The 60,603-nt window shown below is 34.3% G+C and overlaps 6 protein-coding genes and 1 long non-coding RNA gene across 9 annotated transcripts; 5 read left to right on the forward strand and 2 right to left on the reverse strand.

Moving 5' to 3' along the window:
• Positions 1–199: 199 nt before the first annotated feature.
• On the forward strand, positions 200–3,274 carry LOC110789524 (transcription factor MYB1R1). Its single transcript, XM_021994207.2, has 3 exons — positions 200–670; positions 1,293–1,501; positions 2,498–3,274. The coding sequence occupies exons 1-3, from the start codon at positions 280–282 to the stop codon at positions 2,873–2,875; spliced, it is 978 nt and encodes a 325-aa protein (XP_021849899.1). The 5' UTR covers positions 200–279; the 3' UTR covers positions 2,876–3,274.
• A 15,005-nt stretch (positions 3,275–18,279) lies between these two features.
• On the forward strand, positions 18,280–20,427 carry LOC110789523 (probable inactive receptor kinase At1g27190). Its single transcript, XM_021994206.2, has one exon. The coding sequence runs from the start codon at positions 18,457–18,459 to the stop codon at positions 20,284–20,286; it is 1,830 nt and encodes a 609-aa protein (XP_021849898.2). The 5' UTR covers positions 18,280–18,456; the 3' UTR covers positions 20,287–20,427.
• Positions 20,428–23,144: 2,717 nt separating this feature from the next.
• On the forward strand, positions 23,145–27,644 carry LOC110789522 (uncharacterized). 3 transcript variants are annotated; one of them, XR_008918598.1, is made up of 5 exons: positions 23,145–23,389; positions 23,491–23,623; positions 24,595–24,873; positions 26,425–26,592; positions 27,319–27,644. XR_008918598.1 is itself a non-coding variant. In XM_056826561.1 (5 exons), exons 1-4 carry the CDS (start codon positions 23,277–23,279, stop codon positions 26,467–26,469), a joined length of 570 nt encoding a protein of 189 aa, XP_056682539.1. In that variant the 5' UTR covers positions 23,145–23,276; the 3' UTR covers positions 26,470–26,511; positions 27,319–27,644. The 3 variants fall into 3 exon arrangements, 2 of the variants coding, with proteins under 2 accessions (XP_056682539.1, XP_021849897.1); XM_056826561.1 differs by having other exon boundaries at positions 26,425–26,511; XM_021994205.2 differs by lacking the exon at positions 26,425–26,592 and having other exon boundaries at positions 23,149–23,389.
• Positions 27,645–28,236: 592 nt separating this feature from the next.
• Positions 28,237–34,795, reverse strand: LOC110789521 (serine/threonine-protein phosphatase PP2A-2 catalytic subunit). Its single transcript, XM_021994202.2, has 6 exons — positions 34,184–34,795; positions 30,845–30,959; positions 29,751–29,859; positions 29,583–29,660; positions 29,124–29,315; positions 28,237–29,019 (listed from the first exon to the last, which is right to left on the reverse strand). The coding sequence occupies exons 1-6, from the start codon at positions 34,434–34,436 to the stop codon at positions 28,846–28,848; spliced, it is 921 nt and encodes a 306-aa protein (XP_021849894.1). The 5' UTR covers positions 34,437–34,795; the 3' UTR covers positions 28,237–28,845.
• A 2,281-nt stretch (positions 34,796–37,076) lies between these two features.
• LOC110789520 (mediator-associated protein 2) lies at positions 37,077–42,644 on the forward strand. The gene is made up of 6 exons (XM_021994200.2): positions 37,077–37,085; positions 37,340–37,517; positions 37,976–38,118; positions 41,409–41,487; positions 41,641–41,724; positions 42,039–42,644. The coding sequence occupies exons 1-6, from the start codon at positions 37,077–37,079 to the stop codon at positions 42,428–42,430; spliced, it is 885 nt and encodes a 294-aa protein (XP_021849892.2). The 3' UTR covers positions 42,431–42,644.
• A 1,087-nt stretch (positions 42,645–43,731) lies between these two features.
• On the reverse strand, positions 43,732–48,331 carry LOC110789519 (CLAVATA3/ESR (CLE)-related protein 26). The gene is made up of 2 exons (XM_021994199.2): positions 47,623–48,331; positions 43,732–44,042 (listed from the first exon to the last, which is right to left on the reverse strand). The coding sequence occupies exons 1-2, from the start codon at positions 47,901–47,903 to the stop codon at positions 44,003–44,005; spliced, it is 321 nt and encodes a 106-aa protein (XP_021849891.1). The 5' UTR covers positions 47,904–48,331; the 3' UTR covers positions 43,732–44,002.
• Positions 48,301–59,586, forward strand: LOC130459302 (uncharacterized). The gene is made up of 2 exons (XR_008918605.1): positions 48,301–48,399; positions 59,206–59,586. It is a non-coding gene; the product is annotated as an uncharacterized lncRNA (long non-coding RNA).
• Positions 59,587–60,603: the final 1,017 nt, after the last annotated feature.

The raw sequence follows: 60,603 nt of genomic DNA on the forward strand, positions 1-60,603 counted from the left end.
GTTTATTACTTTATCTTTAATTTGATTTAATAATTTCATTTTTTTTATTTATTATCCTCCAAATCACAATCGTACGAAACTTCCTTCTCTTTTCTTTACTTTTTATTTTCGTTTTTTATACTAACTTTCCTTTTTCAATTTTGTGTCGTTCCCTTTTTACCCCTCAATCCTCCTTTGTGTATTTATATATACCAAACCAAACCTCAAACCCAAAAAAAATCCTATCATTTAGAAAAACAACCCATCCAAAAAAAACAACAACCACCGCCACCTAAAAGAATGACAGCGCCGCCATCTAAAACACAAAGAACATGCTCACAGTGCGGCCACAACGGCCACAACGCTAGAACTTGTACTGAACTTTCCGGTGCTCTTCCACCTCCTACACCTGGATTCATGCTATTCGGTGTCAGATTAACCGCCGCAGAAGGCTCTGTTTCGCCTTCTTCACCGCCGATTTCTCCGTCGTCTTCATCGTTGTCGTCGTCTTCGTTCTTTCGTAAGAGTATGAGTATGAATAATCTTTCTCAATATGAACAACGACAACAAGATCAACACAATTTTCCCCTCGATTCTTCTAATATTAATAACGTTGTTCCTTCTGGCTATGCTTCCGACGACGCTCTTCACGCTTCTGGTTGTCAAACCCGGGACCGCGAACGCAAAAGAGGTATAATGTTTTCTCTATTTATTTAATTTTAATAAAATACGTGTTAATTTTTTTCATTGGTTAGGATACGTGGGAGTTAAGAATCGTAAATTGCAGATATTTTGTTAATTTCTAATTGGTTATGGTGATTTTTAATTAATTAAATTAATTAATTAATTGATCAAGTCATTGGTATAAATGAATCCATTTATGTACGATTTTGCATAAAGTTAGCGTTAGAATCCATCTTCTTTTTTAACAAATCAATTTTATTGCAGGGTTTGTACTTTGATTGATTGAAGGTTCATATTGGATTATACCAAATGACAATAGTAAAATGTAATTTAACAATGTTTGACACAATGTTTGACAGTTTAGATTTTAGAGTTTAGAGTTTAGAGTTTAGAGTTTAGAACACATTCATGACTTGTTAAATTAAGTCAAATGTAATTTAACAATGTTTGACAGATTAGTGTTTAGAGTTTACTTTAGAACTGTACTACATGTACCTTACCTATTTGGACTGTAGAATCGAGTTGAGTTTTGATACACCTAAACCTTTCTTATCTTATCTTTATGTTGAAATCAATGCAACTTTTACCAACACTTCAAAATTTCATAGAAATGTTTTGCAACTATGTAGGAACTCCCTGGACAGAAGAAGAGCACAAACTATTTTTGATGGGGTTGGATAAGGTAGGAAAAGGAGATTGGAGAGGGATATCTAGGAACTATGTCAAGACAAGAACACCAACCCAAGTTGCTAGTCATGCTCAAAAGTATTATCTCCGGCGAACCAACCAAAACCGCCGTCGCCGTCGCTCCAGTCTCTTTGACATCACTACTGATACGGTGAGCTAACTTATTTTTGTTCTCAGTTTTGCTTGGTTGACAAATTACCATGAGAATTTTATTTTTTCTTATGCAATCACATTTTGTCCTCTTGTGTAAGGAGGTAGGAAGTAGCTTTCCATGAAAAGTTTTTAAGCCTTTTTCTTTTATTTTCTTTGTTTGATTGTTTTTTTTGTTGGATACTAAAACAAGTCAAGTTTTGCACATCTACTACTCTATTTAATATTCTAGCTTCCTTGATAGTATTGCTAAATAATAATAGAACTTGATTTGAGGCCGGCTAATATAAATCATTATATTTTTTCTTCTTACATTTAAGTAGTCAGAATAAGTTTAGTTATGTCAACCACTTTTGTATAAAATTGTTATGTGTCATTTTTGAGAATAGAACAAAAATGTTGTTTTCCATAATCATAGAGTAGCTACTAATTTAATGTCGAGAATGCTTTCTTTTTATAGTCGTGGATTCAAGGTCATTTATATAAATCTATAGATTATTATACACTCAACTCCGTACTTTATATTGCTTGTATCATTTTAATCAACTCATGTTATTCTATATTATCTTTCTTTATGGTGAGATATTTTTTTTATTGTTCATTATATAAAATAAAATGCACTATCACGTTTCGATTAAGGCTAATCAGATGTGAGCTCCTCCTTAATTAGACGGAGTTCTTGATAGAAATTTGAGGACGCACCCGGAAGTTTTAACGTACCCGTATAATAAAATTGTATTTTGATTGTCTCACCCTCTCAACTTATGCATACAACTTATTTATAGTTGGTGTATCCTACTTTCTAGATTTTTCTACCCTTATTACATAATTCCACATCACATATCCTAGATGCTTCTAGATATGATTTTTCATTACTCTGTTTGTTGATCAATGTTTTGAACTATTGTAGAAGTTTGTGATCCTAGATGTTTATATTTTTATTTGTTCCAAGTTTGTTAAATTAAACCATGTTATTCTTGGAAATAATTTTTTGCAGTTGAGCCGTTCATCAAGTGAGAGTCAATTAGCAAGCCTAGACACAACTTGTCATCAACTAAAGGCAAGTGCACTTCATCAAGCAACACAATTTCCTTCCCCTTACCCTCCTTCATTTTCAACCAAACACAGCCGTTCAATTCCGGTCCCACCTTCCTCAAAGATGGCCAGTCTTAATCTAAACCAATCACCAACAACGTCGTCACCATCATCATCAACATCAACCTACAATACTAACAACAAAGAAATAGAATATGAACCATTCCTTTCCCTCAAGCTCTCACAACAAGCACCGTCAGATGAGGAATCGTCGAGGCGATCCCCCACCTTTCGAGGATTCAACGACAGTGGTGGAGATAGCATTATTAGTGTTGCTTGAAAGAGAATAATAAAAAGAATATGATTATGAAGATAATGATTAGATTACATATTTGTTTGGGTTGTAAAGGGTGGTGGTGATGAAGATAAGTTTCTTTAGATCATATCATATTACTATATTAGTATCATCATATATAATTAATCATATTATAGTCATGTGATTAGTCAAAATGCTATGATTTCAGATATGATTTTTGCAAGTATTTTTTAGGTGATTCCTTTTGGTTGTACAGGGCAAGAGGTCCAAAGTGATGCAATATGTGGACACAAGTTGAGTGAACATCGTTTTCTTTATGTTGTTTTTGCCTTTGTATTCACTCTTAATTTTGTTTTGTTTTGTATTTTGGTAGGATTTTTTTAATTTTTTATATAATATCGTGTCACGTTAATTTTTGGATTCTATCATTTCTTTTCTTCCTTCTATCTTTAGACGATGATACCTACAAAGTTGGCTAGAAGTACCTACGAGAATTACCATTTCAATAAGGTTATTAATCTTACCTTATAAAATAAATATAAGCTAATAAAATAAAAACAAATCCCAAAAACCTCTTATTATTCTCCTTTCATAAAATCTACATGAAATCTACAACCGTTGTTTCTGTTAGGAGATTGGAAGGTGTCTCAACTCATCTAATCATGGCCATTTATAGTTGAATTTGTCCATATATAGTACTAGTTTTCTTTGTTTTTTTATAATTAAAGTTTGATAATAATATGCGGAGATGCTTGTGGGTTTGATTGGGTCACGTTCCAATTACTAGTAACCAATGAATATGGTGCTATGTGTTACTTGTTGCATTAGTTGCAAGTTGGCAATTGGCATAAATAGTTGACACTAATTTATGTAGGCCAATGACCTCACCAAGAAAAGGACTTGTACTATCACTATGGCTTGCTAATTTGTTCGTCATGTTTTTGTCTATTGGTTGGGGAGAAGGATCCATGATAACAACCACACCCAACAGCGAAGGACTCTTTAATTCTTGTACTCTAAACAGCAACCACGGGGAGGGGTCATTCACCATACAGGTTGAGCGAACTTGATTAGGATAATAAAAGTGTCTCTATTATGTTCATCTTATTTTCAATTACTTTTTTAAAAATAAATCTCAAGTTGATTTCGTGTGCAACGATTTAAAATTTTCTATGTACTTATATTATTCAATGACGCTAGGAAGTACACTAGTGTGTAGTACTATGTAGCTTTTAATTTCACTAATTAAGGTAAGTATAACATTGATCATGATCTTCAAGAGATAAAACTACACAAAGTAAACAAAAATAACTTACACTTATTAGGTAACTGATTTTGGCACATAACTTTGTTGATTTTTGGCATCTCTATGTGAGTAGAGCACAAGAAGTTGTGCCCTCATACTCTCAGAGCGGTCTATGCATTAATTTTAGAAAAATTTAAGTTCATTAACCAATCAAGTGACAACTTGTCTATGAGTACATACGGGTCAATCACTGAAACGCGGTTGTTCTCCAAGATCTGTTTAACACCAAACAAAAATAGCTTAGCAAGTTAGCAACATTGGTCCAATCAATTAATTCCATAGACATCCTAAATGGAGAAACATGAATGAAAAGACAACCTCAGTGAACTATGTTCACTAAGCAGGCCCATTCAAAACAGTTAAATAAGCCTACACCAACATAAAGGTCCACAATGAGTTGCCCAAAGATTTGAAGATCATCCACAAAACCTCAAAATAGGACAGCCCGTAAGGATATGTGGGCTCCTTAACCATATAATTCTTTTTTCTTTTATTGACAGTAACGTTTAATGGATCCACACATTACATAATACGTTACATAATCTATACCTAGTCTATACCTAGTATTTAAAAAGAATAACCATACATAATTAAATGACACATGTCATCTCCTTCTTTCATCCATATTTTTTTTTCCATTAGATGACACATGTCACCTCTTTCTTTCATCCATAGATATTTTCTTTTTATTAATTTTTTTCAATTTTTCATATTGTTTGTTATACGAAGCATTTAACAACTTCAATGCATTTTCCACTCCATCTTCCTCATCCAATCAATTCACCATTGAATTCATATTCAACCGCTACTATTTCATCTCCATCTTTGACACTTAACAATAATTCAACATATAATTTATATAATTTTTTTAAAAAAATTGATCACCTCTATATAAACCATATACTCTAAGTAAAACCACGAGCCCTCAATAAAATTAACACTTTAAAAAAAGGGCTTAACAAACACTATATAATTGCCCGTTCTTTGAACGGGCTCCAAAGCTAGTTAAATAAATACTCCATAAAAAAGTTGATAGTACAACGTTTCGACACATTTGTCCATGCACAACTTTAACATTATTAAGTTTTATGCACTAGTAAAAGTTATATAGTCCCTTCGTTCTTGAATGTTAGTCTCATATCCGTATTGAGTTGTTCTTTTTTATTAGTCCCTTTTAAAAAAATTCCTTATTTGTCCAACATTTATCCTCATTATACCTTTAATAATAGCTATTTTTTTTATGTTGGTAAAGAACTACTCCGTTCATCTAGGTTGAGTCTCTCCCGTTCCAAGGAAAGACTCCATGTACCTTTTCAAGAAGGTATAAGGTCACTGTCTCATTTGTTTGTGAGCATTTCACCCTGCTTACAAAGTTGGTTCAATCAATGAGTGGATTGTCTATCCTTCCGTGTCTCTCTTTGTCGTTCAAGTGTCACAGGGGTTCAAGGGCTTCCTTTCGACGTCTACAAGCTTGCTTCGAGCCAAGTGAAAATGGGAATGAAGAAATGTTATGGGGCTTCATCAGTCAAGGGCTGACGATCAAAGTATTCAATGACTTCGCGGTTTTTTAACGTTTACTGTTTATTTTGGTTTGTAAGAGCTAGTAAAGCTCTAGTAGTAGTTTGTTGTAATATGTGAACCTTTTCAATTAAGTATGTTTAAGCCTAAGTCAAAAAAAAAAAAAAAAAAAAAGAACTACTCCGTATAGTGAAAGTAAGCGTAAAAGTAAAAAGTTACAACTAAAGAGAACCGGCGAAATAAAGTATAATTTTAATAATATACTCCGTATTTGTCAATTTGGTGCTTGTTTCGGGGAAATATTTAGTGACTGTTTATTGAATAACATGTCAACTATTTCGAATTTTCCTGAATTAAGAATATTGGCTCGAAATCTTAAGCTGAACTAGACTCGAACTTTCCATTCTTAAATCGAATCAAATTTGATGTGTGAATGAACCCTACTCAAATTCGTTCCTTACTCAAGTAAAAGTATCATGAAAGACACGAATCAAATTGACTCTATATGAAACTGATCCAAACGACCCGCTTACCGATGTTACTTTTGTTTAGAGCCGATTTTATGCGGATTATTCTTGTGTGGACCTGGTCCACTATAATATTAGCGTGGACCCGAAATCAATAGTTTTCTCTAGCACCCTTTTTACACTCATATGGATCTTTATTGTTCATATAGTAACTATAATAAATTAAACACCAAAATTCTTAGATATAGTAACCATTTTTTGAAGCATAGTAAACCTATGTTTTTAAAAGCAAATTGTGACTTAAAAAGTTAAAATCACATTATTCAAGCACCACATGTATCAACGATGCTAATTTGATAATTTTTTTCATAGTAATCCTATTAAAATGCCAAAATAAATTAGGAACTAATTATTGACTTTTTTTTAATACAGAGTTCACAATAAATTTAGCGTGGACAAAATCATTTAAGGGTTGGCGTTTTTATACAGGGTGTAGGATATGATTATGATCACGAGGCATATGATTTGACCCCGGTCCCTAATACTCGTGGCTCCAACTCAAGCATCAAACTAACCAATGAAATAGGCTTATTTTGGCCCCTCTCAATAGTAAAAGAAAAAGGTCTATGTTCTACATTGTTCGTTTTTTTTGGTATGTTCAATGACAATGCTTTTGATGTCATAACATAAAATGAAGTTTGCCCCCACATCATGTTATTTGTAATTTTGTGACCTACAGAGTATTAATTCCGCGGTAATATTCTTTTAGTAGTCTTATACTCCCTCCGTTCTATAATGTTTATCACTTTTCCATTATGCGCGGTCTCCAATTGACTATTTTAACTGCTAATAATTTTAATTTCGTATGAGTAAAAATTATAAAAAAATTGATATGTAGAAATTTTATATTGAAACGAATCCAATGATATCCCACAAGTTAACAATTATACTCTTAATCATACTATTAATTACGATCGAAGTTTTTAAACTTTGACCATATGAAGTAAACATGAGGAACATTATGAAACAGAGGGAGTAGTTTAATGTAAGAGTTCATGGGTTTTCTATAAAACCGTCATACATATAAGATTACTGAAGTTAGTAATTAAAAAAAACAATTGACTGGATATTATAATTATTTGATTGAATAGTATAATAAATAATACGGAGTAGTAAAATATAATTAATTGATCATAATGAGTAATTATTTGATCCAAAGGTTTAACTATTTCGTAAGATTGTTCTTGTACATAAAACCGTTGGATATAAATTTTTGTATTGATATGTTTAATGACTTTCACTCTAATAACTCGAAAAACTACGGAGTGACTTACATCAGTACTTCATTAGTTCATTCTCATTTTCAATCTGAACATACACGAAGTAAGTTACACGGTGTGTAAGGTTAATATATAGGTAACTCTCTTAAACTTAAAATCTATACCTAGTATTTAAAAAGAGAATCATAGAGGTTAGATGACCCATGTCATCCTCTCCTTTCATTCATCAATTGTTCTTTTTTTAAAGTATCTATTTTGTTATTAGCTACTATGCATATTTCTAACGTCTCTTCTAATTCATCTTCCTCTTTCAACATCAAATCGCCATTTAACATTATTGAACCAATGTCTATCACGTGTTAGCCAGTCCAGGTACACATGTTTATGCTTGAGTCACTCCTAATCATTTCACAACTGATGGAGCTCGACTCTGTGGCCTCCAAGTTACAAGGTTAGTTTCCCACCAACTTTACCAACTTGTATTTTGTGTACTTTATTACGGAGTAGTATATATACTCCCTCCGTCCCAAAATTATACTCCCTCCGTCCCAGATTAGTTGTTACACTTACCTTTGCACATAATTTTAGGTGATAAGTGGTTGTTTGGTTATCAATTGTTATTTCATTGAAAAAGCAGATGCGATAGGAGTTAGTGGAGTTTTTTTTAATTGAATGAGAGAGGGTGTGAGTACAAAAAAAAAAATTAGTGGGAAGAAAGACAATATAATAACTGGGGGGTCATTCCTAAATTAGAACTGTAACAACTAATATGGGACGGACGAAAAAGGAAAGTGTAACAACTAATCTGGGACAGAGGGAGTAGTCCTGTTTTCAAATCGGACGTCCCAAAATTATAGTCTTATTTTCCAAATCGGACGTCCCAAAATTATAGTCATGTTTCTAATTTTGGCTATCAAGGTCCCCACTTTCCCATGTACTATATTAATTAAAAATATGTTGAAAACTCCACCTATGTACTCTATTTCACTTTTCTATGTACTATATTCTATTTCCCATGTACTTCATTTCCCTTTTCCATGCAATTTAATTATCATTTGTACTTTATTCCACTTTTCCATGTACTATAATCCGTTTTTCTTAAAATCCGTGTTTTGTATCAAACGAGATTATAAATAAGGAACGGAGGGAGTATAACCATTTGTTCTCTTTTGTGATAAAAAAAAGTACTTGAAACTTCTTTGTGTACAACAGCTTCAAAATAAAGCCAAGCATTATTCATGCCTTATCTATCAAGTTACACTCAAATCCCATCCAAAATAAAAATAAAAAAGGAAGTTGTTAATTAAATTAAATTACATACATACCCTTCTCTTATTGTAAGCAGTCACTGAGCTAGCTCCAAAATAACACAGCTCGATCATATCACTGCCTCACACACTAAACGTACATTAGTACATTGTGTACGTACTACATATATATCGTTACATACTTAGCTAGCTAGCTAGCTAGCTAGTACTTGAAAACTTGGGGAGGTGGTGGAGGCAAAACGTAACGCGACCGTCGCATGGACTCGTTGTTTAAATCTTTCATATTCTTCTCATGGAATCTCTTTATGTAATTCGCGGCTCTACCCTCCACTATCGCGTTCTGCAGATCATTCTGCGTCTTCTCGTGGAACCGTTGTATGTAAGCGGCGAACTTCCCGTCGACAGTGGCGGTTTCGTCATGTTCAGGCAATATGACGTAAGATATCTTCGACTCCGGTGGTTGTTCCGGCTTCTGTAACCTTTTAGACATTTTAGGCACCGGGACCACTATTGATGGGGTTTTATGACGACGGACCGTCTTCTGATTATTACTATTATTATTAGTAATAGTCTTTTTCCTTTGAACAACCGATGAGACTTGATGAAGATCGTGATCGTGATCGTTGTTGTTGTCGTTGTCGTTGTCGTAGTCGTCGTCTGATGAGGTTGTTCTTCTTGTAAGGGAAAGTGAAGAGAGTTTTAGGATGTTTACAAAAACTAGCATGGATTCTTCACAAAGGGATTTTCTTTCTTTGAATTTCATGCTACTCATTTTTTCTTGAATTTTAGAAAATATTCTAGCTAGTAGGTTAATTATTTAAAGGTTTATTGTTTGGGAAATTGGATGGTAGTTAGATATGATGATAAGATAACATGATATATATATAGCAAGATATGTATAAATGGTTAGGGAATGGCATTGTTATGTAGCCAATGTAGGTGGGATAAATTCTCCAAGAAAGTAGTGACCAACTGGCTTTCTTACATATGCTTCTCCCTAAGCTCTATGTGTTTTCTTTAAAATAATAATTGTGTGTTGTTTAGATACACAAGCAAAGCATAATAGAGTATCATTCTTTCTCACAATCCCTAGCTTCTTCTTTTATTATTCTAAAAGACGAGCGATCAATGTCGACCAATAAAAAGCCGTAAATTTGTTACAATCTTATAATTATCAACTAATAGAAAAGAGTGACACAGTAAAGCTCTACAAATGTGTTTCACCCGTAAAAAATAAAGTTATAGGATTCTCGATTGAGAGTCCAATATTGGTTATACACACACATTAATTTTCTTTTCCCTTTACATAAATACAAAGACATTCTATCTTCACCTAGCTAGTTAATATTTCAAATTAGTGACAAAGACAAACCAATCGAGAATCTCACACACTGTTCATATTGTTGCTACTTTAATCTGTTTTTATTTTACTTAACAAAAATGTAATCATATGAATATTATTCAATAATCTTTTTTTTTTTTTTTTTGCACCGTACCATAATCATATTGGTTAAATGTTGAAGGGGATCTCATTTCAACATATTAAGGGTTTTTTTTAATCTTTTCGACGGAGTAATAAATAAGTTAAGGTTGGTTAGAGTCTTGTACACCCAATCCATGAAGTACTGGTCTAATGGTTAAAGCCTGTGCATAATAGGTATCAGATTCTCAGATTCAAATCGCCGCACCCTCATTTATAATTTATTTGCTCCTGTAGCTCATTCACACACAGAAAAGGTCTATAATTACACCCGTCATAAACAATGGTTCTTCAGAAATTGATCCAATAATGTTCGCACACATGCATTTCTTATAATTAATTAACTTCAGCTTTCTGTAAATAATATTCAATGCCAACGATGTTATCTCTTTATCTTGTTAATCTTTTTAATTAGTGACAGTGACAATTGAGATTAACAACCAAGCTAAGTAAGAATAACACGAACATTGTTGTTATTTTAATTAGCAAAAATAATACAATCACACAACTACATCCAATAATGACAAAACACAACATTAATTTTGTTTTTACTTTTCCGTAAACAATACTGTACAACAACATTTTCTCTTCACCTAGTTGATATTCAAATTAGTGACAATGACATTATGACATTCACGTTGTTTATACCCTAATATATTGTTTTACTTAGCAAAAACGCAATCATTGATAAATGGAACTATTTAATAATATTTTTTTGCAACACCCTATTGGTTAAAATATGGAAGTGGATCTCATTTTCAACTTTTATTTTTTCTGAAAAACTTCAACAACCAAGTACCAACCAACTTAAAGAGTAGGGAACTGATTCTAACTTGTTAAGCTCATGCAACTTTATATATATGGTGCAACTTCATGATATCTTAATATATAATATATATGGCCCCACTATATAACTTCGGAATTGAGTTTAATTTTAACAAATAGTTTTAATCACTACGTACTTTGAAATTTGAATGGATAAAACTGATATATGTGGGACAATTCTATGATTCGTCACTCCTTTTATTTTATGGTGCATCTGCTTTTTCCATTCACTTCGCTACTTATTCCATTAATTGGTTCTCCTCCGATCCACTTGTTGGTTGTTTAGTACTCCATCCATCCGTCCCTTAATACTCGCATCGGTTTGACCGGTGTGGAGTTTAAGATATTTGAATTGATTTATTAATTATTAGGGTTTTTGTTGATAGTGTGGTATTTTTTTAACATAGTTAGTGGAAAATGTGTAAGGGGTGAGAGTGGTGAGTGAGGGGTGTTGATTTTTAAATGATTTTTTGTAGATAATATATAGGGATGTAAGTGGAGTAATAGGTAAGTGTGAGAAATAATATAATATTGGTAAAGATTTCAATTTATAGAAGCGGTGCAAATATTAAGGGACGACCCAAAAAGAAAAGCGGTGCAAATATTAAGGGACAGAGGGAGTATTTTAGAGTTATCGGATCCAGGTTGAATTATCATCCCCACTAAGAAAACTAGATGTTAGAGGTGAGAGAAATTTCATAATTTTCCTATCATAAATAGTCCATTATGATGCAGATCTGTCCGGGACTCTTGATTAGTTACTGGTCGAGGCAACTTTCAAATCGCCATTCAATTTCCCTTTTATCTTCGCCGTCATAGTATTTTTTTTATTAGAATAATGCTTTGAATCGGTCAACTGCAACGCCCTAACACGAATAGGGTTATCTGTTATGGGCTTATTTTTTGGGCTTTTTCGCTTCTGTCTAGAGAGTACTATATACACTTTTTAGGTCATAACCTAGTCGTATTCTGTAATATGTACTCCTCAAGATCAATAAAACTTTCCTCCCATCTTCCTGTGGACGTAGTTAACACATTGTTAGTGAGCCACGTTAAGTCTCTGCGCTCTTTATTACGTTATTTAATCTTTCTTTGCATCCGTTATAACATTTTTAGACCACACCTTTTCTTCGGATTGTTTTCCATGGCCGAAAAATAATGTAAAAGTCGTCTACTTTTTTTTTTTTTTTTTCTCAAGGCGGCAATTTTAGCTTTAGTCATTTGTTTGTACTCTGTTTTGTACTCCCTACTAGAGTATTACGAAGTAGGAACGAAGGAAGTACAGCGTATTTATCAAGGATGCAATGTAGTATACTACTATATACTACGTACGTATGTGAATAATGTGGCCACTTGTAAGTTGTAGATAATTCTTCTTCTGGATGTGATGGAAAACTCCCATGCTCGTCACGTTATATATGCTACATACTTTTTGCATCATTATCCAAATTTCGTATCTCAAAAAATAAGGAGAGCAATTCGGATGCAATCTCCATTGATGATATCCATATATTGATGCTTTTTGAATGCATCTTGCGTCAATTAATGAAAAATATGTTACACTTTATTCCCATTCCATTTTAGAATAAGGCCATGTTTATTTCACCTTATATCTCCTTATCTGATCTGATCTGAATGTATTTTTTCTGATCTGATCTGATCTGAACTTATTTTTTCTGATCTGATCTGGTTTGATCTGATCTGATCTGGTCTGATCTGATCTGATCTGATTCTTTATAAGTCAGTTTAAACAAAAATCTACATTTATTAATATTAAGCGACTTACCTGTAAAATAAATGTTGCACAAATTTATAATATTGTTATTATTTATTTGACTTTGCTCATGATTTAACTGTTCCTTATATTAGATAGACCTAGACATGATCTAGATAGTTCGGTTATTATCTAGACATATAAGTTCTGATCTAGAAATGATCTGTATAGATCGGTTCTGATCTGGACATGATTTGTACAGAAGTTCTGATCTGGACATGATTTGTACAGAAATTCTGATCTGGACATGATTTGTACAGAAGTTCTGATCTGGACATGATTTGTACAAATCAGTTCTGATCTGGACATGATCAGTTCTAATCTGGACATGATCTAGACATGATTTGGACAACTCAGTTCTGATCTGGACATGATCTGTACAGTTCAATTCTGATCTAGACATGATGTGTATAGTTTAGTTCGGATCTGGACATGATCTGTACAGTTCAATTCTGATCTAGACATGATCTATATAGTTCAGTTTTGATCTAGACATGATCTGTACAGTTTAGTTATGATCTGGACATGATCTGTATAGTTCAGTTTTGATCTGGACATGATCTGTACATATCAGTTTTTCTCTGGACATGATCTGTACAGATCAGTTCTGATCTGGACATGATTTGTATAGATCAGTTCTGCTCTGGATATGATCTGTACAGACCAGTTCTGATCTGGTCATGACTTGTACAAATCAATTCTGATATGGACATGATCTTTGCAGATCAATTCTGATATGAACATAATCTGTACAGAGTCGATATCTAGACCAGTTATAATATACACATATCGATTCTAATCTGGACATGATCTGTACAAATCGGTTTTGATCTGAACATATTGGTTCTGTAAGGATCGGTTCTGATATAGACAAAATCTTTGCAGATTTGAACATGATCTAGACATGATCTGTACAGATCAGTTATGATCTGGATATTATCTGATCCTCTAAGTTCTGGTCTAGATATATAATGGTTCTGATCTATAAAAATCAGTTATGATATGGACATGACCTAATCATATTGTTTCTGATCTGGACTTAATGATTTTAATTTGGACATGATGAATTTGAATGTTTTGTTAATGTTTTTTTTATGCCTTAAGTAATAGATTTTAATTGCGCCTACAACAACATTCTTTTTTATTAAAGCAATAATAGTAGTAAATAATAATAATAATAATAATAATAATAATAATAATAATAATAATAATAATAATAATAATAATAACACGAGTTCATGTCTAGGGTCTCACGGGTTGCTCAGAGTAACACGGCTGTTGCTAACATTCCTTCTTTTCTTTTTCATCGTTTGTGTTTTGCTTTGAATAAGGGTGTCGGAGCCCAATTAGTGGCTAGGCTCCCATCCAACTTTGTGTAATCGCTTCTTTGATATAATAATAATAATAATAATAATAATAATAATAATAATAATAATAATAATAATAATAAAATAAAATAAAATAATAATAATAATAATATTAATAATAATAATAATAATAATAATAATAATAATTTGGTCTGATCTGATCTGATCTGATCTGAACTTTTTTTTTGATCTGATCTGATCTGAACTTATTTTTTCTGATCTGATCTGATTAGATCTGAAATAAGTAATAAGGTCCTGAAATAAGGTGAACTAAACAGGGCCTAAGTAGACTCTACTTCCACCCTTGTGGCCTTGTTTAAGAGGAAAAGAAAGGGTTTGAGTTTTGTGGTTAACTTGTGAATGGACCTTTTTTATAACTAAATGTCGGCATGTTCTCCAAAATTGTTTGATCACAATACCTCAATTTGTACCTTATTCCTAAAACGTTTTAATGCATGTTTCGTGTCAATTTAGGAAAGAAAATGGAATAGAAACATGTATGGAGCAGAAACGGTAGTGTTAACAGTTACGGTTGCATTCTTTTGAACTCGTAAACATCTTATTTAAATACGGAGTAAGTTTTGTTGGAAATAATCCGGCCGGTTCGGTTCGTGCGCGGTGTGGTGGGGCTTCCTTTTTGGACCATGTCGTAACTGACGGTCCAGTTATTATGAGACCGTTTAGTTACGTAGCCCATTCCGTAACGGTCGCATTTATTCCGTTCCTTGATTTCCGCTTCCGTTTTAATTCCCAAATCAATTCTGATTTTCAGTTTAATTGGCAGTTAATTGCATGATCAATTCTGATTGGCAGTTACAAGTGTTTAATTGCCCAATTTAATTCTAATTTCGGTTACAAATCCTTGCGTGCTTTATAATCAGTTTTGGGGGATCAGTTTTGCATACACCTAAAAAATCCATCTCTCTTCTCCTATTCTTCTGAGCATATTATGAGTTCCTAGTTCGTTTTATTCGAGTGCACGTTAAAAATTCCAACTCTCTTCTCCTATTCTTCTGAGCATATTATGAGTTCCTAGTTCGTTTTATTCGAGTGCACGTTAAAACGAATTGCTGTGTAAAATCTTGGGGGGCAACGCCTATTACGATTGCACCATAGTCGGGGCGAATTTTGTTTCTAAGACAGTGTTTGCATAACACGTCACAGCTTTATATACATCAAATATTCGGCCCACATTTCATTCACATTTTCGGATTTTACAGTATTCTTTCCTACAAGTTTTAAATCAAATAAATTCAAATAAATTCAGATAAGTTCTTATAATTTAATTAAGATCTTGTAAATTTGATAAGGCCTTATGAAATCTAATAAGGTTACATAATTCCAATAATTAGACTCTGTTTACGTAAACAGGAAAATAAATCATTGGAGCAACTTTTTTTTTTTTTTTTTTGGCTTGTCCGTTTTCTGATGAAGTGGTTGAAGTATGATAGAATAAGCTTTGTATGGACTCGATCAGGAGCTGGAGATTGCTTTGAGTCAGGCAAGGATAAACTTTGTTCTTCACCAGTTATACAATAATTCTCCGTTACTATATATCACATTTTGAAGGAAAGAAATACGAGCAAGTTCCAGAATTGTGTTTCTGATACACCTAGTTTAATTAGAAGATTACAATATGTAATTTTTATGAGGTACGTGTTTTATGTGTTGGGGTTGATTTTGTAATACTTTTATAGGTTTTGCTTGGTTGGGGTGCCTTACTGCCTTCCTATAAGGGTTGTTCTTACAAGGGTTTCATCCTTGTTTTTCCTTGTAAATTGTACGGATACTTGTTCTCATTTGATTAATAAAGCTTTATTTACCAAAAAATATAAAAAAGTAATGGTTTCGCAATTAACTATGATAGATACTCTAATGGCTAAAAGTTTAGATCTATAATAAATCCCATAAGTTCAAATAAGTCAAGTTTGTAAATTTCAGATAAGTTCATGTCCTATAAAATGAATAGTAGAACGCACCTAATTAATGTTACCATTATTTGTTGTTTGGTATAAGTAAGGAAAAAATCCCTTAAATTAAATTTGGGATTGAGAAGAGTACCACAAGGTTAGAAAATGGTAACAAATGGAGGATAATGACTACTTTTGAAATTAGAATGTGCCATCTTTCATATAGATAATTAATAAACTAACTAACTTGATGTTCTTAATATACTCCATAATAGGAAATTTATCATTAAAAAGGGGAAAGCTAAACGCGGTCTTACTTCACTAGCTCTAGGGATGTCAACGAGCCGAGTCGGACCGAGTATTTGGCCGTTCGAACTAAGCTTGATAAGAAATTTCTGAGCTCGAGCTCGAGCCGAGCTTAACCGAGCTTTTATTTTTCCTGCCTGAGCTTGGCTCATTTAAGTTTTTCGTTGTTCGAGCTTAGCTCACGAGTAGCTTGTTTAAGTTCAAGCTCGTTCCGAGTTGAGCTATTAACAAACGAGCCTCAATAAACGAAATTTTAACAAACGAGCCTTAATAAACAAGCAAGATCAAATAAACGAAATATTATTTTAAAAAATTATAAAACATAAAAACATAAACTTAAGGGTTTTGACCTTTAAGAATTCTAGTAGATCCTTGATCGAAGAAATCAGAATAGTAAACATACATGGTTTTGGTAGTATACTAGTATATATATAGTTGATTTCTTACCCTTAATTTTAGCATAATTATATGATTAATTTGATTAATATATTATTTGTTAATATTTTATCATATTTACTATAAATATATATTTTTTAGAAATTTAATATAAACGAGCTTGAACGATCGAGAACGAATTGTTCGCGAGCTTATAAACGAACACGAACAAGCTTGGAAACGAACATGAACGAGTCGTTCGCAAGCCTAAACGAGTTGAACACTAGGTTGTTCGGGCTAGTATCATTTATTAAACGAGCTTTTTTTTTTGTTCAAGCTCGTTTATTACTAATGACCGAGCTTTGACCGAGTTGTTCACGAGCGTATCAGCTCATTGACATCTCTAACTAGCACAATCCTTTCCCGCATTAATTTTCTATTCACAAAAGAAAAACCTACACCATTCTTTCTCAACATCGCACATGTTGAATGTTGTAGTTACCCTGATGTCGTGTAATGAAACGTAAACTACTACTCTTACTTCATATAAATCGAACAAATAGATACTACTATTTCGTACTTCGTATAAATATTTGTATAAATTGAACAAAATATAGTGAGACAAATCCTACCAAAAGTAATATAATCTAGCATTACACAAGCTTTCATGGCAAAAGCTTTTGCTCTTCGCAAAGGACTTCAAGAAGCAAAACGCCTCAACAAAAAACACATAAGAATTGAAGGAGACAATTTGATGGTTACCAACGCCGTAAAAGGAACTTGGAAAATCCCGTGGAAGATCCATTTCATCATTCAAGATATCAAGGACATTCTCACCTTTTTCGACAATTGAGACATTAAGCACGTATATCGAGAAGCTAACTGAGCAACCGTTTGAATCGTAAATGTTGGTCACTTAATTAGCAACACCATGTGTATATGTCGAATCTTGTAATAGTCCCCAATTACTTTTCATTTTAGACAGTGATTATTTAGGAGTAACCCTCGTACGGAGGGACTCCTAATTTACTATTTTTCTTACCTTTTTCAAAAAAAATATGACTATATTTTATTTTACGTGTAAATCACAAACGACGGTGAAAGAAAAAGTTTGTAAATGTTGTTAAACTTTATGTACCAAAATATTATGATAATTTTTTGTACAAAGTAGTTAACAAGAAGTAATGAACTTCTGAGTTCCTATTTGATCCCATTGCAGTGATGTTATGGAACCCAACTAGTATCGAACTTTTTTGAAGGGGGTGTTGTGGAATGGATATCAAAAATGATGCTAGAACTTTTAAAAACCACATGATTAGTAGGGCAGCCTTTTAAGCTCTAACAACCCAAAAGCCCAAAAACATTGAAAAGAGTAACCCAGTTTCCAAGACCCAACCACATCCCTTCAAAACTTCTCCTAAAAATTGGCAAAGAAATTAAAAAAATATATATATATTATACAGTTTGTAGTTTGATTGTTTGAACCCCCTTTGACCATCTCTCTCCCAATCATTAGACCCCAAAAATAAAACAATTTAAAAGTTTCAATCCCTTTTCAGAACGACACCGTTTGGACCCATAATTTTCACTTTTTAGCTCTCCTCCCTTTCTTCACTTAAAAATACCAGTCAAAAAGCTGCTCCCTTTACTCTCCACTCTCTACTTCCATGGCTTCCCTGAACTCCTAATTTATTTTCCTACAAAAAAAATTAAAAGAAAAATTAAAAAAATGGCTTCCCATTACCCCCTCATTTTCTCTCTCCTTTTCTCTCTACTACTGACACTTTCTCTCTCATTCGATGACGACGTAAAATGCTTACAGGGTGTAAAATCGTCACTTTCCGACCCCGAAAACCGCCTTTCTAACTGGCACTTCGACAACACTTCTGTAGATTCAATCTGTCGACTTACTGGAGTTTCTTGCTGGAACGAGAAGGAGGACCGTCTCCTCTCCCTCCAGCTCCAGTCGATGCAACTTTCCGGGAAACTACCTCCGTCGCTTCAATTCTGCCGGAGTTTACAGACACTTGTACTCTCCGGAAACCAAATCTCAGGCGAAATCCCACCTCAAATCTGTGACTGGTTGCCATATTTAGTAACCCTAGATCTCTCCGGGAATGAGCTCACGGGTTCAATTCCAGTCCAGATCGAGAACTGCAAGTTTTTGAATAGTTTAATATTGAGTGATAATAAGCTTTCTGGGTCGATTCCCTTTGAATTGGGGAGATTAGATAGGCTCAAGAAGCTTTCCCTTGATGGGAATCGGCTTTCGGGTACGATACCGGATGAGTTAGGCAAGTTTGGGAAAGATGGGTTTAGTGGGAATGATGGGCTTTGTGGGAATGTTTTGGGGATGAGATGCGGAAGGAATGGCAACCTTAAGGTGGTGATTATTGGCGGTGTTATCGGCGGTGGCGGTTCGCTTCTGTTAGGGTTTATGATTTGGTGGTGGTGTTGTTGGGATCACAGGAAGAAAGAAGATGAGGTGGTGTTTGACGGAGAGAAAGGCGGTGTTGGTGGTGGGAATTTTGTGGGTTGGGTTGGGAAATTGGGTGCAAATAAGAACATTCAAGTAGTGTTCTTTCAGAAACCAATTGTGAAGATTCGGGTGGCGGATTTGTTAATCGCCACAAGTGGTTTCAGTGATGGGAAGATCGTTAATACCACGAAAACCGGTGATTCATATGGGGCGGTGTTGAGAGATGGATCGGCATTGGCGATTAAGAGACTGAGAGGGTGTAATAAGGCAAGTGATAAGCAGTTTAGGTCGGAGATTAACCGTTTAGGGCAGTTAAGGCATCCAAATTTGGTACCTTTGTTAGGGTTTTGTGTTGTTGAAGATGAGAAATTGGTGGTGTATAAAGATATGAGTAATGGTAGCCTAAACTCATGGTTACACTCTGGTGGGATTCCCAATCAAGGTAGTGTGTTGGATTGGCGAGCAAGGGTTAAGATTAGTGTTGGTGCAGCTAGAGGGTTAGCTTGGCTCCATCATGGTTGCCAACCCCCGATCAAACACCAGAACATATGCTCGAATGTGGTATTACTCGATGATGATTTCGAAGTTAGGATCACTGAATTTGGGTTGGTTAGGCTCATGGGTATGGGGAATTCAAATGGTAGCTCTGTTGCTAATGGGGACTTTGGGGAGTTCGGGTATGTACCGCCTGAGTACGCGAGCACGTTGGTGGCATCGTTGAAGGGTGATGTTTACGGGTTTGGAGTCGTGTTATTGGAATTGGTAACTGGTCAGAAACCACTTGAAGTGAACAATGCAGGGGAAGGGTTTAAAGGGAGTTTGGTTCATTGGGTGACTTTTATGTCTAGCTCTGGTAAGATTAAGGATACAATTGATAAGTCCTTATGTGGGAAGGGTAATGACGATGAGATTATGCAGTTACTTCGAGTTGCTTGTACTTGTGTGGCCTCCAGACCTAAGGATAGACCTTCTATGTTCCGAGTTTACGATTCCTTGAAGAATATGGCTGAGAATCACGGTTGTTTAGAGCAGTATGACGAGTTCCCTATGTTCTTGAATGAACAAGATGTTGTTGATTAAATTTAAGACTCTTAATTTGTTGTATTTTTTGCTGTCTTGTTGGAGATTCTCAAATACGTAAATTGGGTTTTCCAATTCCTGCAGCTTGTATCTTTCTAATGTTGGAATTTTTCTGTATAATACAAAAAGTTTTGTATGCTATGTTACCTTTCTTTATTATCATGATTCATTTCCCATTACTCTGTTACCCACTCTTGTCTTCCTTGTTTGTTTAGTAGTGTTTTTCAGCACAAAAAACATGTTCACATATGCCCCCATCCGATCCAAAATCTACGCTACCATTGTCTGAAAGTTTATCACTCCGACATATATCAGGAGATCGAGAATTTTCGGAATGCTTGGGGTTCTTATTGTTCTATGATTAATACTAATATAGTCATTGATCGATACGATCAGTGGGCATGTTCATGTATGAATGTATGATTGGATTCAGATTATTGCTTTTACTTATGAATCATGCAGTTGCTGAATCAGGTGCAGTAAAGGAGTATAGCTAGCACCAAAAACAGGATTCTTGTGATCCTATTAAATGACTTTCTTTGTACTACCAGCTTTCATTATCTTTCACCAGATCCTTTCACTGGCGCCATTCAGGGCCCGACACCTAATAATTCTCTTAAACTATTAGTCCCAACGTCTCTAAAAGATTGCTCTATTGCAATTTATTGGGTCAAAATTTGAAAACTTTAACCATAACTTCTCATCAGCCAGTACGATATAATATCGTCATGTGGATCTTGTTAGATTCGTTTCATTGTACGAATTATATTTTTGGAATATCAATTTCTATACTTTTTTCACGTGTAGAATTAGAGATATTTACGTTTTAAGTCGTGTGTTAGAGATCGTGAAAAATCAAATAGGACAATCTTTCAGGGACGGAGCAAGTAGTTATACTTTGTATACACCAAAATATGTATATAAAATGTTGCAACAAATTAATTGAATGAGCTACGAGAGCGCTGAAAATTCCTCTAAACCCAGGTGAAGGATGTGTTGGATTTTTTGAACAACAAGGGATGTATGGTCCTCATAAGGTAGACGTACATCGACACTTACACATTGGTGACTTACTTTCCCTGTTTACATCCATTATGTTATTGTGTCTTTTGAAACAATTCAGCCTATAACGGTAAGGTGACTTATGTTATTAGAACGAGAATATGATTCTATATGACAATAAGGTGGCTTATGTTATTAGAAACAAGAATATGATTATATAATAATAGTAAGGTGGCTTACGTTATAATTCAACAAGAGGTAAAAGTTTCAAACTTTTTAATCCTTTATCTTTTTTTCTCGGACAAGATCCGCCACTGTGTTTCATGTTGAATTATAGTTAGCCCTTTTCCCCCTTTTCTTTTCTCATCTAATCCATCTATCTGTCTAAGGTTACAGCTGAGGGGCCTGAAAATGTTGGATTTGGGGGACCATACAAACTCTGCATGTGAGGAAGGGTTGTGTGCTTTTGATATCTTACATTGCATTGTTGGTAGATGATGAGTATGACTTTTGGCTTTCTGCCTATAAATTGATTGGTAATATGATTTGTATGGATGCTGTTGCATTCTCTAATGAACCAGCACATGTTCTCGTCCCTACCCTCCATGACTATACTCTAAAAGGGATTTGTTTATTACATATACTCTTTTTGCTCCATATATTCGTGATTTCAACTTCTCGAGAAAACTGCTCCCTCCATCCGAAATTAATAGTCGTGTTGCTCGTGTAATAGTATGGATTAGAAATGTGACAACTATATCCGGATGAAGGAAGTACATACAGAACTATCAATCAAAGTTAGTTGTAAAGCCTATAATGTTCATGTAGGCAATGAAAGTACCATGCTGATTGATTGTCAAGCCAAATGAAAGTATGAGAGAAATATAGCTTTCAGATTATGTTTGGTCAAATTTGAGCTAATTTTATACTTGAAAAGCTAGTTAAAAAGGATTACCAAAAAAAAAATAGCTGGAAAAGCTTTCATATTATCTTTCTATTTTAGTACTCTGCATCATGATTATTTTAGGAAAGATAGTCTTCCTTAATCACAAACTTGACCAAGATTTCCCAAGTCCAACTGTGAAGAAACTTTTTAGGCAAGTATTCCGTCCATTAAAAGTAAATATATTTAAGGAAAATAATACACTTTATTAATCCAAATAACATTTTATTTGAAGTTGGTGGGAAACTCATCTTGTGACTTGGTGGTTATAATTTCAATCTCATCAACTTTGTTATGATTTTGAACGGTTCCTTTACCATCCCTTATTCTCAAGCGCTGATTTGCGTTGTTAGACTGGCCAACATGAAATAGGTATTGATTCAATATGGTCATTCTTCTTACTCATTATAATAATAAAAAAAATCACCTAAAACATTGTAGTGTCACGTGTTTATTGTTTCCAAGTCCCTTGCCAATTGCCACTGCTTATCAACATGATAATATGTTCCAATCATGTTCAATTAATATACAGAGTAATGCTATAATAGATTTCGATAAATTCAGCTCAATTTTGTAAAAATGCCAAGGAGTCGGGTCAGCTTGAGGTGCGACATGGAAAAAGCACGACTCGACACGTACCCGGAAAGAGTACGGCTCAGCACGAGCTCGAAATCGTGGGCCAAGTGATGGGCCTGGAGTCCTGGACCATATACGATAAAATTTTACTGAACCAAATACGATAAAATACGTTAAATTGAGTGAAATTAGACTCAGACACGACAACACAGCTCGGCCATGAAACTTTAGATCTCATCCGTTGAAAAGGAAGTTGTCGCTCCGTAGTCCCTATCAGCCTAGCTAAACGAGAAATGATAGTTTACGTGACGAGATGATGACTCTTTAATCTTTTATTTGTTGACTGAGAAAGTAAAAAAATAAAGGAAAAAAGTGAAGGGGTAAAACTGTAAATGTAGTCGAGAGGGAATACATCTGCCATGGTAGCGGAGAAAATATTTACACGCATCCACCATCTTCATCGACATCCATGGCTTCCTTGATCAACTCTCCATCTCATGCGAACATTCTCTCTCCTCGATCTTTTCTCATAACTCTATTTCTCGTCTCGTCGCTTCTTCAACTCTCCCTCTGCCACCAACTGTAAGTTCCGATATCAACCACCACCACCTCCGCCGCCGCCGCCGCCGTCTCTGTCTTTATGTGAACTAATTCGTTTTTTTTATATTTTTTGTTTTATGTAGTAAAGAAAACGAAGAAGAAGAAAGAATAAGGCGTCGGAAACTATTAGGGTTCAAGGAAAAAGCAGCTGGTTCGAATACTACTTTTGAGTGCTCTCCTTCTGGTCCTTGCGTTCCCTGTCAGTACTCTGAGAAGGTTTTTACTCTCTCCAAAATCATCAATTTCATGTTTTAATTTTGTTTACATTTCTGTTAATTCAGTTTGATTCAATTGAATTTGATTAAATTGAATCCGTGGGAAAATTAATTTGTTCGGAATTAGGCTTTGATCTTGCTTTTGAATTTGAGTACTATTTAAATGGATATCCCTTTTATTGTTTTCCTTTCATTTTACCTGTAATTATGTTAAACTAGAGTAATTGTTTTGGGAAATTTGAGTGATGAACATTGTCTTGTTGGAATGGAGGAGTTGTAACATTTCTTTGGTAACTTAATCAAATAGTTTGCCTATTTGCTCCGTAATAAGGAGTCTTGGCTGTTGGTGGAAACCTCAAAATGTTTATACATTGTGCTGAAAGAGGTTAATTTTGGTCAGCATGATAAATATTGGTCGAGTTCTAACTCACTTACTTAATGCTGTTTCATTTGGAATTTCAAGTTCTGGACATCGTGTTGTTGGAATGGAAAAGTTATGATATTGTTTTCATGCTTTGTAGAACTGTAGAAATACTTGCCTCTTAGCTGCTTTGTAATGGGTTGTTGTTCGGAATTCTTATACAATGTGCCTGAGTCGAGGCAAGAAGAGAAGATTAATTTTGATTAGTATGCTTTAAGCCCGTAGAGTTCTTTATGGCTCTTTAAGTGTTATAATTAAGGTGTTGGCTTCGGGTAAGTAGTTAAATTGTAATTGGCATTTAGTAAGATGGATGACTTCTGAATTAGAATGAGACAAGTAATACGAATAAGGAATAACGTCAGTGCATGTATACGTATAAGCGTCATTTAGTATGATTCTACCAGTGCTGATGATTTTTGTTTAGAGTAAAATAGGTGAAGTAAGATATGCTAATCTGAGATACTTGAGTTGCTAGAATTTGCAATTCAGATGTAAACGTGCATTCTATCAGGCTTGCAGCTAATCGAGTGAGAATTTTTTTTTTCTCACAGAAAGATGACAAATATCGCTGTAGTGAAACTGGATATCGTATTCCTTTCAAGTGTATCAGAAGTGGAGATGTAACAAAGGGAGCAAGTGGTAATGTTCCCGAAAACAGCCATCCTACTGAAGAAGGATCTGTTAATGCAGACAATGCTGCAGCTAAGCACAGGTTGTTAGCAGATAAGTCCTCTAAGAAAAAGGGTAAACGTGAACCCAAGGAGTACGTGACTTATAGAAGTTGTATACAGGGTGTAAATGAAGAGAAGCTCTCGGTTCTTGGTTTTGAGGTATGTAATACTGACTGTTATTCAATTTATTTATTTAAAAAAAACGAAGAGTAGCTCTCGATTCTTTGCTTCCAAGGCATTATATTATTTGGTCTTTTGCAAGTGTTGCTGCTTACACAAGTCTATGGACACTTGATTTAAATTTTTTTCAGATGCCAGTCTTTTCTTTAGTTCCGTATAATTGTTGGTAGTATGATTGTTATTCCAATTGTCATGATCCAAGAACATATTTTCCATCCCATCATTCAAACTTCTCCTTTGTTAATTGTCCTCTAAAGTTAGAGAAGTACTGTAAAATATTTGATAGCCTAACGTTCACCAAGGATCTCACTTCTGTAAAGGCATGAGTACACGGTGGGATTTGTTTCGTCAAAATTAAAAATGGACTCTTAGGAGTGGAGTTGGTATAATTTTCTGTACTGATGATTAGTCTTCCTTGGGTTTTCTTTCAAATCATGCCATGGGACTCCTATGTCTTCAAGAGCTCTCTGTTAAAGTAAAGTGGTTCATCTCAAACAAGTCCTGGGATTCCTCCAGCCTTGACCTTATACTACCACCTTATATCCTCCGGAACCAAAATCTCTGATTTTCCCTAAAATGACTCTCTTCGTTGGCTCTCTAAGTCTTAGAAACTTCTGTAACTCTATGGAACCCTATTCCTTGCTGCATCCATGTCCCTTCCTCTCAGTTCTATGAAAAGCTAGGAAATGGGCTTTGGCATGCTAACCTGCCTCAGGAATTAAGTTCTTACTTTGGTTAGCAACCAGGGAAGGAATACCTGCCAACCTCCCTTTCCAGAGAGGATAGCTATTTTCCAGCCCTTTTGTCCCAATGAGCAGCAATGTACTCTCCATTTTCTGAGGATTGCATTAATTAGAGCAGACGAAATCTGGAAAGCCATCCCCCTTCCTCCTTTAAACTTCTTTAACCTAAGTTTTCAAGATTAGCTGAAATCAAATCTCACATCTAACCACAAAAACTGTTCATTAGTCCTTTTCCATATAATTGTCATTGTTAACTAAGTAGGCCTCTATTTATAAATTATAATGGAATGTGATCTTATGCAACAGTGCTCAACCATTACAATTATAGATTCTTGAAGTGCAAAATCTAGGTGTTATTGTGTTTCATTGACACTATGACCGTCATTTTAACATGGAACCAAACTTGAACCTTCGAATCAGCGGACAACTTAGTTTTAGAATTTGCCAGTGTCAAGCAACTTCTAGTCCTGTGAACATGTTTCCTCCTTAGGGGAGTATGAACTATGAAGAGCCTCCTTTATGAAGGCTTAGATGTGTGGACTCCATCCACCGGAGGCTTCACTATGGGCTATAGTCTTCAGACTCTGGGCTACATTTCGTGGCCAAGAACCTTTGCGAAGAGGTTAGAATATGTCTGGCCTCTGTCAAAGATGTGTGCTTCATATTGACTTGTTTGTGTTTACTCATGTGACTTTTTCCCTCTACTTTGTTGTCTTCTGTCTAATTACCTATCCTCCCACAGTGCCTGCTCTGTGTGTTTCTTACTATAACAAACTACTGAAAACAGGAGGAGAAACAAAAGATGATGGCTTTAGCACTTGCAAAGTATTGATATCCATAGTGCTGGATCCCCTAGACATTTCAACTTTCAAAGGTTTGCAGAAACATGAAGTGATTTGGGAGTTGGAACTTGAAAGAATGTGCAATCACTTTTTTTAGACCTCTTAGTGCACAAGTGAGAACACGTCACACAATACTTTCCATTGCCAGCAATTGAAGAATGAAAGTTATTTGTCATTTGATGCATGCTTTGCAGTTTGCACCATAGATATTAGAATATGATTTTCTCAAAGGTCTTGGCTTCAACAAAAGGTTATCAGGGACAAAAAATCCGTAAACCAATTCCACCTGGTGAAACAAGGGTTAGTTTGGGTGTGTCTGGTTTGTATGGGTTACTTGTAATTTGTTTTATAGGGAATAACCAGCACCTTGTGGCTTGCTCCTAGCCTCCAGCAATCTTTGATATGCAAATTGGAACGCCCCATTATAATTAAATGGCTTTCTTAGACGTTACTTGTATAAGCCATGGGTTTGTTTAATGCATACTAATTCAAGGAAGACAATTGGAGAGTGCTTGAAAGTCAAGTGCATGCAATTAATTGATGTTTATGTAGCCAGCCTTTCTCCTTTATATTTCTTTAGTTTGAAATCCTTTCTGATGTACGTTAAAGATGATTGACTTTCTAGACCTGTTTTCTTCTCGCTCAATTTTGTGTGAGTTTTATTGATGTCCTAAAATTAGAAGTAACGTGTGAAATTCCCTTTTCCTCCGTTCTTGTAGCTGTGACTCCTGTCACTCTGTCTGTGAGTGATACTTCAAGATTTTCTTACAGCTTTCAATATATTTCTATATGGTTCAAACCATTGATCTCATAATATTACTTTTTGATTTGTACAACAGGTTCTTGTATTGGGTCTCTTGCTCGTTAGCGGATCATTTGTATTCTTCAGGAGAAAAAAGACTGTAACAATGGCTGGGGCTGGAAATTTGAGAGTTCAAAGCAACTCTAGGTTTTAGGTAATTCTTAAGGCTAGGTTACTAGTGTAATTGAAGTTTTTTGTCTTTCTACCTATTCTTTTGACAGGCTGTATGAAAGCTTTTACAACAAATCAATGATGTTTCAACTCCCAGCCATTTCTCAGGTCATATACAGGTTGCCTGTAGGTTGTATGTAAAAAAAATATTGGTGGATTTTGTGATTCTATTAACCAATTGTTGTTACATAAGGAGTATGAATATACTAAGTACTCAGTGTGATTTATGTTTGTGAACGGCTGGCTAACTACCTTGTTGAGGTCGCCTATAGTCGGACTCGTGGAATCATCATGTGCTTTGATTTTTCTTGTCAAAAAGGGTTTAAAGTCAAATAGCAGTACAACAAATTCACTCGTTGATAGTGTTGCACAGTTGGTGTTTGTATTTTATTTTATTTTTTGGTTGCATGTATTATTATCCTATTTTAGGCAAGAACACCAACTCCATTTGCAGCAACTCCTTTCTCAATTTCTACTAAAAACTTTGAGATCAAACAATTTGGTTGAGTTGTTTCATTTTCATTAATAAATTAAACAAGTCAAGTTGCCATGATGGTTAACGGCGGTATATTCAAGGCAAGTAGCGGTGTGGCATTGGATGGCAGAAGATTTGAAAAAAGTTCAATCAGGCAACAAAGTTCCAACAACGAAACCAGGGAATAATGCGCTTGAAATTCTGTTAGAAAAGGTTGACGACTGGCTCAAAATTTCTGACCTCTTTACTCTTCTCCAGATAATGTCATCCAGCGTCGTCCTTAAATTACTCATGTTAGACCCAACAAAATTACATAAAAGCCAGCAATCTCATCAAACTCAACAAAGTTCTGCACTACAAATTGAGCATGATTTCGTTAACAGCTGATACTTAAATAAGATTCATAATGAAACAGAACGAGTTATGATTATGAGGTATACTTGAATAATCAAAACATTAAAAAATAGAACGGCTGCAGACTAACATGAGCAGCATCATCTTCAAGTTCAAATTCTGGGAAATTTGAACAGGTATGCCACTGGAAATTGAAGCCCTACAGCTTATTTATAACATCAACCGCACATTCCAGTTGCCCTTTAGAGGAGTTGGCGAAAAATGGGACCAACATAAAACTGAAAACCCAGCCTTCTATCTTGAATTTGCAAAATTACAATAAGACATTGCCATCGTCGCTGCTGCTACTTGCTTTTCCGATGAAAAATATACAAATAAACTACTGGAACCCTTAATCAATACTGTGGATTATCTTGAGCAATGACAGCAGTAGCAAAAGACCACTCCAAAGCAAAGAATGATGTTGACACTGATCCTCAAACAACCAAAATCCTCTCCTTTTAAATAAATCTACAGCAACACGAGGATAAACAGTTTTACACACATCTGGTCGAGCTATTGAAATCACAAAAAATAGTCAGGGGTCTTGCGAGTGGTGTCGGGCTCAATCTGTCGTGGAGCAGGGTCAAATTGAAGGAAGTTCTGCTCCATATTCTCCCCGATCTCAAGTATAGCTGCCATGTTTCCACAACGGTAACAGTAATTTGGAGCACTAAAAACTGTCACTACATTTTTATCCTGTAAAATTTAAACTACATTAGCAAGTAAAAGTCAAGAGATCATATAACTAATTTCGTGTGAGAAAAATGTAACCATGTTACAGGATTTTGGTTTTCACGAACCTGGCACCAATTAAAACCTTCCATCACAAGTTGATGGGCTCTGGAGATAAGAGTAAGTCCATTGGTATGGTTGAAATGAGCTGCTATATCCTGCCCAAAAGTATATCCAGCTCCACGAGGAGATATTCCCCAACCACAACGATCATCAGGGTCAGACCACAACAGATCGCACATGGGCCCTTCGTGAGGAACCTATACATACAGAGTAGAGAAAAACAAATCAATCAACGTAAGCACAAGTTTGTCATTCAACCCCAGAAATATTTCATATTTCAATCATTGACTCCAAAGATTTATTATACATATGCTTCTCTTTTTGACCTGAAATCAACAGTACCAAGCATTTGAATAGCTTGTACCAGAAAAAAAAATTGCAGGCACATGAAGAACTCCAGAAGCCTGTGCAAGACCCCCACGGCCCCACCAACTCAAAAACTAAAACAACCATTTCCATCGTACCTCCTGTATACGATCCAAAGCTCGGATGTTGTCCAATGTGTCCAGAGATGGTGAAAGGCCTCCATGCAAACAGAAAACCTATAATGCAGCAATATATTAATCTAGTCCATCACCAACTCGTAAAACATATTAAAAAAACATAAAAGAATTATAATCTACAACTCTAACCTGACTCTCAATAAGAGCTGTAAGAGGTAGATAATCAAAAAGATCAGTAAAATGCTTCCAGACATTTGCATTTCCATACTTCCTTAAGCATTCATCATAAAAACCATATCTGAAAGGTCAATTACAAAGCAATCAGATGATCACAGTAACAAGATTATTGACTGGCAGCTAGGATATCATTAATAATTTCAAATATTAAAAGTTTCTAAAGACCTAAACAAAACAATTTCCATTAAAATTAACAGTTCATTAGACAGACATAGCAAGAATTTCCAAACAGGAATTTATCAGTAGAGAAAATTCCAATAAAAAACAACTTTAAAATTTTTAGCTGACAACAAAAATATAAAGACAGAGAACCTGTCAGTTCATGGATTAAAATAAAATCTAAGAAAATTGGTTCGGTAATTACAGGGATAGATTGTAAAGAGCATATTAGCCGCTGCACTACACAACAACAATTGAATCCAAAACAATTGCTAGGTCACAAAAGGCAAGCATCCAAGCATCACTATAGATGGATAGAATAATTGAAAGCACCAAAAAAAGGTAAAGGGGGCCCATCACCAGATATTGACCTTTGAACAAAGCTAACAATAATAGCATATTCTTCATTTTTATTATCCCTCCTCCAGTCATATGCTCCAGCATTATAATAATAACTTGAAATCTAAAACAATACAGGAACTATTCAAAGGTAAACAAACAAACAAAAAAAAATGATATGGCAATGAATGAATAACAACCCACAATTAAGCCAACTCAAAACAAAAAGATGGAAGACATAGCATATTATTGTTCTATGCATTTTTAACATATGCTTCCAATCACCAGGTTTACATGGTGACACCCATCTCTTCTGCAAATTTAACAAGTAGTCTTACTGGTAAGACAAAGACACCATACATCCACCAGAACAAGGAAAACCAACAATTGTAGCCAACAGGAAATACAACATTCTTCGACATCGTAAAAGATTTAGTTTTTGAAAATCAGGTACAAAATGTTCCTAAACTTCATGACACTTGAATATTTTAAGCGTAGTCATGTAAATATTGTTGCTCTCTGATAAACAAGAAGCAACAGAGCCTTACACTTGAGTAATTTGACGGCTTTCATGATTTCCTCTAAGAATTGTAATTCTGTCTCTGTAACGAACCTTCAGAGCCACCAGGAGAGTGACGGTCTCTACTGAATAGTATCCACGATCTGGGGAAAAAAGATAGATAAAATCAAATGTGTCAGTAGAAGGAAGCATTCAGGCAAATTTATGGACTTACAGAGGAATAAGTTTGCCCCACCCCCTACCATTCCTCCTTCAATCAAAATGAGGACGATTTTCCATTAACATTAAACAACAATCAGCAATGCCAGGAAAAAAAATGATGTGGTTGCCATCCAACAGTGGACAACACTCACCAAAGCAGCATCGCATTGTTATCAAGTGTCACAATTGTAACGACATGAGCTAAGCAACTAACAAACAGGGGGGGATATGTATTTCTCCATTTCTGTCAATTGTTCTTAAATTTTTATATTATATTTAAAAATACAACTTAGTGAAGAAAAGAGTGGTATAGAACATTCATAGGGACTAACATTCATAGTATTATTTTTATTACTGGATCATACTATTATTCTTTAGCTTAAGTTTTAGTATAAATTTTCTTATCGAAGTTTCAGAAGGTTTAGCAGCAGAGTACATTAGTGCATTTGGGCTAGGATTTAGGTGAGTCTAGGGTTTGGGTTCCATTGTACTCTTTGATCTTTTGAAGTCTCAAAATTTCAGGTTGTCCGCATGGGTTCTCTTTCCTAATAAGGAAAAGTGACTACAATAAAATCATGACGCCCTCAAGTGAATACTCTGATAGAAGCAACAATCCTCATAGCTATCAGTTGATGAAATGATGTCAAAGGTTATAACAAATGTCACGTAGTGAAATTGAAAATACATTACAGAAGGATAAATGCCTGAATGTAATCTATCATGAATAACCCTTACTCAATCATGAACATTCCTGACGTGACGGAATAGCCTTCATACAATTACATAGTTAAACAAGCATACACAACTCGATGTCTTTATTCGACCATACAATCAGCAGGTTTCGGGCTTCATGTTATTTGCGAAAAAAAATTCTAGATACAGGTGGAGCAACACAATTTTTGTAAGGAACAAATACTCTGCTGCCCTCCAACCTTAGTAGAGAATATGATTAAAAAATATCACTGGAATTAATAGCATATACGGTACGGATATACCACTGCAGTGGAGGAGCCAGGAATCTAATGTCGGAGGGGCGAGAAAAAAAAATGAAATGGCATAGTTATATTGTAGTAAATAGGATTCGAACCCTTGACCAAAAAGCCCAAATGAGTTAATTTACCAAGGAATAACCACTAAGACAAGGAGTATTTAGTGATGTGTGTATCAAGTTCAAACAACTACCACCACCATTTTGGACACCTTTTGACGAGGGTACTGGGAAGACCAAGATGTACACAACTATACCTAATCATAAGTCATAAGACTGTCTGTATAGGACCCAAAGTCAAACAAGAACAAAGATAACTGAAAGTTAGTAAAGATACAAATCATAACAGAACACTACCAAAAAAAAAAACCAAACAACAGAGATACAACAGTAAAAATTATAAATCGTACTCTTTGTTACCATAATGAGAAGCTGTATACTAAAGAATGTAAACTGAAAACAAAAGAGACTTCAAATGATGAAAATGATACGTCAAAATCCCCATGAGAAAAAGAACAAATAATCCCTAATTCAACCATAGTTAAGGCCTACAAATGCATTTGGGCGGCGGTCTCATGGAAAAAAAATGTTGCTCTATCACTAACATAAACATAAACTTGTAATTCCCAATAACAAAGAGCGGAAAATTACACATAGCCAAGAAGGATCCCTAGCATAAAATGGAGGGCGCCATACAATCCACAAGGGGTTGTATGATTATCATGAAAGCATGAAGAATGCAACTTCATAAACCCAATGAAATAGAACAGTTGGCATAGAACACTTAAAACTGTGGTAAATAAGATTAAGCACGACAGCACATTCTACAATCTTCTCTAAAGGATAAGTCAAATAGAAGGGTCGAAAATGGACATCTAATCAAAGATATGTCATAAAGTAGGTTTTATCAAAAAACAGAAGAAAACGTGAACAGAAGTTATTAGTAAATAAAAAGCTCTAATTCGATCATCATTTAGTCAAAATCCTTCAGCGTTGAGGGCAGTTTAAAGTTCCGCAGAGGCAATTGGGCACAGTTAACTAAATATCTACCGGAACAATCCAACTTTGTTCTTAAGAATCTCCCATCCACACATACAAATACAATCCACTTTGAGTATTCGTCAACCACAGACCACGTTACCCCTTGGGATCTACATGAAGAGGACACCATGATACACCTTCAGATTTTCTGTTTCAGTCATTGTCCAATTTTAAAACTTTCAGCTCAGTGACTTGAATTGATTCCATTTTTTCTCAATTTTATGGCTACTAACTTCTCCTAACATACGGAGTATAAACTTCCATCTCCAGGATGCCTAAACTTCATGTAGTAATATAAAACCATATCTCAATACAACCATTTCAAACATCAATTTAACACTATAATAGGCTTCATCCTCTCCAATATACAAGCTCTGTAGTGCATGGTCAAAACGTTTATAATGTAGAGACTGGAAAAGTCTAAAATATCATCCATCTTCTCAATAGGAAACCACATCACACTTTGCTCTATCTACAACTCGCCAATACCACACTCGTAACATGTAACGATACGCCTCACATGGAATAAACAGAATTCGTTTCAAGGAGCAGCGTAAGAGGGCGGAAATGCATAGTGTGAAAATTGTAAGAATTTCTCCTTCGCTTAAGAATTCGGCAAAAGTGGGGCAGTACAGTCAGGATATTATTATACAGCATTTCATCTATTGATAATTTTCTCATCCGTCCACATAAATACAAACACCATTTCACCTCCGTCCTCACAAAAGAAGCACATATTGATAAGTTGTCTTCACTGGACTCGTTTCGACCCCTAAAATCTCTGAAAAGCATAGAATAAGGGACTGTCGTCTTCTCCCTTATGTTACCCCCAGATCCCAACAAAAAATATAACCCTCCTAATTTATTTATTTTCTCCTTTTGACCTCCAGCTCATGTAGTAAAACAATTTCATTACAATATACAATCAAACGATCAATTCAGAAAGACTAATATTCAAAACAAATAGATAGAAGTCATATAATTCATTTAGAACACATTTTACAAATAATTTTCTTTATCAAAACACATCCACAAGCAACATACATAAGAAATATACCGTAAATATCAGGCAAGAATGTACAGAAACAAAATAAAGCAAACTAAAACCTCGAGCTGAATAAATTAGAGAAAACTGACCTACATAATCTCCCATAAAGAGATAATTAGTGTCTGGAGCGTTTCCACCAATACGGAAGAGCTCTATGAGATCATAAAACTGGCCGTGAATATCACCGCAAACGGTCACCGGGCATTTAACCGGTTGAACATTCCATTCCTCAACCAAAATCGCTCTCGCTTGATCGCAAAGCGTCTTGACTTCGCCCTCCGATAACGGCTTACATTCCATCAGCTGCTCAATCTGCCGATCTAGATCCGCGTGCGACGGCATTTTTCCTATTCAAAACGTCCAGAAAATGAAAAATCCTTGAAAAATCCGATCAAAATCTGTGGTTTTCCCCTTTCGAAAAATTCAAAACAGCATTAGAATCGATATCGGAGAAAACTAGGGTTAGGGTTTCGAATCCGGAGAAATCGACAATTTATAGGAAGTACTTTGGGAAATGGATCAAAGTTTTGGAGATCATAACACAAATGGAAAAGAATTACGCCATTGATTTGGCTCCATTGAAGAGGGGAAAATAATTCAAGAATTCGGATTTATTTTCTCAACCTCTCGTCTGAATCGCTCTCTTTCTCTCTCTACTTTCTCTCTCTAAAAGAGCAAAATTTTGGGAAAAGATAAGAGAAATTGTATTTATACGAAAATGATGGGGCCTGAAATGAAATGCAAATCCAAATGAAATGAAAGATGGGGTGATAAAGCGGGGGTATTTTGGGCGTTTTATAAATCCGGTGGCTCCACCGAGTCCAAATCGACCAGTCGTAATGACACGTGGGCAGTTTTGGCTGCGACCTACGGGAAACGGGAAGTTGGAGGAGAAATGAATTTTATTTTATGGTTTTTTATAATGAAATAACTAGTGTGAAGGCCGGGCGTTGTCCGAGTTTTGGCTTTTATTCGATTTTATTTGTTCTAAAATATGTGCTCGTATAGATGATGTTGTCATCGAATTACGGTGGTGACATCAGTTTAGTGGTCGATCAACAACCTCCCCGATCTGAAACCCCACTTCCGGAAATCAAAATAAAGTCGGATCCTTTTCTTCAAAGTAATAATTGTACATTAAGTAAACATTCCCTTTTTCATGCATTCACTTTTATTTGTTTATTGTAAAAATGAAGTATATGTTTATATGGAGAGGTATTACATAAGTTGTAGTTGGTTAAGATGGTAAGAAATGTAACTTTTAACAAAGTGGTCTGATGTTCAATCCTTGTTACATGTTTTTTGGTTGTAATGACATATCATGATGCTAAATGGTGGTGACGTGGCGTGATAAGGAGAGGTCTACATGACACGTATACGTTCTTAAAAACGCTTTTTAATAGATTAGTATAGATTCCGAGATTTGACTTTATTCACCATACATCCTTGTAATTTTAATTATTTATCATATACCTTTGAGATTTCATTTTCTTGCATGGAAGTTTTAGATACCAGAGGGGCATATGGTAAAAAAAATGAAAGTTTTTGATGATCCGGGTTCACCCGAGGGTACAATGATGCACCTAACGACAAAATCAAGTCATGCAAGAAATGAATGCACCCGAGTACCTCGAGTTGCACAATGATCACTGTGCATCCTGTTTTTAAATGAACACATAGTCCAAATATAAATAACATATTGTTCATCCCTTATGAGCATATGATTCAAATCCAAATAACATATAGTTCAAATATTCTACTTGTACATGTACATTGAAATCAGTCTCCGTGTTCATCAGATGATCAATAAATATTCACCAGGGTGCGTAACGAACACTATGCATCCAACTAGGTGTATAATCCAATTTGCGTATAGAAGCATTGGTTCCTCATCCATATCACTATTGATGATAATCTATCTATTACTTTGTACTAAAACATACACCAGAAATTACCCATGTCACTTCCACGTGTAATTTTTTCCCGCAAAAAACATACCAGTACTTCCTAAAATATATCTACCTTTATTTTTTATTTTTTTGTTACTATCATTTTTTATAATGGTTTACGTATGGACAAAATATTGGATTACAGAATACGACAATAATAAATACCACATAATAATAATTTGTTCAGAATTATTTTGGAAATATTTTAGTCAAATCGGTATATCAATAATGAAAAATAGCATATTAAGCATATAAAATATGTAAACGTAGTAGGACATAAAATTTGTATTAGATGATTTATAAGTTTATTTAAGATTTATTAATTAGCTTTAATGGGGGAAATATTTTATACGGAGTAATATGGTAAAATAATAATTTTATCATATTCGTATGTGCACGGGATATAATCTAGTACTCCGTAGTACTCTAAACAGATGTCCAACATCCGTATCCTCTTATATTAAAAAGCCCCAACGAAGGTTGGGTTTTGCATAATTTTTCTTTCCAAACTTGCCCTTTCTTAGTATATTAATTACAACTTGTTTTTTAAAAATATTTTCTATTATAGGTTTGATGGATCTTAATGCTTCTAGACATAGTGTCATAGCATATATCCATGTGGTTAAGGACTAAGGAGTACAAAGTAGAAAGTGTAATGTACTCCCTTTGTCCCAAATTACTTGTCTCATTTTTTTTTTTTAATAGGTAAGAAGAAGGGACCCCTAACTGAACCAGCACCTAGCACAGGTTAACCAGCTTAGCTCCGCAGGTCATCGCTTGAGCCACTCCCAAGTATTTCGCAGTTGATGGGGCTCGAACTTGTGACCTCCAAGTCACAAGATGAGTTCCCCACCAACTTATGTTGGTCATTACTTGTCTCAATTTGACTGTACACGTTTGTCAAGGTACAATTTGATCACTAATATCTTTAATTATTACATATTATAAAAACTTATAAAATGTTAATATTTTGAAAATATATACGCAGTATTACATATATATTAACATTTTTTTTATTTAATAAAAAAGAAACATGGTCAAAGTAAATTGCGTGAATAGTACAAAAAGTCAAAGGTACAAGTACAACAACATTACTTTAGTAATTGAAATATTACATTGAAAAATGTGATAAAAAATTATATCATCTAAATAATAACGAAGGAAATACGTTTTTAAATGTCACCCATTGACTAGTTGTCTAGTTCCACATAAATATTACGGAGTACAATACAAGTTGTTTTCTTACGGCCTTGCGGGAGATTGAAAGTTGGAATTTGGAGGCATATTTTTATTTAGTTTTTTTTTTTAAAAAAAAGTGTAATTGAGCAATTTTTCTTCTCTCCTTGCTTAAACCCTTCTTCAGTTCTTCCTCTCAAAACCCTCGAAGAAAAACAGCAGCTTGGAGTTGTAGTCGTATCTCTCTCTAGTCGGAGGCGCCTGTGCCAATCATCTCCCCGTGCTGCTGCTATTTTCGGTATTTATCTAAAATAAATATTCTGTTGATTTATTTGTATTTTTATTGATTCAAAGATGTAATTTTCAACCTGTTAAATATATTCGGTTGGGTTTGTTTTGGTGTTTTCATGAGAAATTCTAATTCAAATCCTACAATCTTTTCTAAAATGATGAACATAGTAATTGCGCAGTCCCAGGGATGAGCCTGTTGGGATTTTTTGTTCATGATAATATGTATTAGGTTAAATTCGAACCTTTGACGCCTTAAAGTTTGATGATTAACAACTTAACAAGGCCTCAATACCACTGAACCACTAATTTCGCACTGGGATGGGAAACTATGAAAATGGGCGGGCGCCCCTCCTGCCCTGGCTCAGGGACAGGCATGAATTGTCTTATTTTCCTTTTTTATTCTGGATTCAATTAATGTTTTAAGTGAAATTTTGTTAATTTAAGCTTGGTTATTATTTGAATTAGGAAAAAATATGGAAAAGGCTGGAAAAACTAAGAAGGGTTATTTTCCGGGGCCTGATTACCAGGAAGATAACAAGGAATCTCTTATTGATATTGAAATGGATGATGATACTGAACTTTGGCTCATTCAGTTGCCTGATGATCAAGTATTTTTCTCCTCCTTTTAGTTAGTTTATTGTTTTCTTGTTGTTTATTTTTCCCCTTGATTTAGGTACTCCGTGCTATTTTAGAGGTGCCGCTGTGCCGGTATTGATTTTGTCTTAATTTCAATTTCGTGGGAATTGTTATAGAGTATTAAATGGTTTTCATGTTAGTCAGTATACTTGTGCAGTTGTGCCAGACACAAGTACATGTTCAAGGTCCGACTTTAGCTAAAATGTGAAAAGTTTCCATGATTTTCCCAAAAATGAAGTGTCGGAATGTCGATGATACAACACAGGCACTTGAGGTGAGATGAAGAGTTCAAGGAACATACATAATTAACTGTTTTATTTTTGTGTTATGAGGGTACATGTGCACATGAAGTTTAAGAAATCCATAATAGTTTTACAAAGTGCAATGTATGGAGAAAATTAGTGGAATAGTCGATATAAAACTGTATGTGTGTCTCTTTCTTAAAATTTTACTAACGGTGAGAATATATGAAGAACTTGTATTGGCAACTTGGAGGAAAGAGAAAGTGATGCTTAGGATTCGACATTTGGTGAAGGACTGCTAAACCTGAAAAGTGATACCTTATTATTTTCACTAAAATGACCTGTTTTGTGTTATATAACGTTCTTTCTTATACTCCCTCGTCCCTTTGTCCTAGATGTTAGATTTAAGCTAACATTTTCCCTTAATGACTGTATTAAGTACTGAGTTGACTTGCCAGTCTGTGTTTTTCTTTCCCCCTCAGTCTCCTCCTTTGATAACTTGACTCTTGGATAGAGAGAGTACTCTCATACTTAAGATCTTGCAGAAAATAAGTATCTTTTACAATGCTGAAGCTAGTTTCGCACTCAACTTGCCCTCTGATGTGTGATACTTCTGTGCGGAAGGCCGGTAATAGCTAGTAGTCTTTTTTAAGCTATTGGAGAAAATTTGACAATTTCAGTTATAATTAGAATATATAATGCACGGAGTATTATTTTTCATTTCTCCAAAAGAAGTTATTATATTCTTTTTCCAACATATGTTGTCCTCCTTGTATTATTAGTTTTGAATTGAGGTACTAGTACTGCTACTGTGTTGTGATATGAGCATTTTGTATTCGTGTAATCATTCCCAGCCTTTTGGGCCAGAACTTGATGCAGTTTTTGTTAAAGGTTCGGAGCTCTTTTTATCTAATATCTGAATCTTAAGAACAAATGAATTTATGAGCCATCTCAGTAGTGATTCATTTTATTAGTTGTGTCATTGTGTGTGCTTACTTGTTGCTTTGTATAAGCCTCTATTGAGAACATGTTCCTTGTATAGCTGAAAGAAGTATGGTTAGTCCTTTTGTCATTGAATGCAGCCCTGTTCAGGCTTGCAGGACCTTAGAGTAGTAAGCTTGGTGAATTGATGCTACTACTATAACCAGTCAACATCTTATATGTGTACTGTGTAGCCATTAGTATCAGTGCCACCATTTAGCAACGTGACCTTGAGTGATGTCATATCACTGCCACCATTTAGCAATGAGATTGGAACTGATGCTATGTCACTGCAAGTCTGCAACAATTTAGCAATAAAACTGATAGTGCTGCAGTCGCATCTATGCTTCCCTTTAATTCATTTAAAGATATATGACCTATTGACCTGGGTTCAAATTGGTGGCCTTTGGCTCCGAAACAACTTTTTGGAAAGTTTATACGAAGTACAAGCTAATGAAGTGGCTTAGGTGTAATAAGGGTAATGACGGCCTGAGAAAATGCATTAGAAGTCTATGAGGTTACTTTGAAGTTTTAAGGCATTATAAGTAAGTTTGGAAGCAAGAGTGAAAGCGAATGGATTCTTTGTTGGTGGTCAACTTTTAGTAGCAATGTCTTCTTTGTTACCAACTATTTCAAGGTCATTTCACTTGGTGATGAAAGTCGGGTTTGAAAGCTTTCCATGAGTAGGTCATACATAAACTTTTAGTTAAGGCGGGTGTAAAATAAATTTCATAAGGTGGGTGTAAAGTTACCTCAATGCTAAAAGGTTAGCTCGATATAATATAAAAGTCGTTTATTTTTTTAGTGATATAACTTTTCTCTTCAATAAATATCACCCCTTCGAAAATACTCGTAACTCATTATGTATGAAGATATCCATAATCCCTTTAAAAAAATTTCCCTTCAAAACTTACTTCCTATTTATGAAAAAGTTAATCAAAACATGATAAAAGTTATCAAAAAACTATTTAAAAGTTATCCCGATGTACAATAAATTTATTGTACACCCGGGGTACGCAAGACCTTTTGAAGATCATAAGCTAAAATCCGCCTTCAATTGAGCAAGTTATGGCTAATTGAAGTTGAGCTGCCATACCTGTCAGTTGCACGACAATTCATGCAAGTTAGCTGGCTCTTGCAAAATGATTGGAAGTCAGCGTAACATCTTGCACGACCAGTCTTGCAAATGTTTATGCTCATGCAACTTTCCGGGAACGTGAAATTTCACATCTCCGTGTTCTCTTTAACTGAAATGGTATTACCCCTTCACTTCTAATCTGAGGGTCCATATTAGAAATTGTTAGGGTACCCTGAAGTAATACTAGCTACCCTATAAATGGGGTAGAGAAAACTTGTGTGCAAAACTTCTGTTTATTCATGAATTTATGAGATTTTCTCCCATATTGGCATCTTTGTGATTGTTCAATTGTAATCAAACTGTGTGTTAGATTTAAAATGGAGAACCTTGATTTCATTGAACTTTGTGATTATTGAATTAAATTTTTATGTTTTGCTTGCCTTCTTATTGATTATCGGATTTATCCCCAAAATGTATTTGGTAGTATCTCTTGGCCACCAATACGTTTGATAAGTATGAACTGCGCACTGCCACTGACCACTGGTTCACTATCAGTTGTAATACTAAGTCAATGTCGGAGAATAATTTATGTGAGTCTAATAATAATGTTGTATTATGATTGTTGTCATTTCTTTTGGTGTTCTATGACTCTGCCATATTAGCAAATTAACATAGTCGTATCACTCACATGTGAAGTTTAGCTAATATTGTTAATTTTCTTTTAACATTATTGAGTTGGATTTACTAAAGGCTTGGAAAGGATTCATCAGTTTTTCCTGTTGAGCTTGCATGTATAAGCAGTAGCGGTTGGTGTTTTGTGTTTGTGTGCCACCAATGCAACGTTTTTTACTGAATGGATGTTGATTATTGTTGGTGATAATCTTTCTGTTTTTTTGTTTTTAATTTTTTTTACCTTGAGTTGGATATTGCTTTGTTAACAGGCTGTTTCTTGTGTGTGTAGTTTCCTGATTTAGATGGGCAAAAAGTGTCACTAGATCTTGATGCAGATGGACTCTTGGGCAGTGTTGAGGGAAAATCTGGTATTCCGCCAAAGCCCTAAACATTCTTTCAAATGCCCCTCACCCCGTCAAAGCTGCTTAGATAATAGCCTAAAATACATATGCTCCCCTGGCTTATTAACAGAGTGTCCAGAACTGTAAATTTTAGCATTGATGGTTGCTTGTTTGTTGCAGGTAAAGTTTATAATTTTGTCAATTATCCATCCGAGGTGGAAGATGTTACAGTCTTTCTATCCTCTCCATCTGGTCCGAAAGTTGGTACGTCTTAAATTATAATTTTGAGTTTCTCTTGTTGATGTTTTGAACAAAAGGGAACCAGAAACAACACCTCTGAATGATCAGTTCATTTATAATACAGAATTTCATAAAGAAAGGATCACTTGCGTATGAGCTAATTGCTTGTTTTGGACAAAACCTTTGTTGCAAATCATATTCAAAGTGCTGATCATTTTAAAAAAGATAGAAAATCATTTCAGCTTATTAACTATTGTATTCTCAAACACACATTAGTCAGATGCAAGGAGCCACATGATATATTTTCTCTGCCTAATCTGCATCTGTTTTCCTGTCAGCTGGGAAGATTTCACGGCATGTTTCGCTGGTTAATTTTCCAGATCCAGAAGAACTAATAGCCCTTGAAAATGATACAAAAAACCAAGGGCCAATGAGTTCTATGACAAATTCTTCACGTAATTTTTCAACTCCTTCAAGGAGTCAGAAAACTCCACATTCACAAAGTAGGAGCCGGTCTTCTCTTACTACCAGCAAAAGAAGCTCTCGATCAGAGGTAACTGATGTATCAAAACAGTCAAAAAGAACCAATGGTGAGTCATCCAGGTACACCAATCAATCTACTCAAGACTCGGGGCGGGGCCGAAGTGATGTTAGTCATGTGACCTATTCAGGCTCATCAGAGCTTTCGCAACGAAAGAAATCAAAGAGGAAGACAGATAGTCAAGTTTGATAATGTCTGTAACTTGTCGAAGAATGTATTACCATGCATTTTGCACAACGATTGCAACATTTTAATAGATAATCTTTGTGTTTTCAGCAAGGATGTGTTCATATTTTTAGAGAATGTTTTTCAGTAACTGCTTTGGCTTGTGATTAAGTTTAAACTTCATTTTGACATGAATTGAAATTAATCCGATATGGCTAACTGAATCTTGCTGGTCGTTTTGATTGGATTCTTTTACTATTTCAGCTTGTTCTTGAAGCTGCTTGGTTCTTTGATGTAATTGACTTGTTGGAATTCTGTTCAAGCTGAATTATGGTTGAAATATGTGTTATTTTGGCATGGAATCATAAACAATTCTCATGTTCTGTGTGGTATAAAATTTACTGCAAAGTTAAATTTGGTTGTGATAATTCTCAAGAGTGTGGTTCGAAGATGTTGATTACCAATCACTAAGATTCACATGCCAACTTCAGTTGAGTTAGACATGGAATTATCTAGGAATCTTTCTCCATTGATATATTTTTATTTGGTTTTTTTTTGTAACTAAAATTTTATTGATATCAACCAATTAGAAAAAATTCACAAGCTATGAGACAAAAGATTGTATTGCATCAACTCCTATAAAAAAAAACGTAAAAAAAGATTGTATTGCACCAACTACCATATGCTCAATAAAATATGAAGTAAATTATTTTGCCTAAAATTCATCGGCAAACAAAGTGGTGTGACTAACGCAAGACGAAAGGATCATATAGTACAAATACTTAAAGTTCAGTCACACATCTAGGTCATAGCAGGTTGTTAAGATTTTAAGAGACAATATAACTGTATGGGAAAATCTTCAATAGTTACTTTTAATTTGGACACCACACAAATTTACATGGCAGAAGCAATGACACTTCATAAAGGACTTCAAGATGCAATCCCCCTCAACATCGACAACATCTACATTGAAGGTGATAATCTTTTAGTTATCAACGCTGTCAAAGGTATTTAGAATGTTCCTCGGTAGCTTCACACTATCATCAACAATATCAAAAATTCTACTTCGTCATTTCTCTTCAGTTTATGTTTAACATGTCTACAGAGAAGCAAACAGAGCGGTAGATTGAATAGCTAATGTAGGATATCTCGTTACAGATTCTATGTATATCCAGCCTTGTAATGGTAAACAGTTAAATTCGACTGTAAACAATGATTACTTGTATTTTCTTCTTATCTATCAAAAAGAACAAAAATATAGCCACATTAAAAGATCACATGTGAGTTTCCCACATTGCTTAAGAGAGACAGAAGGGTTCACTATGTAATGGTAAAGGACTACGAGTAGGACTCAAACCTATATTTAAACATGTATTTTACAATAGTTCAAATTAGGCCAGATCAAAACTTATAAAATCCAATCCAAACATGCGATGCTTTCCTTTAATGAACTTTCAATTTTTTTGGGGGTTCTATTTCACAAAAACAATACTCCTAAAATATTTGAAAAAAGATGATATGCACGTGATCTTCATCATATGGTGAGCTATTTATAATTGATGAAGCTTCTCACTCCTCTCAGGTTGTTTTTGTCCACTAAGCTTGTCCAGGTGGTCGTCTTGAATTCCCAGCTCTCCTGGATAAAGCAAAAGAAAAAAGAAGATTATAATAAGACATTAAGACTAATTACTGGAGTAATTATGTAATTAGTAATTATTGATTCATCCTAGCTATACTTTGTACATAGTATGAAGTGAGGTACAAATTGTACATGGCAATGTAACCAAAAGTCTATTTTCGTTAATTGAAATAAAAATGTTACTCTCAATTTCTTTTTTTAGGTACGATTTTCTTTACACTAGTTTGGTGTGGGCATTTGTTTTAATTCGATGGGAAATTTATTTTGTTTTGGCATATTTGTTATTCCGTACTAGCTAAACATTATTGATTTCCTTTCTCATTTATTTCGCTGTCATGTAAATATAAAAGATGGCTGACACATGTCGCGATATACGGATAAAAGTTGTTACAATTAATTTTAGATTATACTTCATATTTAACGGATGAGACATTATTCAAATCCATTTTGGATAAATTATTATATTTTTATGTAATGGGAGAAAATAAATCTTTACTACATAGTCATGTTACTCTTCAAACTAGCAAGTCTTGGAACAAGTCGAAATTGGCGATTATTCGATGTCTAATTTGAAGGACCCACCAAATAAATATGCATCCATGGCCGAATTCTTGTGGAGTATGAGATATCCAAAGAAAATTTCAGAAAGAACTTCAAAGAAGTGGAATTAATAATATCTATCATACGGAGTATGTACATTTCGCACGAGTAAGCCCAAAGGGAATTACCCTCAACTACACGCACAAAGGTTAACACGTTAACGTTACATACTCCCTCCGTATTTATTTAAGAGATACACTTGGCCGGGCACGGGTATTAAGAAAAATAATTGAATGAAATAAAGTAATAAAACAAGTGGGGTTAAGTAGATATTTTAATAAGAAAAACAAGTGGGGACCATGTCATTTTAGGGAGTGGGGGTGGGGGTGAGGTGTATATATATTATTTAATTAGATGGTGGGGTAGATAAGTTACTAAAAATGGCAAGTGTATCTCTTAAATAAATACGGCCGGAAAAGGCAAGTGTATCTCTTAAATAAATACAGAGGGAGTATATAATCAACTGCATAACTTAAATTTTTGAGCACATCTTTCGTTCTTTCCGCGGTTTAAAGTGATTGTTACGAACACGAGGGAACGCCCGTGGTCTCTCTAAACAACCAGCTAACCCGACCGCGTATTCCAAAAAGGGAGCGAGACTGCGGAGAGTGATCGGGGAGTTCAGAGTTTCAGACAACCGAATTGGTTGAAGGAAAGGAAAATCTTTAGTCAATTTAATAAGCACGGAACGATTAAGCTAGGGCAAAATTAAATAGAATGATCTTTTTGGATTACGAGGTCGGGTCGGCCACACGTTCACGTTTCCAAAGTGAATGACGCCGGCTCATGTATAACACACGCCATTTAGGTGAACATAGATCCATGTGTACATACACGACGCTAGATAGAGTACATTTTGCAAGAGAAAACAACTTTGAGGACTGTTTATGTGTTGCCTTTGCTTATTAAAGCATTCTTTGACCAGCTTTCCCAGTTCAAAACATGTACCCCGTTCAAAATTGTGGAGGGTTTGGCCGTCAAAAAGGGAATAAATAGTCAATTAAGAATGGATTTGTTCACTAATTAAGCATTAATTATGTATTCTTACTAGTAACTCTATGTACAAACTCAAGGATTCTCAATTACTCCGGCCGTAGTACATTTGTTAGTTGATACTTCCTTTGTTTTCTAACAGCTGCAACACTTTTTTCAAATGACAATTTAATTTTAATTGCATCGCTGTTATTTTTGGCAACAACTCACTATTCAAATTATAACTTTTCCCTTTACTTTGGTTTAATCTATTACTTAGGCTCTGTTCTGTTCGACTTCTTTTGACTTATTATAGACAAAGTAAGATCAAATAAGTTCAGATAATATAAGTTCAGCAAAAATATGTTTTTGTCAGACATTTTCACACACAAATAAGTTTATTTCAGACAAAATTAGTTTTTTTTTTCCAGATAAAATAAGTTTAGAGAAGTTCAGTTAAATTCAGATAAATTTAGATAATATAAATTCAGTCAAAATAAGTCCACAACGCCTAACACCCACTATTAATCCCCATATCCAAACCAACGTTACAACTACAATCCACAGAGTTCTAGAGAACGGAGGAGTATATATGCTAGTACTACGTACTAGTTACAGAGACTGAAAAGAGAGGCTTCTACTTTGATAAGGCAACAAAAGCAACTTGAAAATGCTAAGTTTTTGCAAGTTACTTTAAAGAAGATGCTTGTTTCAGAAAATAACCTCTTTAATATCTTTATTAAAAACAATTACTTAGCTAACAGGTTCTTCTCTGTAAGATATTGTAAAGAAGAAAAAAGATTGTTGCACAAATAAAATTAAAGAGTACGTTAGTTTCTGCAAAAAGCTTCATTCTATTCAAAGTGGAACCAAAATTATATGTTAATTAACTTTAACCAAATTTATATTCTACTTGGAATATAGTAAAGCATACAACAAGCTGAGTTTGCTTTTCATTTGCTTTGGTTGGTGAATATTGAAATTCAGGGGTACTTTAGTAAAATGAGTTTAGCTCACCCATTACGATTTACGACGACTTTAGTCATGGGCAACCTGATGATTTTTCCAAGGCAGTATTCACGTACTGCAAGGAAGCAATCGCAACAATATAATTTGACATAACAAAGATGTTAAAATTAAAACTCGTAGTAATAAAAAACTTTCGCGTTATATTTATGCACGCCTCTATATGACTATATATGGAAGTTTTTCATTTTATGCATGCCCTTTAATAACATGAAAATTACGAGAATATATACTTGCTTTTTTAAGAGAAAATTTGTTTAGCTATGAAAATAGTATATTGAACTACTCCGTATATATAGAAGGCCAATATTCTTTGTTTACTTCAGGGCACACATGTGATATAGACAAATCATAGAATGCTTCTCAAGATAAGATAAATAATAAATTACTTTACATTATTCTCAAACGAGTATGATAAGGGTATACATGTAGTTTTTTTTTTTTTTTTTTTTTTTTTTTTTTATTTTTTTTTATTTTTATGGAATATCTAAACTATATAATTAAGGGACATAAAAATCCTAGAAATTTTAGTATGGGGTCGTGAAAAAAAAACTACAAAATCAATTATAGTGTAAAGAAAATGTCACAAATAATTATTACATTATTTCAGAGAAATCCTATATATAATCGCAAATAAACGATAATAAGGAAAATAACGGTATATTTTTCACTCATTTCAAAACTTTTAAATGAGCAAAATTTATTTTTGAGCAGAAATTGCACCCGAGTGCATAATAGAACTCCTGAAAAACACATGGATATGTATTCAATTATTCATGCATGTATTTGGCCCAGGGTTTCGTTTAATTTCCATGCAAGAAGTACATAATAAAAGAAAATTTCAGAATTATTTAGAACATAATGGAAAATTGTGAATTAGGAAGTCCTTCTAACAAAGATTTAAACCTAAACAATCAAAAGAGGGAGATAAAACCTGAATATTAGAATGAAATTAACATTCTAGCAGCTATTAACACACCTGTTATGTATAGGATCAGGACCATTAGGTACTTTTCTTTTGCTCATGTAGTTAATATCCACCTTCGAACGCGCCGATAACTTCCCTCTTCCAACCGTGGTTACTTCATGTTTCACATTATGCTTGTCCTGAGATTTTGTTGTTGTTGTTGTTGTTGTCATCGTCGTCGTCGTTGTTCCTCTACTTGCTAAAACTCCAAACAAAGAAAGCCACAAAAAGCTTACTAACGTAATTACTCTTAATAATCCATTCATAGACTTATTAAACTTCCTACTACTCATATTCCAACTTCTCTAATTTGTTCTCCTCCTCTATATATAAGTTTTGGGAAACTAGCTAGCTAGAGCAAGGAAGATCGAAAATCAATGATTATTGCATAATGAGGAAGAATTGATGTGTAAGATAATTGGTTAGGGCGCGGGCCGAAAAGAGAGATTAAGAAAGTAATTAGTGATTAATTACTTAATTAGTCTAAGATTTATTTGTGTTTAGGGTTTTTCTCTAACTTGAAAGAGAGGAAATGAATGAGGAATAGCTAGAAAAGGCAAGGAAAGAATTCTTTCTTGTTAAGGAGATTGTGTCTAATAATAACTTGTCTTGAAGGATGTTTGCATGGTTGGTTTTTATTGTTGATATCTTTATAGGATTTTGTAACACTTTCTCGAACTTAGAGGAGAGAGAAAAGCTAATTAAGGGGGGGGGGGGGGGGGGATGAGATGAAGATCTTAGGTGGTTTGGAACGTGACATGGAGACAAGGCTCCTCTTGCTTTATAGTGGTGAGTTCCCAATACCAACACTACACTTTTGCTTTGAATTGTGTATTTTCATGCATCTAGAAAAAAAATACAATGCCCCAAAAGGATATACTTAATATCATCCCTTAGGTATGTATGAGAACAAGATAGACCAATATTGTGTGACTCGAGCGATGTTCTATGTTTTTACTTTGAATCTCATATGGTCACTAATAGCAAATAAACACACACATATTTTAAATTAGATTTATTTTTGCACGGGGCTGAAAAACGTTGTGAATAGCTTGTTTCGACTCAATAGAAGTTGGATAGCTTGTCAAAGAGGAATTTGAGTGGATCCATCTTTAATAATTTGTACATAAATCTGAAAGGAAAGTCAACATCCTTCCAATGAAAATGGTAGTTCATTTCAAATTACTTATCTTTTTCTTCATAAATTGCGGTTATCATTTGAGATGGTATAAGGTGAGAATGAAAATTTGTGAAGAAAAATACAAGTCTGGAATAAGATTTCATTAGCATGGACATTATGAATCTATTTTCCTTGTCAAATCACACGTAAATTCGATCTCATTCCACAATTTAGTACCTGCCATCGAACTAACCGTTAAAATTATTGCTAAGCATTAGGCCTATTTGGTTCATTATTAGTAAAGGCCGGAAAGGAAGAGAAAAGAAAGGAAGGGAAAAGAAAGAAAAGAAGGGAAATAGATTTTATTTTCCTGTGTTTGGTTTAAGGGAAAGAAATGAAGGGAAGAGAAAGAAAATATAAATGACAGCTTTTATTTTTCTCTTTCCTTCCAAATTCCTCAAATTTTGGGAGCGATTTCCTTCAATATTGTTCAAAGAACGTCAAATTCTCAAAATGCGCCACTTTTTAACTTAATTCCCATCATACCGTCCATGTCAGCATTAAAACCGTTTTTTTTTTTTTTTAAACGAAGCGGAACTAAACCGCTATCTCAGGTAGCGGTTGACTTAAGTAAACCGCTATCTGAGGTAGCGGTTTATATGAGATAGCGGTTTATGATCACTATTTATAAATGGTAAAAAAAAAAAAAAGCGCGTCAGGTAGGGGTCGAACCTATATATGACGCTCTATCCATTGAGCTACAGACGCTGATGTTGATAAGTTAAATTTGGTAATGTTTATAATTAATATTAAGAAATGGTAAAAAAGAAATAAGCGTGCTAGGTAGGGGTCGAACCCACGACCTTCTACTTAGAAACACGCTCTAACCACCACTGAGCTACATACGCAATTGATGTCACAAGAGGTTACTTCTAAGTTATATTTCTATTTAAACTGTAATTCATGTTAAAAATAATTTACAACTAAGCAAACCGCCATCTGAGATAGCGGTTTTGTTTTAAAGCAAACCGCTATCTCAGATAGCGGTTTATAACATTGAACCGCCATCCGAGATGGCGGTTTGCTTTAAAACGAAACCGCTATCTCATATGGCGGTTCAATGCTGAACCGAAAAAAAAAATACTTCTCTTTCTCCCTGCTTACGTGGACGGTATGGTGGAAAATAACTTAGAAAGTAACGTATTTAGGGAATTATTCGATCTTTATGCAATATTGAAGAAAATCGCTCCAAATTTGGGAGGAAAGGAAAGTGAAAATTTTATAAATGAGCTTTCCTTCCAATTTTCTTCCTTTCTTCCACTTCCCATATAATTATTTGTACCCAATACAGGAAACCTTATTTTATCTTTCCTTTCTTTTCTTTTCCTTCCAATTCCTCCCAACCAAATAAAGCCTTGATGAAAGGAAAAGTATCTAATATATAGAAGTAGTTTTAGACTTCTATTAAGGCTCCGTTTGGTAGGGCGTAAAACATTTTCCGATAAAACAGTTTTCCTCTGTATTCGATTTTACATTGTTTGGTTTGCAAAGGAATGTAAATCCATTTTTCCTTAGGAGTAAAGTTGCTCTCCCAATGATTGAAAACCATTTTCCCTTCAAAATGAAGGGAAAACGTACTGTTTTCCTCCCTTTTGCCTTATCTCTCTTGTACACTCTTCTCACTACTTGCTTACGTTACTTTTCATTTTTCTTTTGTTTCTTCATTTTTCTTACATGCAACCAAACAACGGAAAACTAAATTTGAAATTGTGTTTTTCATCGTAAATTATTTTCCATGAAAATCATTTTACACTGAAAATGCTTTACACTCAACCAAGCAGAGCCTAAAAAGTAAAAACTATTAAACCATTCCCTTCACTGATCAAGTTTAGTGGTCCGACACGTTTCATCACAGCATTGGAAGAGATACAATATATACGTGGACGGTGGACCCCCGTGCATCAAGTATATATGCTCTCATAGTCTCATCACTTGAACTGAACCACTCACGAAACTGAGACGCCAATCTTGTTAATTTATATGATATCTCAATTCGATCATATTAGGTGCTAATAAAGCTTGTTCATGAAGAATACAGCAAGTTGTCGTGCCGTAAAATATAGGCTTATACATGAGTCATGGCACAATTGATCAGTAGCGGATCCAGAAATTCGAGCTAGCGGGGTCATTATTTAAAAAGTTGATGAAACTTTCACTAAAATTATGTATTTTTTTAAAATAAAATTGAAATTTTAACTATAAAAAAAGAAAAATAATAATTAAAATGGGGTCAAGGACCTCTCAAAGAGGTCCGTGGCTCCGCCACTGTAATCGGTGGTACTCCGTATCTTGTAAAATATAACGTTTTTTTTTTCTTCTTCTCATGTGCTTATTGGTTGTATGATAAAAATAGTCGTAGAATAATATTGATGTTAGTTAAGTATAGACCTTATCAAAAGATGGGCTGGGCTGGGCCAAACTCCGGGCCGAATTTCCTGTTAAAAAACCCACCATTTTAGGGGATCAATTTTATAACTAAAATTCTAATTTTGAGTTGTCCAAAATCACCCAATTTTTTTAAAAATCGGTCTAGGCTCGAAAAACTAGCCAAAAAATTCTGCCTAAAACACGCTATCAACCGGGTCTGGTTAAATGTAATAAATTAAATGAGTTAAAAAGGTTTAGTGAAGGGAATATCATGCACAACATCTACCCAATTTGGTTAAAGTAAGCAAATGGTACTTGGTGCTGTTTTATGCTTTCTCTTTAGATTCACAGTAGTTTTAAAAGTTTTGGCCAAAGATAGAAGAATCAAATGCTCCTTCATATCCCCTATTTCACTTTCACTATGTCTAATCTTTATCACTCTTGATATAAAGTGTTTTGTAAATTTAAATTTTAAGGACCTCTTTGGTTTTGTTGCCATTGTTGCTAATATCCACCTCACTCTTTCTATTCTTTCTTTTTTATAAGGTAAATTTATTTATTTTTAAAAAACAATTCAAATTATACCACTATTATATCTACAACTTAAAAAAGGACTTCATGTCAAAAAAAAAAAAAAAACTTTAAAAAGAAAAGGCATGTACGGAGTATAGGCTTTAAGGTTTCAAAATTAGGTGCGCTTAACATGACATATTGCTATATATTTTTCGATATCAATACATGTCAAACCAATTTCAAAAACCGGCCTTCTCCTCCCTTCTCTATCTATCTAATTGACTAATTCCCACTTATACCTTGTTAAGTTGTCAATTTGTCATCGCCAAGTTTATTGTTGAGTTAAGTTAAGAATTACGTACATTTTATCAAAACAAAAAAGTTAACCAATTAGGCACTCCTATTTAAACTAATAACTCATTTCTTGGTTTAGTCTAGAAATTTGACGCTGTATCTCTAATATACGAGGGAACGCTTGAGGCTAGGGGTGTTAATCGGTCCAAATCTGGATTGGATCGGACCGAGTCGGACAGTTCAAAGACCGAAATTTCGATAATTCAAGAACGAAGACCGGACCGATTATGCGTGGACCAAACCCGGTTCAGACCGAAAAAATTGGTCCACAACTTGGACCAGACCGGTTTAGACCGATTGTAGACCTATTTCTATATATTTTATATTTTCTCATAGAAATTATGGTAAAAAAGAAAAACTACATATAAAAATTCAATTGTTTAAGGCATTTTTTAGAAGATAAAATATAATATATCATAATATAATAATATTTACAATATATTAAAGGAGAGAATTAAATTTCTAAATAGTTTATATTATATTTTACGAAAATGATAAAGGTCGCAACATGCGACCTTTAAGCCATGTCACAATGATGACATGGCGTGCTTACATGTCATAATTTAAATTGGAAATTAAAATATTTAATTAATCCAACGATTACGTAATCAATACAGGTTCCCGTAACAATGACTTAACCAAAACAATCCGGACCCAAAAAGAATAGGTAAGGCCCACAAAACCCACCTTACGCCCGCGAACCGCATTCTCAAGTGCCAAGGCCCACTACCCGTGGCCCGAGCCCAACCCGATACACGTGTTATGTGTCTACACATACCACGTACTCTCACACTTTCTCAAACAAGAGTTACACCCACACCCAATAAATAAATAAATAAATAAATAAATAAATAAATAAGGAGAATGTAAAGATTTTTTTTCCACGCAAAACTCTCTCATTTTACACTTTTTCTTTTGTGTTCTCAACAAGAACTTCCAACATGTAATTGGTCATAACTTCAAAACTCCCCGACGGTACATAGCTGAACCATTGATCAAAATAATAAGGCGGCGGGTCTTAAAAGTTGAAACAAATCAACACCTACCTAACAAGTAACAATGCATGGGTTTGTCAGTACATAACAAAGTTCTAAACAAAATCTAAATAATTCCAGGTAGCTTTCAATAATATTATCCTCGTCTAGAAGCAATTTCGATTCTTGTTGTGAATTGATGAGAATCTTTGGCATAGTTGTAAGATATCAACAATCTAATATTATGCTTGGCGTCTACCCGAATATGATCCGTACCCAAACGGATGCAAGCCGAATCTGATATGAATAACTTGTTTGTCACTTCTAATTAATTATATTCATTACTTCGTATTTGCTAGATACCATACATATTTTTATACTCAATTTATACATAATCAAAAGGTGTTGTGTATAATAAATTTATTGTACACCGACAGAGAAGTAATTTTTATCCAGCTTTTTTTGTAACTTATAGTATGTTTTGATAACTTTAACTAGTTTTTTTTGTAACTTTAAGTATATTTTGATTAACTTTTATAATGTTTGATAATATTATTATGGATCTGACCCACGCAAAAATAATCCAAACTCAAATGGTGCAATAATCAAAAAGGAAGTATAGTACATGAGTACATATTAAAGGAACATTGACAATTTAGAATTTTGCACGGACGCCAAACTTGTACTAACTACTAATCATATGTTTAGCTTTTGGAATAGATCGAAATACTTGAATAAATAGCATAGGTAATTAATTTTGAAGAATAAAAAGGAAAATTATAATATTGGGAAAAAGAATTGACAGGGGATGATATGACAGTTGATCATAAAATCAAACAACTCATAATTAACAGTAGGAATATAATCCAAACAACATATATATAGAGCAAGAGCAAATGAAAGCACAACAATATCGAAATACATAAAATAGAAAGCAACATAAAATACATGGTCTGTTATTTATTTAGGACCCCGCACACATGTACGTATGGAGATGCAATAGCTAGCTAGTCGGACGACCATGGTGGCTGGATGTGGTGGATCTAGCTACGCCGCCTAGGACGACACGCATGTACCACTAAAGAAGCGGTTGCAGGTTCCGGTGCAACACCAATGTGCTATGATATCACACGGATGCCCATCCGCTACACAGCTATGTTCCAACAATAGTCTCCGACTTCCGTCCCAGTTCTGGCCAGCCGCACCAATGGCCCCGACCATAAGAACGCTGGCAACAATAAGCACCAAGAGTACCTTAACACTTTTCCTAGTCTTCATCATCTCGATCTTTTGCTAAAAATTAATTGTGTTTTGTTCAATAGATCGTATCGCTTTATATAATTAAGGTTATATGTATAATGACGTACCTTCTTAATAATTAAATGATAATAAAAGTCAACTCTTCCAAACGTATTATTTAGTACTACTACGATATTATTAGTTAATGACTTCGTTATGAGGGTCAAATTTTATTAAACTTTTGCTTTAGGTACCGTGTTTAAAGACTCAATTTTGTAGCATGAATTGATGAATGGTCACTTATCTAATAATGAAAACATTAATGTTTACTTGTGTTTTTTTTGGAGGCTATCTCAATTTGATTTAAACTATTTATATACTTAGGAGAAAGTGACTAGTTTTTGCAAAACATTTGCACTAGTATAAAAATTTCCTTTTTAATACTGCTACTACTGTTTTGGGTGTGAAGTGGGAACAACTGTCTGTGGGATTATGAACGTCTGTTGCAATCGCCGGCTGGGATCTGCACAACAAAATAGATTAACTAGCGTTGGGTGTGATTCGAGGATACCCCTCCGATGCTTAAGTAAGATTACTGGAGGTAGTTAGGGTTTAACTAAGCAATAATATATTAGGTTGAGTGTTTAAGTGTTTCGAACCTCGTAGCAATAAATGGGGTCCTTCTTATATAGACAAACCAGATTGTACGATCAAGTAGACTCTTCCTCGTAGGATAGTGACCTCTTGGTGACTGATGATCACGTGGCACCAGAATTATGCTGATAAGAATACACATAATGTACCGGTAAGGCATAATTATCTTTGATGACCAAATTATTTACAGATTAGTTTTACTTATGGGGAGTTTTGCCGGTATGCAATGATGCCGGTAGAACATCCCGTACAACTAGCCCCCTCAGAGTGAGCGTAACCATGACAATTGTTGCGCTTGCTCTGAAGATAGGAAAACAATAAGTATATTTTGTTACCTGGCCGTACAACTACAATATTTAAGTACGAGTAACTAATACTTCGTGTAACGGTTAAGGGTATACGTTTCCCGTATTTCTAGTATTGCTCCAAGGAAGACAGCGTACCCTATAATTGAATTAGTCAAGGCTAATTGTTAGTGATTCAATATCAAGTTTAAATATACGTGAGTATAACTTTTTCGGATTCAATTAATTTACAAAGGTCTCCATTATTTTATGAACATAACCCTAAATTTTAAAATCTTAAGTTGATAATCCATACATGTAGAAACGTCTTGTATCACCTTCTATGAAATTTAGTTGGGTCAAATATACAAGTATTCACTTAGCGTTTTAGGCCGCGTCTTAGCCCCTTCTAGTTTAAAATTAGTATAGAACCCGTGCGATGCACGATTTATAATCTAAAAATAAATTTGTATGAAATCTGGTAGACAACTATCATCAAATTAAATAGGTTTTATAAATATTCTTTAAATAAATAAATTAATGATAAATAAATTTGTTATTGCTCATTCAGTGTTTTACTTATTAAAACAATTTAAACAAATAAGGGTACATGCATAGATAAAATTATTTTCATTCTCATTCACCATTTATGTCAAACATAAAACTATCTTACCCGCCCTTCAATTCGGTAGTAATACACTAATACCCACTTAATACTCCAACAGTCGCCCCCGTCAATCTCATGACCCGACCACTTAAACCCCTATCTATACCATTTACTTTATTGAGTTAGAGATGACTTTAAGGCGGGGCAGGGCCCGCACCCGCCTACAATTCTCATATTCACCCCCTCCATCCGCGATAGGAACAATACCCACCCCTCTCAACCCCATTTCAAGAGGTAAAAAATAAAATTTACCCCCTCTTCATCACCTCTCTTCCCGTGTATTCACACCCACCCCTATACTCGACTTTTTTTTGGTAAAAGAGTTTTGAATTTTAAAACTCTATTATATAGAGCCTCTGAAAATTCATTTGTCTGATTAGAGTTATTGAGTAAATAAACAAACAAAACAAATATGTAAGTTAATAGTAATTTTTTTATATATATATTCATAATCAATGAGATGAAGGATTAGCGACTCAAGCGGGTCCCTTCACCCGCGACGAATACATTTTTTAACCCCATCACCCAATAAACTTTCCTCCGTCGTCACCCACTTGGGCCTGATGCACATAGGGATCTCCCAAAAAACTCACCTCAATAACAATCTGACATCCCTATATTCGATAAATAATTCAATTTTCTTTCAACTAAATTTTAAATATACTGACATAATTTTATTACGAAATATCAAAATGATTGTATAATTCTATAAGCTATAATATTGAAAAAATATTTAAAAGTGACAATAATAATTAGGATTGGGTGAGTGTTCTCAAATCCGATCAATTCAAACTCGCCCCATCATCAAGGTGAGTACGTACATGTTATCCTTATACCCATCTAGAGCTAGCAATGGGTTGGGTTGGGTCGAAATTAGGTCGACCCATTTATAAACGGGTTGAGATTTTCCCAACCCAATTCGACCTGTTCAATTAAACGGGTTGAGATTTTCAACCCAACCCAACCCAACTATAAACGGGTTGACATGAAGTTGACCCGTTTAATTTTTTTCCCACTTTTAATAGTAAATTAACTTTACTATAGAATTGCGAGGTGATTTTTATGTGGCATATCTCATAGCAAAAAGTAATATTTCAATATGTATTTAACATGAATCAAAATGTCAGATAATTATTCAATGTTGAAGGAAAAATGAGAAATTAAATCTTTTAAATAACATTATACATATCTATATTACATACTTGCTTGAACTTAAACGGGTAGGCGGGTTATTTTTGGGTTGAAATTTTCAACCTGTTCCAACCCATTTAATTAAACGGGTTGGGTTGGGTTGACCCATTTAATTAAACGGGTTAAAAATCTTAACCCAACCCTTTATTATTGGGTTGAGTTCGATTTGGGTTGGTGGGTTGGGTCAATTTTTGCTAGCTCTATAACCATCTACCAAAATCTCTTTTTGTTAGTCAACATTAGTCAATCATCTATATTTCACTTTTTCGACAGACCAATTTAAAATCCAAACTCGCCCCAATATCACGTGTGATTCACCATTTACATATATAAATTTTATTTTGCATGGAATTTTTAAGTTATTGCAATCATTTACATTAATTTATATAAAAAAATTGATCGCAAACATATTAATAATAAGGAAACTTAATCATGTAGATCATATGACTTTGGACATAGTTGATTACGATATATTAGTTAAAATTTCAATCAACATGCTCTTAAGACTTCAATATATAATATGAGCGAATAAATTATTATCCGTGCTCCGTATAAAAATGTTACGATAATTAGAATGTGGTAAAAGTTATTTTTGACATTTAAGATTAAGTATAAGCTTCGTGCTAAAGAGATTATATGGCTAGGGGGCTCATTTTGTTAATTAGTTAACAAAGGGCCTATAAAATGTTTGAGACAACCTTGTTAAATACATTAAATCAATAGTTACCTTTTGTTATACATATCCGTATTCATCATATGCCACAAATTCTTAAATAGTTTATAGTATTATAATAATATAATTGATAGTCCAAGTTAAACTATTATAAGATTTCTATATTAGTTATTAGAATTGTATGCAAAAAAATTTCATTGGATTACAAATAATAAACGATAAAAGGAACGTTCCAACATATCATTACTCGGTATATGACAATTTCTAAACGAAACTTGATAGTACTTACAATTAGTCATTATTTATGTGCGGAGTATACTAAATAATTCGTAGTATAATCTATTATTAGCATACGTAATTAGAACATTTTAAGTAAAATATACACAAAGTATATTAATTATTTTAACATAGGTTAGTTACCGATATTATAAAAGAGACAAATAAGAGCGGCATTTGTTAGCTACACATCATTTTGCCTCTCTTTTAGTATAGTGCTCCGTATACAAATGTTGTTAAAAGTCAACTAAAATAAAGTCAATTGTTTAGCCTAAAATATTTGGAAGAGATTTTTTACGTAGAGAAGACTACATGTTAGTTGCGCATCATTTTTCTTGTTTACTACTTCTTCCATTTTTTTTGGATAAACCACTTTATTTTCACGGTTATTAGTAAGTAACTTCAATTATTAATATCTTAAATTATCAATTAGTAAACATTATTAAAAAAAATGGTAGTACTATGTAAGTATTTAGACAATCCACCAAAATGCTACGGAGTACATGAGTATGTTCATCATAGAATATAATCACCAAAAAATAGAAAAAATAGAGGTATGTGTGAATATAATAGTCAGTGCAAAAATCAAATAGTTGCATCTAAAAAATTTAGGAATTACATAGTAATGTAGTAGATATTATATTACACAAGTTTTTCTCATGTTTAAAGAAGTTACATAATTTTCTTAAAGTAGTAAAATATTATTATTAATGGTGATGATAATTATAGAATTTAGTTGTTAAATATACGGATATTTCATGAAATGCCCCCGAGTTTTTCCATAATTCACCAAACGCCCATCAAGTTTCAATAATTCATAAAATACCCCTCACAATTCGTACAAATACCCAACATACCCTTACTAATAACGGACCGTTAGTCTGCCGTTAGCCAAGTTTCCAATTCACCCAAATGCCCCTATTCTGAAACTTATTTCACCAAATGCCCCTATTGTGAAACTTATTTCACCAAATGCCCCAAACTTAAATATAACTATTTTGATGTTTCAGCGACTAGTTTTTGTGTTTGAAAGGTAGTTGTTGGTCACGGTTGACTATAAAAGCCCCTTTGCTGAATGGTTCTTGTAAGTTAGATGTTATTTTGATTTGCTTTGCTAATTTCATAAGATTTTTGTCATGAGTTTTCTTTCAAAATCATCATCCACACCCAATGATCGAGTCCACATATATTAGAGTACCTACCAAATTTTGTTATTGTGGTAGGAAATTTGTCATTCGAAGCTCTGATACAACACTCAATCCACAAAGGTTGTACTACAAGTGTGATCCTTGAAACAATCTGAGATGGTGCAAGGGAGTAGTTGAGAAAGAAAACAAGGGGCAACAACACGAAGGAAAATGCGGGGTAAGCTTAGACGAAGGAGAAAGTATTGAAAACAGGCGAAACAGTAAGATGCAAGAAGAATTGAAGTAAATGAAGAAGAAGCTAAAACAACAACAAAAAGTAGTCAAAGTTGTAATACAAATGGGGATATTGATGTTTGTAATTTTACTGTTTGTAATCATGAAGTAAACACAAGTAATGAGAAACAAATTCACATTTCATAAATAATTGATGTTGCATAATCTGCACAAAATACCAAACTGTGAAGCATTTCTGTTTTTAGCTTCACTTACAAAACATCGTTGCACCAACTACATTTAATGTTATTTTCTACTCAATGAATATGTGCAAGATCAAAACAAATGTTCAAAAAACTACCCCAAAAAGCATTAGCAGCTATCCAAAAGAGCTTGTGGAACACCACTTCAACCTCCATTCCTACCACAATAACAAAATTTGTTAGGTACCCTAATATATGTGGACTCATTGGGTGTGGAAGATGATTTTAAAAGAAAACTCATGACACAAATCTTATAAAATTAGCAAAGTAAAGTAAAATAACATCTAAAATACAAGAACCATTCAGCAAAGGGGTTTTATAGCCAACCATGACCAAGAACCAGTTTTCAAACACAAAAACTAGCCGTCGGAATATCAGAATAGCTATATTTAAATTTGGGGCATTTGGTGAAATAAGTTTCATAATAGGGGCATTTGGTGAAATAAGTTTCAGAATAGGGGCATTTGGGTGAATTGGAAACTTGGCTAACGGCGGACTAACGGCCCGTTATTAGAAAGGGTATGTTGAGTATTTGTACGAATTGTGAGGGGTATTTTATGAATTATTGAAACTTGATGGGCGTTTGGTGAATTATGGCAAAACTCGAGGGCATTTCATGAAATTTCCGTTAAATATACTACGTATAAAATAGTACAATCGATGACAGTTATAATTTTCTCATTTAGTTCCTTAATATACTACGTATAAAATAGTAATATAGATGACTTTTTATAATTATCGCATTTATCTTTTAAAATATTATAGAGTACTATTGCAATTTTTTTATACACTCTTATGCATATTTGATTGATTTTCTAATTTATTTGTGTTCGAATTATGTAAGTACGAAATACAAATAAGTAGACTACTCTTGAAATTTTATAAAAATCATACTACGTACTCGGTATAATGCATGTATTAAGTTTTTATAAAAAGATAATCTTATATTGGTTATATTTGTTACCAAATATAGAAAAGGAATATAATTTTAAAAAAT

This window comes from Spinacia oleracea, chromosome 1 (genome assembly GCF_020520425.1).
Source record: "Spinacia oleracea cultivar Varoflay chromosome 1, BTI_SOV_V1, whole genome shotgun sequence".
Taxonomy (NCBI): domain Eukaryota; kingdom Viridiplantae; phylum Streptophyta; class Magnoliopsida; order Caryophyllales; family Amaranthaceae; genus Spinacia; species Spinacia oleracea.

Coding starts and splice junctions, on each gene's coding strand:
- LOC110789524 (XM_021994207.2), top strand. CDS start 280: ATGACAGCGCCGCCATCTAAAACACAAAGAACATGCTCACAGTGCGGC. Junction 671..1,292: donor GGACCGCGAACGCAAAAGAG/GTATAATGTTTT, acceptor GCAACTATGTAG/GAACTCCCTGGACAGAAGAA. Junction 1,502..2,497: donor TTGACATCACTACTGATACG/GTGAGCTAACTT, acceptor AATTTTTTGCAG/TTGAGCCGTTCATCAAGTGA.
- LOC110789523 (XM_021994206.2), top strand. CDS start 18,457: ATGGCTTCCCATTACCCCCTCATTTTCTCTCTCCTTTTCTCTCTACTA.
- LOC110789522 (XM_021994205.2), top strand. CDS start 23,277: ATGGCTTCCTTGATCAACTCTCCATCTCATGCGAACATTCTCTCTCCT. Junction 23,390..23,490: donor CTCTCCCTCTGCCACCAACT/GTAAGTTCCGAT, acceptor TGTTTTATGTAG/TAAAGAAAACGAAGAAGAAG. Junction 24,874..27,318: donor TCTCGGTTCTTGGTTTTGAG/GTATGTAATACT, acceptor TTTGTACAACAG/GTTCTTGTATTGGGTCTCTT.
- LOC110789521 (XM_021994202.2), bottom strand. CDS start 34,436: ATGCCGTCGCACGCGGATCTAGATCGGCAGATTGAGCAGCTGATGGAA. Junction 29,661..29,750: donor CAGCTCTTATTGAGAGTCAG/GTTAGAGTTGTA, acceptor GCTGCATTATAG/GTTTTCTGTTTGCATGGAGG. Junction 29,020..29,123: donor AAGGTTTTAATTGGTGCCAG/GTTCGTGAAAAC, acceptor TAAATTTTACAG/GATAAAAATGTAGTGACAGT.
- LOC110789520 (XM_021994200.2), top strand. Junction 38,119..41,408: donor TTCAGTTGCCTGATGATCAA/GTATTTTTCTCC, acceptor TTGTGTGTGTAG/TTTCCTGATTTAGATGGGCA. Junction 41,488..41,640: donor CAGTGTTGAGGGAAAATCTG/GTATTCCGCCAA, acceptor TGTTTGTTGCAG/GTAAAGTTTATAATTTTGTC.
- LOC110789519 (XM_021994199.2), bottom strand. CDS start 47,903: ATGAGTAGTAGGAAGTTTAATAAGTCTATGAATGGATTATTAAGAGTA. Junction 44,043..47,622: donor CCTGATCCTATACATAACAG/GTGTGTTAATAG, acceptor TGCTTTATCCAG/GAGAGCTGGGAATTCAAGAC.